Source organism: Eubalaena glacialis, chromosome 5, assembly GCF_028564815.1.
Source record: "Eubalaena glacialis isolate mEubGla1 chromosome 5, mEubGla1.1.hap2.+ XY, whole genome shotgun sequence".
Classification (NCBI taxonomy): Eukaryota; Metazoa; Chordata; class Mammalia; order Artiodactyla; family Balaenidae; genus Eubalaena; species Eubalaena glacialis.
In genome coordinates, this window is record NC_083720.1 from 9,404,934 (window position 1) to 9,477,022 (window position 72,089).

At 35.0% G+C, this 72,089-nt stretch overlaps 1 protein-coding gene across 1 annotated transcript; it reads left to right on the forward strand.

The window, feature by feature from the left end:
* Positions 1–21,693: 21,693 nt before the first annotated feature.
* LOC133091734 (transcriptional enhancer factor TEF-1-like) lies at positions 21,694–57,574 on the forward strand. The gene is made up of 3 exons (XM_061190985.1): positions 21,694–21,733; positions 55,675–56,089; positions 56,152–57,574. Exons 1-3 carry the CDS (start codon positions 21,694–21,696, stop codon positions 57,572–57,574), a joined length of 1,878 nt encoding a protein of 625 aa, XP_061046968.1.
* Positions 57,575–72,089: the final 14,515 nt, after the last annotated feature.

Here is a 72,089-nt window from a genome sequence, read left to right on the forward strand (position 1 = left end):
CAGTTGTGAGACCTTGGACAAATTATGCAACCTCTACATAAGCTTCCCCATCTGTAAACCAGTGATAGAAGTAGTACTTAATTCATAAATTTGTTGAGAAGAGCAAATGTGTTAATTTAATTAAAAAGTTGGCAGTACCTGGTACCTTGTAAGCACTTTCTTGGTGAATATAAGCTATTAAAGTGCCTCTGCTTTACAGAAATGGATTTTCTTATTTTCCGACCATTTGAACTGTTAAAAAAAAAGGTACCTTCCAAACATGCTGCTAACAGCCCTTAACATTTTACTTTGGAACACTATACACCCAAGAACTGAAGCACCCACTATGAGTTGCCCCCTTTTCCTACCCTTTTCTATTCAGAATCTTAAAATACAGGAACAGCAGAGGTAACTGTGCACTCCTTTAAGTTAATAACCTAATTTTAAGGTAATATTAGCATCTGATATATTAACCCGTGATTACAAACACACAAAGAAGAAGTGTTCTTCTGTCAAGGGGTTAGCCTGCTTCTGTTTTATGTGGATAGTCATCTCCTTCCCTATATTAATGGGAAACACTGAATAAATTCTGGCATACCATCAATGCTAGACTGGGGCTTATTTGAATCTTTACTTCTGTGTATTTAGGTAAACGTTAAAAAAGAAAAGTCTCTGAAGGGTCTTGAAGTCAAATGCCACTTTAAACTGGTAGTCTAATTGACTTTGCTGTCCTATGGTAAAATAATATCATTTATGTTTTTAAGCTTCTGAATGCTATAATGAATAGTATCAATGTCAGTTCAATCGTATCACATAGCTTTTGACAGGGATGTATTTAAAATACTTTATTTTTAGTAGAGTTAAACTGTATTTTTCTTATTCATGTTTTCACATCATTAGAAATTAAACACCTATAAAGAGCATCCTCATGCAACAGCCTCCTAGTTCTGGAAAATAGGTTATTTCATTTCTTAAGATCCCAAGATGAGATTTCACTCTCATGCCATCTGGCAAGATAATAAGATAACATCTAAAATCAATACTTTAATATGATCCTGGCTAAAAACTAGTCTCAATGAGAATTAATGGCATATGGCTGAAGCTTAAGAAAAAACAAAAAGGCTAATGTTACTTTTTGAAAACTGCACAAAGAACCTAGTTTTTTTTCTTAAGAAAGAAAATAAAGTATAAAGAGACTGCTTCAACTCAGAAGAACTGCTCATTGAGTATGATGAAAATACTTTTTATAAAATCTTTTCTCAAATATAGTTTATCTTTAGTTTGCAAAGCTCCAATTTTTTAAAAAAATAAAGCAATATATTAATTAATAAGAATAAGTTAAAGGCAAAATGAGACAACAAGTACATGCAAAAAATCCATGCTTGTGGTACACAAGGGAATTTAAGCTAAAAGAAGAAATTAAAACAAAAATTATTAACAAAAAAACCCATAGAAATTATAAGCCACACAAATCCTGTATTTGTATTTCTGCTCCACTTATGCATGTATTTTAAATTGAAATGAGAAAAGGGAGACTGTGTAGATGAATTCCTCAAATATGGACCTTAATCTCCAAACATTGCATGTGTTTGATGGGGATGGGAGTGTGAGTGGAATTGATACTTTGCTTAATCACATTGTAGTTGAGAATAAGAACTCTATGATTTCAAGCCTTTGATATCTGTTGAGTTTGTTTTATGATCCTGTATGTTGTCAACATTCTAAAATGCTCTCTCTGTAAATAAAAAGAGTGTTTTCTTAAGTTATTCACTATACATTTTATTCCTATACATTGTAAAAGAGAGATATTAAACATTAGATCAAGCTTGTTATTTCTGCTATTTAGATTGTTTATATCTTTAGTGATTTTTAAATACACTTTGTTTTTGAGAGCAGTTTTTGGTTCACAGCAAAACTGAGCAGAAGGTACAGAGATTTCCTATATACCTCCTGCCCCCACACAGGCACAGCCTCCCTCATTATCAACATCCCTCACCAGAGTGTATATTTGTTATAACTGTTAAATCTACACTGACACATCATTATCATGCAGAGCCATAGTTTACATTAAGGTTCACTCTTGATGTGTACATTATCATCCCATGTCATTTGCGGGGCTATGCAAGTAGCCTTGGGGAAGCACTTGAAAGGTACATTATTGCCCCTCCTATGTGAAGGCAAATTGATCTTAGTTGTCAGAAACCTGTACTTGTCAGAGTCTTTCCGTGAATCTTGTTGAAGATGAAGCACTTTTGCAGGAAAACTTTTGCAAAAGCATCAGAGAAAAACAGTAACTGTCTATAAACGACAAAAGACTTAAAAACGGCCATGTTTAAAGATCTGATGAGACTTCATTATAATGCAAATAACAAGGAAATTTGTTTTCTTCTGTGATGTACATTCTAAAATTATTACTGATACCATTATACCATGACATATCAGATTTTTAGGAATTTCATACAAATATAACCTAAAGAAAGTTTAGCAGGACTTGATGTCTGCCAATACTTCCCATGTGATTAAACATACCAAATAAGCCAAATTAGTTTAATATCTCTCTTTTATATGGAGAGAGAACACATCTTTTGAGATGTTCCAGGGACCTCTGGAAAATTCCAAATTTAGTTCAAGGTCAACAAGACTTCATTTAGCATTTGATTCTAGGGAATTTTGTCAAAAATATCAAAAGTTTTAAAACACTTGATTAAATAAGATCACAGATCACTATGAAACAGTGCTTAGTTATCCATTTAACCAAACTGACAATTAAAGAGACATCAAAGGCAAATGCAGAAAGTCACATAGTTGTAAAAAAAACTTAGTTCTTTTAATAGAGAAGAGTAAGTTTTCTTAAGTAATCAAAGACCTGATTAAAAAAAATGCAGAATCTTCATTTTCTATGCAAATTACACTAAAGGTAAAGAAAAACTTTTTTTTTTAACAATTTCTTATTAAGAGCAGACCAATAGTCTAAAAATAACTTTGTCCTTTTAACAGAGAGAAAACCAAAATCAAATTTTGCACCAATGTACTTTTGATATTAAGACTCTCCTTTTTTGAAATTCTTTTTAACTTAAATAAATCCATTCCAATCTAAGCTTGACTACACATAAAATTCCTTTCTCAATAAATATTCTTTTTCACAAACCTGTGTACCCCATCCTATATCCATTCAGCTTTTGTTCAATCTTTTTGTTGTTTTTTCATTCTGGAACAATAATTTTACTTTAGGACAGAATTACTTTTTTACCTGATGTTCTTTGTATTTTTCGTCAGGTGAAAAAAAAATTATATTTTCCTTACTTTTCATATGTAGTCATTTTCTCTCACCCTTATTATTTCTAGTAGTCATGTAGAAAAGCTTAGCTCTTTTACAAATATCAATGTTGGCGATACAATCTGGAGGTAGAAAAACATCACATACACACAACATACATCTATAGACATACATAAACATACAGGCAGACACAAATAGAAACCCCGTGGCTTTCACTCTAAAACTTTAAGCATGAATCACCACTCAGATGGCTACAGTTTTTTTTACTGATATTTGTGATCTTATAAAGGCTGTGGACTAGATTTTGGGGGCAAGGGAACTTCTACAGCAGTCTGTATTTTAAAAAGCCTCTTTCCCCCTTTTTCTCTCCAGGCAGTGTTTCAGTTTTAGAGTAGGCAATGTCTTTTACATTTCAAAGACATAATAAGATTTACAACTTCAAGAGGTAGAGAAAGAATACAAGTTTTCTGCTAGGAGTTTGGAGTATATTTCTCTATTATCGAAAGTCTAGGATAATTGCTGCTTAAAATTTTTTATTGTATTAGGGGTTGGACAGCATGAGGCACTCTGTCCATTTCATTGTCAATCACTACAACATCCCCCCCTTTGCTCTCCTCACTTTCCTGGGGATTCTACCTCTTAGCATCCTAATCAGGCTTTGTCACAGGTGCTCAAACCTTAATTCATGGCAGCTTGTGCCCCCCCCAGCTTTGCAAAACAGCCCACTAAGTTCTCCAATTTCTTTTCCTGCCCTCCCACCTTATATTCCAGCCCTGAAGCTAGCAGGGTACTGGAAAACTACAGGTCCTTCTCTAATCTCAGCCTTTCTTCCAATTTTCTAACTTGAGTTTCAGCGTCTAGTGGGACATTGGTGTCCAGCCAAACTGCCCACGAGAGGCCAGTCCACTGTGAACCATTCAGTTCACTTCACTGCCACAGTGCGCTGAGCTCAGTTCCTCAATCAAGCACATTAAAGCATCCAGCATTTTCAGTGTGCCCTCGTACTCATGTGATGGCCATAAGAATCTAACATATGGGCCACCCCTCCTACATACAGTTTGATGGCCAATAGGAATTTTCCCCCAAAGGTGACTCTTTCCTAGGTCCCATTTCTTCAGTCTCCTGGCAGGCTTGCCAGTTGTTGCTTTGTAACCTCCTCGAGAGCTTCCACGGCATAATCCGAAATCAACCCTCAGACTCAGTGGGCAGGGAGAGACTGAGTAAAGAGGCAGACCACTCCACATTGGTAGGTGGCCACCTTAATAAGAGAACATACTTAGGAGGCTTGTCATGGGTGACTGTAAGATGAGAAGATTTCCGCCCCTGCCCATGAAATCTTTAAAGTTTATATAGTTGTTAACTGGGTTCAGTCACATATACCATCTAGAAAGTATCAACACCATATTTTTATCTCAAAGCTGTATCCTTGGGGAAGCTTCTGGGAACAGGGCAGGCAAGTGGAACACACATTCCACGGACAGGGGAAGGGATAAGGAGCTTCCATTTGCCTGGATCCAGCTCTAGGGTCAACCAGCAGTGGTCATGTCTTCTTGATGACCTCCACTAAGACTAGCTATATATCATTTTTGGTAACATGTCTGTTAAGGTCCTTGGCCCAGTTTTTTAATCTGGTCGTTTGTTTTCTTACTTTTGAGTTTTAAGAGTAATTTGTAAACTTTAGATAACAGTCCTTTATCAAATGTGTCATTTGCAAATATTTTCTCCCAGTCTGTGGCTTGTCTTTTTATTCCCTTAGAGTATAATTTTTTTATATATTGTTGGATTTGATTTGTTAATATTTTGTTAAGTATTTTTACATCTATATTCGTGAGAGATATTGGTTGGCAGATTTCTTCTATTGCAATGTCTGTCATTGGCATTAGGATAATGCTGGCCTCATAGAATGGGTTGGGAAGTATTCCCTCTCTTTCTATCTTTTGAAAGAGATTGTAGAGAATTGGTATAAATTCATCTTTATATGTTTGGAAGATTAACTAGCAAACCCATCTGGGCCTGGTACTTTCTGTTTTGAAAGATTATTAGTTACTGACTCAATTTTTTAATAGAAATAGGCTTATTCAACCTATTTCTTCTAGTGTGACTTTTGCCCAATTGTGTTCTTTCAAGGAATTGGTCCCTTTACCTATGTTAACAAATTTGTGGGGATAACAAATTTATCTGCTTTAATAATAACTTGAATAATATATCTGTTTCTTTCATAAGAATTGTGACTTTGTCTAAATCTTATATTTCTGTTAATTTTTGCTTCATGTATTTTAATCTGTATTATTAGCCCATACAAGTTTAGAATTGTCTTAAGTTTATTTTGATTGGTCTTTTTAATATATAATAATCCTCCTTATTTATAGTAATTATGTCATCAAAGTTTGCCTCATGTTAATGTCTCAGCATGCTATGGTTGATATTTGCGCGCTCTCTCCGTACATATATACACACACGCACACATATATATAAATGTATGTATTTTACTCTCACACTTTTAGCATCTTCCATTTATATAGGTGTTCCTTAATATTATGTAACCATTTTTGTTTGTTTTGATTTTATACATTGAAAATTTTCAGTTTTGAGTTATAACATTCCATATACATTTATCATAGTGACATAAATTTGGATTTAAACATACAGTGTTATTCTGTCATTCCTATTTGCCCCATTTATCTTTTATATTAATTTTTCATCCTCTTCTGTTTATCAATTTGTGGTTCTGGAAATTTTAGCATGAAGACTTGTGTTTTCATTCATAGTTAATATATGTGCCCTTTTTGAACACAAAGATCTCAGAGTATTTTAACACAAACTAAGATCTTTTTAAAGTTACATGATATTGTTTTCAAATATTTAAATTCTGACTTCTTTTACTATACTCCATGAAACACTTTTTATTGTTTTATAAAATCAGTGTTGGAGGGATTTAGCTATATACTTGTTACTTTTAGTCTTATTGTGGACTGAATGTCTGTGCCCCCAAAATTCATATGTTGAAATCCTAACCCTCAGTGTGATGGTATTAGCAGGTGAGGTCTTTGGGAAGTGATTAAATGATTAGAAAATAAATGATAATAGTGGAAAGAAATCCAATATACAGAAGAAACTAAGTACTTTCTGGAAGACAAACTAATGTCATTGTGCACCTGATCTTCTTCTGGGACCCCTATAATAATGATAGTGAAAATTGGGGAAACTAAGAGATATACAATGAGATTTCTCAGAAAGGCTTTCTTTTCTCTTCCATAAAGTATTCCCATGTGTTGTCTGCTTCATGACTGGAGGTTCACTGGAGGTTCATTACACCTACATATACCCTGAACTTGGTCTTGTTTTGCCCTGGGCACATAAGGACACATACTTTGATATTTAGGTCCATTTGAGAGCCAGAAGTAGGATATTCTTGTTTCAAAATATTTTAAAGTATGTATATGTTGCTCTAATGAAAATTTGTTTATATTCTAACATTAAATTTAAATCAAGTTATAATACAGAAACTTTTACCAAATTTTTTTCAGCTGACTAAAAATAAAAGAAAATTTATCTGTTTCAAAAACCTATTTCTGTTTCCATGCACTTTTGCATTCATGACAATGGAGTGTAACCTGATGTGAAGATTATACTTTACGCTTAGAGCCCTCAGGTTAGTGATATGATTAAATTGTCACGTTGGAAAAATCAAGCTGGCTGCAGTGTGACATTTATTGAAATAATACAGTAATAAGGGTAGTAGTTAAATACCTCTGTCTAAATAGTTATGGTAGACCAAAGGTTCTTAAACTTAAGAGTGTGACAGAAGCACCTGAAGCCTTGGTAAATTCTTGGTTGCTGGGCCCCATCCTCAGAATTGTGATACAGTAGGTCCAAAATTAGAGTCTTGAAGTTTCATTTTTAACAAGTTCCCAAGTGCTGATGCTCATTGTGGTAGAATATAGTAATGTGTGTGAAATTAATCTTAACCTAACTGATGAATGTTGAAAAAAGTGACAAATCATATGTACTATCAAGTAAATGCACTGTCAGGGGCAACCACAGGCTGTTCTGATAAAGAATTATATAAAGCAGAATATCAAAGTAAACTTAATGCATCTACTGATGCAAATTGAATAACTCCTGTTTTCTGAAAGTTTAACAGTAGCTTTAATTCCAGATAAATTGTACAGAAAATCCACTATGACTTTATAGTCACTTGTGGGCTACCTTTATACAAGCACCGTGATTTCTTTTATCAACAATAAGCCTAGCTAATTCTATACTTAGAATTAGCATGTTCCCTTGGGTCTTGATTTCTTGTTTCCCCAGTAAACTCCATAGAATATTGCATCAAAAGAGAGATTTTCTCACCTCCTCTCTTGCTATGTTCTCCCCTGCCCGTGTCTCTCCTGTCAGTTTCCGTTTATTTTCTCTGAATACCCCTTTCTTCTCTGCCTCAATACTAGAGATGGATGCAACACCTCTTGCATGCAACACTTCTAGATACTTCTTGGAGATGTAGGAACAGTGCCCCAGTGTGCTGGCTTCAAAGAAATGAGGTGAGAAAAACCATAAGCCTTCACTAATTTGTCTCCAGGGAGGATATCAATCCATTCCTGAATTCTCCAAAGTGCAGGTTACATAGTTATCATGGACTTGGTGCTAAAGGCAGGAAGAGTACTACAAAGAAAAACTCTAACGAAAACCTGTAAGGTAAAGATATAAACCCTGAGCTCAGGGGCAAAATCTTCTGCAGAAATCCTTACTTCTAATTCCCAGTCCAATTCTAGGCTAATGCACTACCTCAAGTTTTGCCTTCTTTATCCATTCTTTCCAGAAGAATGTCTCCAGTTTTCTGCCAGGTTCACCAGTCTGAACTTTCCATTTTAGATCTATGTGAGTCCTCTTTGACAGACAAGTCTTGGGGACTGCATGGCAGTCGAGGAAAGAAAGGCAAAAATTAAAGTTGACTGTGGTATGTATGTAAGTGATGTATTTACTATTAAAGTAGTGAAGTTTAAGCCTTTGGGTACCTTCTTTCATGTTCCACGGTTTGGGGAAGAATCCTAGCAATATGTCCATAAGTTTCTGTTACAAGTGCAAAAAATGTTTTAACCATAATTGACTAAATCCACCACCACTCTCCACTCTATTTTTTTTTTCTCTATCAGACTTCTTCTTAGGTATGGTGGTGTTGAAATAACAGGCCTTTTTTGGGTGGGCTAGCTTGGGGGAAATTGAGTAGAAGATATATTTAATTTAGATTCAGCTTAGTGCTACTTACACATATATTTATCACTGGCTGTATTCATGTGGAAAAACTTCTAGGAATTTCCCAGTTCCCACTGTGCCAAGTCACCTAGCATTGTGCCAAGGGGTGCACAGGAGGTATGAACTTATGAAAGAGAAACAAGTTTGAGATAAAGAGTCAGAAGGTAGCCAGTGAAAAAGTCTTCCAATCATCAGAAAAATATGAATATGTATACAGTTCTCGCTAATGAATAACCAAATCTGAAGTTTTCACTTGTCAGGAATATACTTGGTATTGTAATGAATGAATTTAAAGATCAACATACATTGTTTTTGTCTTGTTTTGTTTTAATTAGAACCATGTGAAATTGAATTTGCTGTTTAGAATTTCTGTGTTTTTAGGGAACAAAATGGTAGCAGTACTATAGAAATAAAGACCACTCAAATGAGAGCAAGCATGGGCTGTTTACTCACATATTACAATAACAGGGCATCAGCCACCATTCTTGAGTTTGGCAGAGACTCAAAGGTAGTAGGAAAGCTTTATAGTGGAAAGACTTCAGGTATCTCCTTATTGTAGGCTACTGACATGGAGAAACCATAATCAGGCTAAATAAACGCAGGGCATTCTATGTGATTGGTTAGGGGGTACACAGTTGGCTTTTTCCAGTTGGTCCCAATCTGGAAAAGGGATCAAAAATTAGGCGCTGTCAGTTATAAATCAGGAACCAGTTGTCTGGGGTCAAATAATATAGGGGTTATCATTTATCTTCCTGGACTGGTTGCTAGGGAGAGTAGTCTGACTTCCTGGTCTGGTTACAGTAAATAGTAAATTGGCTTCCTGGTCTGGTTACTGCAGATTATGGGTCAAAATTTTATTTATATAGATAGTCTATTGTCCTTTTGTATATTCAGTCTCTCAGTACTATAAAGAATGTTTATGTCTAAGTCCAAAGTCCTGTTTTGCACATCCAAAAATGTTTGAATACATCTATATCTGATGCCTCTTGCCCTGATGACATCTACATTTCGGGATGGTGTTTACGGTATTCATCAACTTCTTTAAATTTATAATTTGTTGTGATTACTTTCTCTTTGCAAACAAATACTGTCTTTTATATCTAAATTTTATATTCATAATTTTGTATAATATTATTTCCTAAGAAGACAAACACCCAAATATAAAAGCCCCAACTCCAAATTTTTTGGGTCTATTTCTGTTCAAAGATTCTGGCTTGTACAATTGGGCCATTAGTGCTATTTATCTTTATGTGAATGACTGGGAGAGAAAGAATTTGGGGATCTGCATTCACAATTTTGATTTGAACATATTCATACCTTGATACTAATTAGGCTCTGAAATGGAGATGTCAGGTACTTTTTATTTTTTAACATAACAATCTGGATATCTATTATAACACACAGTCCTGAATTGGATCATATTAGAAAATAATGCAGGTAAAAGAGAGCCTTAGGATCAAGATTTGTCAACATTTAGAAGTTTGGCTGAAGAAAAGATTCATATAAAGAGAGAGAAATCATACCAAGTATCTTTTCTGACCACAACACTGTGAGACTAGATGTCAATTACAGGAAAAACACTGTAAAAAATACAAGCACATGGAGGCTAAACAATACGCTACTAAATAACCAAGAGATCACTGAAGAAATCAAAGAAGAAATCAAAAAATACCTAGAAACAAATGACAATGAAAACATGATGACCCAAAACCTATGGGATGCAGCAAAACAGTTCTAAGAGAGAAGTATATAGCAATACAATCCTACCTCAAGAAACAGGAAACATCTCAAATAAACAACTTAACCTTACACCTAAAACAATTAGAGAAAAAAGAACAAAAAAACCCCAAAGTTAGCGGAAGGAAATCATAAAGATCAGATCAGAAATAAATGAAACAGAAATGAAATAAACAATAACAAAGATCAATAAAACTAAAAGCTGGTTCTTTGAAAAGATAAACAAAATTGATAAACCATTAGCCAGACTCATCAAGAAAATAAGGGAGAAGACTCAAATCAACAGAATTAGAAATGAAAAAGGAGGCGTAACAACTAACACTGCAGAAATACAAAGGATCATGAGAGCTTACTACAAGTAACTATATGCCAAAAAAATAGACAACCTGGAAGAAATGGACAAATTCTTAGAAAAGCACAACCTTCTGAGACTGAACCAGGAGGAAACAGAAAATATAAACAGACCAATCATAAGCACTGAAATTCAAACTGTGATTAAAAATCTTCCAACAAACAAAAACCCAAGACCAGATGGCTTCACAGGTGAATACTATCAAACATTTAGAGAAGAGCTAACACCTATTCTTCTCAAACTCTTCCAAAATATAGCAGAGGGAGGAACACTACTGAACTCATTCTACGAGGCCACCATCACCCTGATATCAAAACCAGACAAAGATGTCACAAAGAAAGAAAACTACAGGCCAATATCGCTGATGAATACAGATGCAAAAATCCTCAAAAAATACTAGCACACGGAGTCCAACAGCACATTAACAGGATCATACACTATGATCAAGTGGGGTTTAACCCAGGAATGCAAGGATTTTTCAATATACACAAATCAATCAATGTGATACACCGTATTAACAAACTGAAAGATAAAAACCATGTGATAACCTCAATAGACGCAGAAAAAGTGTTCAAAAAATTTCAACAGCCATTTATGATAAAAACTCTCCAGAATGTGGGCATAGAGTGAACCTACCCCAACATAGTAAAGGCCATATATGACAAACCCACAGCCAGCACTGTTTTTAATGGTGAAAAACTGAAACCATTCCCTCTAAGATCAGGAACAAGACAAGGTTGCCCACTGTCACCACTATTATTCAACATAGTTTTGGAAGTTTTAGGCACGGCAATCAGAGAAGAAAAAAAAAAATAAAAGGAATCCAAATTGGAAAAGAAGAAGTAAAACCGTCACTGTTTGCAGATGACATGATACTATACACAGAGAATCCTAAAGATGCTACCAGAAAACTACTAGAGGTAATCAATGAATTTGGTAAAGTAGCCGGATGTGAAATTAATGCACAGAAATCTCTTGCATTCCTATACACTAACAACGAAAAATCCGAAAGAGAAATTAAAGAAACACTCTCATTTACTACTGCAACAAAAAGAATAAGATACCTAGGAATAAACCTACCTAAGGAGACAAAAGACCTGTATGCAGAAAACTATAAGACGCTGATGAAAAAAATTAAAGACGATACAAACAGATGGAGAGATATACCATATTCTTGGATTGGAAGAATCAACATTGGGAAAATGACTATACTACCCAAAGCAATCTACAGATTCAATGCAATCCCTATCAAATTACCAATGGCATTTTTTACAGAATTAGAACAAAAAAATCTTAAAATTTGAATGGAGACACAAAAGACCCCAAATAGTCAAAGCAGTCTTGAGGAAAAAAAACGGAACTGGAGGAATCAGACTCCCTGACTTTAGGCTATACTACAAAGCTACAGTAATCAAGACAATATGGTACTGGTACAAGAACAGAAATATAGATCAATGGAACAGGATAGAAAGCCCAGAGATATATCCACGCACATATGGTCACCTTTTCTTTGATAAAGGAGGCAAGAATATACAATGGAGAAAAGACAGCCTCTTCAATAAGTGGTGCTGGGAAAACAATACAGCTACATGTAAAAGAAGGAAATTAGAACACTCCCTAACACCATACACAAAAATAAACTCACAATGGATTAAAGACCTAAATGTAAGGCCAGAGACTATAAAATTCTTAGAGGAAAACATAGGCAGAACACTCTATGACATAAATCACAGCAAGATCCTTTTTGATCCACCTCCCAGAGTAATGGCAATAAAAACAAAGATAAACAAATGGGACCTAATGAAACTTAAAAACTTTTGCACAGCAAAGGAAAACTTAAACAAGATTAAAAGACAACCCTCAGAATGGGAGATAATATTTGCAAATGAAGCAACTGACAAACGATTAATCTCCAAAATTTACAAGCAGCTCATGCAGCTCAATATCAAAAAAACAAACAACCCAATCCAAAAATGGGCAGAAGACATAAATAGACATTTCTCCAAAGAAGATATACAGATTGCCAACAAACACATGTAAGGATGCTCAGCATCACTAATCATTAGAGAACTGCAAATCAAAACTACAATGAGGTATCACCTCACACCAGTCAGAATGGCCATCATCAAAAAATCTACAAACAATAAATGCTGGAGAGGGTGTGGAGAAAAGGAAACCCTCTTGCACTGTTGGTGGGAATGTAAATTGATACAGCCACTATGGAGAACAGTATGGAGGTTCCTTAAAAAACTAAAAATAGAACTATCATATGACCCAGCAATCCCACTACTGGGCATATACCCTGAGAAAACCATAATTCAAAAAGAGTCATGTACCATAATGTTCACTGCAGCACTATTTACAATAGCCAGGTCATGGAAGCAACCTAAGTGTCCATCAACAGATGAATGGATAAAGAAGATGTGGCACATATATACAATGGAATATTACTCAGCCATAAAAAGAAATGAAATTGAGTTATTTGTAGTGAGGTGGATGGACCTAGAGTCTGTCATACAGAGTGAAGTAAGTCAGAAAGAGAAAAACAAATACCGTATGCTAACACATATATATGGAATCTAAAAAAAAAAAAAGTTTCTGATGAACCTAGGGGCAAGACAGGAATAAAGACGCAGATGCATAGAATGGACTTGAGCACACGGGGAGGGGGAAGGGTAAGCTGGGACGAAGTGAGAGAGTGGCATGGACATATATACACTACCACATGTAAAATAGATCGCTAGTGGGAAGCAGCTGCATAGCACAGGGAGATCAGCTCTGTGCTTTGTGACCACTTAGAGGGGTGGGATAGGGTGGGATAGGGAGGGCGGGAGGGAGACGCAAGAGGGAGGGGATATGGGGATATATGTATACATATAGCTGATTCACTTTGTTATACAGAAGAAATTAACACAACATTGTAAAACAATTATACTCCAATAAAGATGTTATTTAAAAAAAAATGATTAGGAGGACAGACATCAGTGGCCCAAACTAGATGATAAGCTTCAAAAGCATGATGGTATTTTACCTAAGAGTAGAGGAAGGTTTGGAAGTGGCAGTAAGTAACAAAGCTAATGCTGATTTCTTCCTCGCCTCAACACACTCCTGACCTGGTTACTATGATGGTGTGGGTGAATAAATACTCCCTGTTAAAGAGGGCCTTATAATGTAAGTAGCAGTTTTAGGGGATTTCTACGATTCAATTAGGAAATAACATGGAAACATTTTCATGCTACAAGCTTTTTTTAATAATTTATTTGTAATAAAAAGGAAGTTTGAAAAGACTAATGGGGTGGCGCTTGGATGAAGGTATAAGTGGAATAATTTAAGCTGTGAAAGGAAGCACAGATGGGACACTGTATTTTTGTTCAGTGCCTAAGGAGAAGAAACATGGATGGAATAGCTGATGCTAGGTTTTCAAATAATAATGGTAGAAAGAAAGTAAACAAGTTATAAACTTCGCAATACTTATACAAAGTTCTTGACTATGGTTTCTGACTCTTTTGAGGATATTAAACTGCAGACTCCCAGTATTAACCTCTTCTATTATTCTTAGAGTGAAGATAACTCAAACTTCCCCATTTTGTAAGCCCACTAAAGGCCGAGTGACCTCATCTGTCTTACTGAACTCATCTATCAGGGAATCATTTTCTATCCAGAGGCACCAAAATTCAATCCAGATTTCATGACAGTTCAAGGGTAACCTCCATCAGGAGGCTTTCCCTGACTTTGCCAGCCTAAGAACCATGACCCTCTATGCTTCGACAGCTATATGGGCCTATGTAATTTGTCCTCTGCTTCTACTTGTGCCGCTGTTCAGTCTGCTTTCAATACTGCAGCCACTTTAAAACAAAAGTCAGAAAGCCACAACTCTACTCAAAACTCCACGATGGCTCCCATTTCAATCCAAGCACATGCCAAAGGCCTCACAGTTGCCCTCAAGTTACACAATCTCATCTCCTATTTTTTTTTCCTTCCCCTTGTTCATTTTGCTACAGTTATCCTGACCTCCTTAGTTTTCAGTGTATTCTCCAGGTAGGATCATGCCTTAGGAACTTTGCACTGGCTTTTTCCTTGTCCTGGAATACTCTCTTCTGAGATATCTATGTAGCTAAGTACATCATGTTCTTCAAGTCTTTGCTAAAACCACCCTTATCAAATGAATCTTACAAACATAATTTAAATTGCCACCTTTGACACTCTTACTCTGCCGTTTTTTCCTATTGCCCTTATCCACTTCTCACATACAATATAATTATCTCTTTTATTATGTTAATGTTTTATTATCTGTTTTCCTTGCTCTAGTATGAGCCCCACAAAGGCAGTTATTGATATATTTTTTGCCTTTTCTGTTCACTGATGTATCTTAGAAGCCTTAAGTGTGGTAGGCACTTAATAGTTGCTTGTGGGATGAATTACATCATTTTACTATCTGTTTACTTTTCTGTCTTCCCAAACAGGCTTGGTCTAGGAGTAAGATTTCAGCCTTATTTACCTTACTCTTCAGCTAAGGGGCCAAAGATCAGGACACAAATGATGCCAAGAAGACTTGAAGTGATGTGTAAAATATGTGACATACTTGCCATTCTGCATATTTGCAGGAGAGATTTTTGTACTGTGAAATATTTTTAAAGTAATGCACTAATTTCAATCTTTCAGTAAAATTGATATCTAGGACATTTTTAAAAACCTGAAAGTGCAATTTATCTCTTATTTAAGATAGAGATGTTACACAAGAAACAACACAATCGAATTGCCCAATTTACCTTCAATTATATGTGCAAGACAGCTTGTATTTGTCAAATTACCTGTACAAATCTGTAATCCTAATTTACTTGTTTTCATTGTTTTGTGTACATGCTCAAGAGTATAAAATAATGTGCATTAGACTCATTTTCAGAAAATCCTAATGCAGATACTTAATCACATATTTTCCAAGTAAACACTGGTCTTCTTTTCTTTTCTTCTTCTCTCTCCCTCCCATCCTTCCTTTCTTTCTTCCCTCTCTTTTTTCCTTCCTTCCTTCCTCCCCCTTCCCTCCCTTCTTCCCTTCCTCTCTTTCTTTCAATCCACACAAATATGGCTAACTGATTTTTGACACAAAAAGCAACAGAAATGTAAAGTAAAAAGGATAGTCTTTTAAACAATCCTGGAACATCTAGACTTTCATTTGAAAAAAAAAAAATGGAACTCAACCTATATCTCAAACTTATACCTCAAACTTTATACAAAATTAATTCAACTAAGATTATAAATCTAAATGCAGAATACACAATTATAAAACTTTTAGCAGAAAACACACCAGAAAATCTTTGTGACATTTGGTTATACAAAGTATTTTTAGATAGAACAGCTAAAGGATGTTATATGCAAAATAAAAATTGAGAAATTGCTCTGTGAAAAAATCTGAGAGAATTGAAATATTAAAACACATATTAGGAAGAAACATTTGCTAATCACATATCTTATAAATGACTTGTATCTAGAATATATAAAGAACTCACAAAACTCAACAATAAGAAAACAAAATAACCAAATAATTGTCAGACTTGCCAAAAACTTCATGAGAGAAGATACATAGATGGAAAATAAGTATATGAAAAGATGCTCAGAATCACTAGTTGTTAGGGAAATAAGTTACAACCATGCTAAAATTCCACTTAACACCCATTTAGAATGAGGGTGAAAAACTGACTATACCAAGTCCTATGGGCTAGAAAAGAATTCAAAACTGGAAATCTCACATATAACTGGCCAACATACAAAATAATACAGCCACTGGGAAAAAACTATGGTAGTTTCTTATAAAGTTACATATGCACTTACTATGCATTTCAGTCACCTCACTCCTAGATATTTATCCAAGGGAAATAAAAATCTATGTTCACAGATACTTGTATCTATATAACAGTTTTAATTATATCACCAAAAGCTGAAAGCAACCCGAATGCTTCTCACCTGGGGAATGGATAAACAAATGGTGGGATGTCCATAATGAAATGCTACTCAGCAATAGAAAGAACAAGCTATTGATACACAAAAATTATCCAGTCACATATTGCAGGTGTTCTTAAGAAAAGATAAGAATGATTTTCAAATATCTTCATGGGATCAAGGATATCATCTAAGAAAATACTGATTTGGAGATGGAATTGTATAACTTCAATTAATGAATATAAAGGGTTATAATATACTCAATACTATATAACTCTCTGGCAAGCTAATAATTCTTTTAATTCCTAATTAAAAAAAAAAAAAGAAATAGATAATAAAATTTTCATAGTTCTCCAGAACACAGAGTACCGTTTTCTATAAAATGGACCACAGGTGCTTAGTGGGAGATAACCAGTAAATTCATATTAATTTGGTAATCTATATAGATCTATGCTATTTCTCAATTTTAAAGCATTCATTAGAATTTCACTTTAAATCAGTCTCATATGTTTGGGTAGTTAAGTGGGTACCCCACTTAACAAATTTAATTCTGTCTATAACATTAAACAATAGCATAGCTAAACATGAAAACTAAGCACCCCATCCATGTCACACGTCAGAAGTGGCTGATACCCCTGGCTAGTATCTGCAATTACCATTAAGAATATAATCAACAACCACAGTAGTAATGATATCCACCCTTAAAAGCCCTTAAACCACTTCCCTCTTAGACGTAGACTTACTTGTATGCTCATCAGTAGAAGGAAACATCCAGTATTTACTAGGTACAAGGTTCCATGCAAGAGGCATTGACATCATCCAATGTAATCTATATATCATCTTTGTGCAGTAAGTTTATTTTCTATTTTTAAAATGTGGAAAATGAGGTTCAGAGAGTTTATCTTAATCAAATCCACATAGCTAGTAAGTGCTGGAACTTAAAATCTCCATGGTATTTTTGTTCATATCTCAGAAACCATCCCCCTCCAACTTGAAGACCCTCACGAATATCTGCACAATGACTCAGCAGATTGATTTCTGTCAATTTCATGTAACCCAGCAGAGAAGGGCAGCAGAGAGTGGTGGGAGAAACCTCTGACAATCTAGGTATGATTTATAATGAGAAAATCATTTTAGCACTTTTTAGCCAAATTACATTGGTAAAATTTAGACACAGCCTATCTAATCTATGGGAAAAAAATATATATATATATAACTACATACACACAATAAATATAATTTTTAAGATAGAACACTTAAACACTGTGTATTTTCAAGCCAACAATTCTTCAATTCATTGGATGAATTTCAATGAAAAGTTTGAGTAATTATGAGTAATTAACACTAAATCTTATTTAATTTTAGAGAGTGTTCTATTTTTTAAATCTTGTTTCACCACATATTGCTGATGTCTGTCTCTTTTTCATAGTGAGAGACTGAACTGGCTGCCAAGACAAAGGAGAGAGATTACAGAAAGAAAAAGAGTCTTTATAGTCTTATAAACAGCATTTATAAGCCTGAATTTTAACATTACAATGGAGTAATTACCTATTGGGAATGGAAAGGAGTATTAAAATACGTCAAGTGATAACTCTAAGTTATTACATCTCCTTTTAAGAGTTTATGTAATCTAGTTTAGCTAGTTTAATTTTTTATGTAACTATTCATGATTAAAGGTTAAATCAGCCTCTACTTGCAGACTCCATTTAAAGACCATTAAGGGTTTCCCTGGTGGCACAGTGGTTGAGAGTCTGCCTGCCAATGCAGGGGACATGGGTTCGAGCCCTGGTCTTGGAGGATGCCACATGCCGCGGAGCAACTGGGCCCGTGAGCCACAACTACTGAGCCTCCACGTCTGGAGCTTGTGCTCCGCAACAAGAGAGGCCGCGATAGTGAGAGGCCCGCGCACCGCGATGAGGAGTGGCCCCCGCTTGCCACAACTGGAGAAAGCCCTCGCACAGAAACGAAGACCCAGCGCAGCCATAAATAAATAAATAAATAAATTTAAAAAAAGACCATTTAAGAAGGCTGTTTGGAATTGAGGCACAGTGAGACACCTAATATTGCTAGGTCCATCACATAACTGAGATATTTTCATTTACCAAGCTTACATTTAGCTCTTTTCTTAAGCAACACAAGTGACGGGAGATTCCAACATGGAAACTCTCCAGGGAATGTGAATAGATATTATTTGCTCCATGGGGGCAAGAGGAAGAAGGTTCCAGCTCAAGGCTTGATTAGCAAGTGCAAGGTAATGATGAAATACTGAAGATATCCGAGCACTGAGATTTTCCTTTCAGATGAACTGCAGAACTTCAGCAGTTAACATGAAGATGTGAAGGCGTTCTTCATGAAAAACTCTTTTGCAGTTACCATGGAATTCCATATGCAACATAGTCAAATGTTGCTAGTTTTACTTGAATTTGAAAATTCAACCAATAGTGCAGTTAGAACAGGCCATAGTTTGCACATCGAGATTGCCATTACTTATTCTGAAATAAAATTCATATTTTATGGCAAGACAAGAAAAATTTAAACATAAAATTTTTTTCTCTGCCCTTTGGCCTCTTGTCTTTCCTCTACTGTGCATTGTGCATCAGCAATATGCATCAACCAAACCTCCCCATCTACGGAAACACCTGCTCAACCATAAAGAGCAACATTCTCCTAGCACCAACAAGACAACTCCTTAAAAGATAACATTCCTTCTTAATCTTATAAGGGCCCAGGATGACCCATAACCCACTACTTGCCAGATTGTGTAAACTGTCAGTAATACGTCATCTAATGTACACTCCTCTGTCTCAAAAAACTTATATAACTGTGTTTTGACTTCTAATAGGTGGAACAGTTCTCAGAGCTTTCCAAGGTGCTATTCCTGGGGTTATAATCCTCAGTTTGGCTGGAGTAAAACTGTCTATTTCTCTCTTAGATCAACTGATTAATTTTTCGTCAACGTTATCAACTGGCTGTCTTCATGAAAAACGCTTTTGCTGTCAATTGATTTATCTGAGGATATTCCTTTTACAATTACTGCTACCATTAATGGAATCTGTTCCCAACATACTTTTGGAGGTTTGACCTTTGTAAAATGTAGGTTAGAAGGGATGTTCACAGGGACTTGATGCTACCTTTTTCCAAGAGAATCCATTTTCAGACAACTACTGCTGCTGTTATGGCTGTGGCAGCTTGACAGAGGACACAGTCCACTTTATTCGGTTCTGTTTTTGTTTTTAAATGTAGTGACTGACCCTGGCACCATAAAAAGGTTAGTTCCTCTTAGAAGACACCTCAGGCAGGTGGTGGTTAATCACCAATCACAATTTTCACAAACGTTCCTCACCTGTCTTCAACTATTACTTCCAAAGCGTAAAGAACCCAAAATACGCTTGCCAACTTCAAATGGTAATTCTGATTTCCTAAATGAAACTAATGAAAACTACATGCTCTGCATGCTGGCACTGTTCATTGTCAACCATGGAAGGTGGTGCCATCAGAACCCTGGCCACATTCTCCAGCTGAGCCATCACTTCCGGGAGCCCCAGTGTATGCAGATAGGGTAGGGGGTGATTGGAGGAAAAGAACCAGATCCAGCTTTTTGACACACGAGAAGCCATTTTAGGCCTAAGCCATTTTGTGATCTAAGCCTGGCCACAATGCTTGCCCTTGCACAGGTCCCAGTAATAATAATCGTAAGGGAACAAACAACAACAACACAAAAACAATTTTATCAGGCCAGAGAAGTAACAACAGTAAAGACACTGTCAGTTGTAAAGACTCCCAGTTCTGCTTTAATGGTAAAGATTAGCCTGAAACACTTTCTTGAGCTGTTTTGCAGAATTTAAACCCCCTCGAGCGCTCAACCACCGGCTCAACCAGAACCTAAGGGATGATGGTGTAGACTTTTTCTGACCCTCCTGACTTGAATCAACTAAAGCTTGGACTCTGTCAACTTTTCCCCAATTCTATGCTGAATTCTCCTCAGCTCAAGCCCCTTCACGAACACGCATGTATCCTTACCTGAAAACCTCTCCAATTTTGCTGTTCGGGGAGACGCTGCTTCAGGAAAGATCCCGGGTGTTCTTACTGCAAGTAATAAAGCCTTCCTTGTCCCGCTCTTTGCCTTGGTTGTGTCTTTTGGCTCCGACACGCTCTGACAGGTGAACCCAGTTCTGAGGTAAAGCCGGAGGCTCAGCTCAAGTCTCTCTCCCAAGCTGCACATGCGCGCCGCGCTGCATTGTGGGAGCTCGCGCTGCAGCCCGCCAATCACCACAGGGAGCCCGGAGCCGCAGGCGCGCTCCTTGAGGCCGGCACAGCTGCAGTGGAAGCTGCTGCGGCCACACGGCGCTGGCTTGGCCTGGCTGGGCCACCAGGTTCGGGGCTGCAGGGAAGGAGATAGCATGGACTGGCCGCCTCACTGGGCCGGGGGCGCCTTCTGTTCTGCGAGCGCCAGGTGAGGCCCGTCAGCCGGCCCAGACCGTTGGCCCAGACAGCGACAGGTGTGTGCTATTTTAATCAATTTATTTCTAAGTAAATCAAATATTAGATAGATGAAATCTTTTGCTCTGGGGAATATGTGTTCATACTTGTATTCAAATTTGAGATATGCTTGATTCTAGCACCTCGGTTTCTTAATTCTACCGTAAGTCCCCTAATACGCACCTTCAATTTGCAAACTTTCAAAGATGCCAACGTACGTTGGCATGTCCAATCATGTAAGTTAGTTCACGTGTCTGGCGTACATTGTCACATGCGTGCATCCTCTACTAGTGGCTGTGCTTTTGTGTACTTTACTGTACAGTACTGTGTAGAGTACAGTAGTACAGTATCTTTTTTTTTAATTAATTAATTAATTAATTTTTGGCTGTGTTGGGTCTTCGTTTTCTGTGCGAGGGCTTTCTCTAGTGGCGGCAAGCGGGGGCCACTCTTCATCGCAGTGCGCGGGCCTCTCACTATCGTGGCCTCTCTTGTTGCGGAGCACAGACTCCAGACACGCAGGCTCAGTGGTTGTGGCTCACGGGCCTAGTTGCTCCGCGGCATGTGGGATCTTCCCAGACCAGGGCTCGAACCCGTGTCCCGTTCATTGGCAGGCAGATTCTCAACCACTGCGCCACCAGGGAAGACCCCAGTAGTACAGTATCTTTATTTCAAGCCCAGGATGTCTAGAAGCAAGCATGAAAGCAGCGGCGATGTAGCTGGTACTGTATTGTACTTTTCAAGGTACTGTACTGTAAGATTAAAAATGTTTTCTTTATTTTTTGTCTTTTTTATGTATTATTTGGGTGAAAAGTATTATAAACGTATTACAGTACAGTACTATATAGCCAGTTGTGTTAGTTGGGTACCTAGGCTAACTGTGTTGGACTTACAAACAAATTGGACTTACGAACATGCTCTCGGAACGGAACTTGTTCCTATATAGGGGATTTACTGTATTCTTCAAGTATAATCCAGCTCACCTGCAGACACTTTTTAAAAGAGTTTGAACATTTTCTTCAAATGCCTCTTTTACCTTTAGCCATGTTTTCCAAATGTGTAAGTTTCTGATTTCACAGAGAAGGTATTCTGAAGATTAGCTACGACTCCACACATAATTGTTAATTGGATGAATGAATCTCTTCCAGTCCCATCATTTTACTGATGAGGCAACTTGTGGCTATAAAAGAAATTCAAATTATATTCCACATTCACACAGTACATTATGGAAGCCAAATTTAGAATCTGAATTTCTTGCCTCAACTGGCTCTATTCCAGTTAACATTATTAATGAACAACAACAAAAATACCACAAATATAAATATAATAAAGCATACTACTTAATTTATTTTAAAAAATAATGATTTTTTAAAGTAAGTGGAAACAGGCAAGTGGGTGACATATCTCTACTTTGACTCAGAAAAGTGCTTCACAGCTTAAGAGACTAGGAGAGACATAGAAAACAACATTACTAGGCTCAATGAGGTAACCTGACCAGGCTCTATTTGACCACCCCAAGCGCTGGGAGGGCCAGTGTCTCATCACACCTAGAACCAGGATGATACAGATTCAGCATGCTTTTTATACAGGCACACCCTTTATTAAAATATTAAAATCTTCCTACTTCCCTTGGTAAATAGCCAGTTCTCCAAATGCCCTGAGTGCCCTTCCTACCAAACAGGTGTCTCCAGTACAAAATCTCTAGATTTCCCTTTCATACAGCAACAAAAGGTAAATCCTAGGCAACAGGTTGCCTGCAGGACTCCATTTGCTTGCTGGTCCTCTGCCTGTGACCCAGCATTGTGTCCAGACACACTAATTAGACATTGCAGTCTCAGAAATTTTACTTTATTTTTTTTCCTGGAAAGTTTTGATTAATTTCTTATTTGCTTTGAATTTCTATTAGACATTCCAGGATAATTAAATACTCCTTGAAGTTATTAGCTAACCATTGAGGATCTCTTAATAATATGGTAATACCATTATAAAATATGATGCATAAGATTTTTTAGTCAAGCGTTACAATAGAATTACTACGTAATGGATGAAAATCCTCCAAAATTCCATTGCTTTACTTATGAAATGGGGATTATAATCTTAAATACCCCTTTCCTCATCCCCACACCATGTCACCTAATGGATCCTATACCAGAGAATTACTATGTAACACCTAACATTTTAAATCTGAATAGAATCTTACCATGCATTTTTAAAATTTCTGATTTAAGAATTTTTTTAACATTTAAAATTCCTCTCAATAAAAGTATAATATTACACTTATCTCTCTGGGAAAAATTTAGCTGATAGTGTTCTTTATGGAACATTTCAGAAGAAACTTCATCATCTTAAAAAAAAAAAACAAAACCAAAAACCCAGAGCCCTCAGAATATGAGCTTGATATATTTAGAAGACAAAGTATGTCATTCTCCTTTAAATCAAAATTTAACTATAAAGACAATTTAAACTGTAACTGTAGTGAAATATGGTCAGTTATCTCATGTATATTTTTTCAATATTTGAAAGATTGTGCTACTAAAATGACATTTAGGAAGTGTATATATTTTTTAAAAGAATGTTATGTATTAAGGAACATCACCTAAACTTCAATGACGTGCAAATGTTTCACTTATTTCCTTTTAAATATTAGCATATGTGGGAGTTCTGTTTGTTCATACACAGTTGTGATCATCCTACATAAAAGATTATATATCTTGTTTCCTTTAACAAACATTTCTCTTTACATCAGCAACAATTTTTTTACTAATTTATATTTCTTCCAAATGTCATTGTAGAATTCTTCATGTTAATATTGCCATGTTAGAATTCTTTTATGGTTAGCACACAAAACTTAAACTTTTTTAAGCCAATATAAAGAAACTCATTAGCTTATGATCTTCATAATTAGGCATAAGTAGTATTTTCATTATCCTTTGTGGTGTTAGCCTCATTCACAGGTTCTCCCATTGATCCACCAACTTTTCACAGTTGGCGTGTGACTAAAATGGATGCCTGAGTACATACTATGAAAAAATAACTCCAACTGCATGAACTTAAATATAAAACTAGAAAACATTTAGAGGAAAAATGAAACAAACCTAGGAATCTAGGGGTAGGTAAAGAGTTCTTAGACTTGATTTCAAAAGCATGATTCATAAAGGAATAATTGTGATAAACTGTGCTTCATCAAAATTAAAAGGTCTGCTCTGTGGAAAACTCTGTTAAAATTGTGAAAACACAAGCTAGACACTGGGAGAAAATATTTGCAAACCACTATCCAACAAAGGATTAGTATCTAGAAAATATAAAACTCTCAACTCAACAGTAAACAGAATGAAAGAAAGAAAAAAAAGGAAGGGAAGGAAAAAAGGAAGCAAGAAAAAAGGAAGGAGGAATCCAAATAGAAAATAGGCAGAAGACGTTTCACTGAAAAGAATATAGATGGCAAATAACCACAAGAAAAGATGTTCAAGATCATTAGCTAACAGGGAGACATAAAGTAAAATCAAAATGAGATAATACCAGGTACCTTTCAGAAAGGCTAATATATAAGATAGTGACAATATTAAATCCTGGCAAGATGCAGAGAAACTTGATTATTCACACATTGCTGGTGAAAATGTAAAATGGTACAGCCACTCTGAAAAACAGTTTGGCAGTTTCTTATAAAACTAAATATGCAACTACCATAATACGAACCAGCAATTGTAATTTTGGGCATTAATGCCAGAGAAATAAAAAATGCTGTTCACCCAGAAACTTTGCATATGAATATATACAGTAGCTTTAGTTTTAATGGCCATAAACTATAACCTCAGATGTTCTTCAATAGGTGAATGCTTACACAAACTATGGTACATGTATAACATGGAGTACTACTCAGCAATAAAAATGAATGGACTACTGATACACTCAACAACTTGGATGAATCTTCACAGAATTATGCCAAGTGGGAAAGCCAATATCAAAAGGTTATAAACTTTATGATTCAATATATATAGCGCTCTTAGGTTGACAAAATTATAGAAGTGGAGAACATATTAGTTAATGGTTGCCGGGGGTTAGGGTTAGTGTCATATGGCTAGGGTAAGAGGGAAGTTGGCATGATTATAAAAGGACAACATCAAAAAGCTTTGTAATGGAACCGATCAGTAATTTAACTCTGTCAATGTGAATTTCATAGTTATGATATGCTGTGATCTTTTTTTAAAAATTAATTAATTTATTTTTGGGTGCATTGGACCTTTGTTTCTGCATACAGGCTTTCTCTAGTTGCTGCGAGCAGGGGCTACTCTTCATTGTGGTGCGTGGGCTTCTCATTACGTTGGCTTCTCTTGTTGTGAAGCATGGGCTCTAGGCACACGGGCTTCAGTACATGTGGCACGTGGGCTCAGTAGTTGTGGCACATGAGCTTAGTTGCTCTGCGGCATGTGAGATCTTCCTGGACCAGGGCTCGAAACTGTGTCCCCTGCATTGGCAGGCAGATTCTTAAGAAGTCTTCCTTCTGAAAGATGAGCCATTGGGGGAACTTAGGTAAAAGTGGTGTAGTGTTATGGACTGAATGTCTGTGCCCACCCCCTCAGATTCATATGTTGAAACCCTAACCCCCATGTGATGGCATTAGGAGGTGAGGCTTTGGGGAGGTAATGACGATTAGATGAGATCATGAGGGTGGAGCCCTCATGAATGGGATTAGTGCCTTTATAGGAGTCACAAGAGAGCTTGCTTCCTCTCTCTGCTTTCTGCCATGTGAGGATAAAACCAGAAGGTGGCAGTCTGCAACCTGGCAGAGGGTTCTCACCAGAACTCCACTGTGCTGGCACCCTCATCTTGGACTTCAGCTTCTAGAACTGTGAGAAATAAATTTCTTTTGTTTATAAGCACCCAGTATATGATATTTTGTTATTGCTAAGACACATAGGATCTCGATTATTTCTTATAAATTCATGAGTCCACAATTATCTCATTAAAAAGTTTAATTAAAAATGCCTGTGTATCAGACCTCCTATCCTTAAACTGTAATAACATTCAGTACTTTCTAGTGGAAAAGGAAAATGACTTTTCCTTCTTTTGAATCTCTAGTGATTATCTTTCAGAGCTACATTGTCTCTAGATGTCTTCTTAGTTAATTTTTGAGCCAATTACTGGTTCAAGACTAATGCAATATGCTGATTAGTTTAAGCCAATCAAGGTCCACTCCTTGAGAGAGAGTGGGGCCATTTCCTCATAAACCATAAGGATAAAAAGGGAGAGATGTTTTGAGGAGAATGAATTTTGAAAGTAAACACAAATTGCAAGTGACTGCTGCTGCCCTAATGCATTTATCTAGCATCCTATATTTAAACTTGTAGATGTTTTCTAATATTTCCCTGTTATAAATAGTGTTAGTATAAATACTATCATGTAGCTTTATTTTCTACTCTCAGGATTGTATATTTTGGAAAGGGTCCTAGGATTGATAATACTATGCCAGATATTCCACATTAAATGAATTTTGATTGGTTGACTCTTTCAATCCTCAAATATAATTGTACTGCAGATACCAAAACAAGCAAAGCCTCAAGGAAAAAAGAAGAGCCATTTGCCCACAGTGCAAGATTGTAATAGGTTAATTATAGGTTTCTAAGGGAACTAGTTGTAATGATGGAGTGATTGGTATCAAAACTGAGCCCATGTCTAGGATGCTTAGAGGTTAGACAGACTAAAGGAAGCATGTTTTGCAAAGAGAATATCTGGGCCAAGGTGAAGAGGTAAGTGAGAACATGGGGAAATGGAAGGTTGAGCTGCCTGGACTTCGATTTGGGAGTTATAGAATGAGAGATGGGGTTGAAGGACGGGGAAAAGGGAAACTGAAGTTGGATAAGTAATTGAACAGCAACATAAAAGTAAATGAAGTGTCCTGAAAACATATTAATCAGTTTGACTTTAAGTAAGGGTAAAGAGATGCTATTACAATAGTTTTAAACAGAGGAGTGACATATGATCAAAATTGCTCTGTGGCTGAATGAGGAGAATGTATCGAGGGGAATAAGACTGGAGGCTGAAGGACAAAATAGAAGGTAATTGTGGGAATTCAGGTAGCTATGATGTTAAACTAAGCTAGAGTGACAGCTGTGGGCAGTAGAGCAGAGTAGAGATTAGAGAGAAAGGCAGCATGAATTGCACTTAACTACTGTCTAGAAAAGGAGGCCTAGGGAAAAGGAATAAAAAAGGATGATTCTTAAATTTTTAAAATCTTCTCCAAAGCAATGTTGTCTTTTCATTATCATTATTTGAGACTTTTATTGTAAAAAGCATTTAAAAATCACAATCTCACTGTTGGCTTAATTTGCATTTCCTTGTTCTGCCACTGATAGAACATCAGAGAACATAGAGATAGAACATTTTCCAGTATGTAGAGACAGAACATTTTCCAGTATGTCTCTCAGTTGTTTTTTATAACACAAAATCCATTTCCTGCTTATCAATGAATGTCTGAAAGGGGAAAGGATTATGTAATCATGTATCCTTAAAGATATTTTCTCTTAAATTGCCTATGACTCTTTTCTCAATACTATTATTTGCCTTAAAAATTTATATTTTCCTTTTGATCTAATTTTCCTTAGATAATCAAATTAATCTTTTATTTCGGGTATTTTTTTTATCATATCTCACTAAAGAAAGTCCTACAAGGTTTAATTTGTATTAACTCTTTCATTTACACAATCAGAAAATATTTACTGAGTACCCATTGTGTGCCTAGAACTGTGCTAGGCCTTTAGAAAGACTTCCTTTACTCCTAAATAAGAATTCTTATGCACAAAGTACTCCATCATTCCTCTGTCATAACAATATTAATAATCCTTTCATCTTGACATTTAGTCTGCTTAATTAAAATAATCACTTTATTTTTCTAACCACTACTCCAGGTAAATGAAAAGCTAGTAGTAAAATAGCTTTTACTCACTCATTAACTGTTGTAGAATTGTAGTTTGTATCTGAAACCCTGTGTGTTTATTTCAGTCTTTTAAATTGTTTTCAGTGTTGATGACCGAAATTTCTCCAACATAATGACTGCCATCAGTGATATCAAATTTTGATTTATCTTCCAGTGAAACAGAAAATAATTTTCAGTGAGACTTGTGTACCTGAAATTTTTTTTGCCTTCATAAATATTTGAAAAACTAATTCTTGGTAAAATTCTTGGTTGAAAAATGTTAAACTCAAATTTCTGTGGAATTGCTCTAATTTGGTAGCACTTATGTTCTTTGGTTGCAGTATTAACAACCACCAAAAAAAGACTCAGATTCAGCTAAGTTAAATAAATAAACAAACAAAGGATTTATATAAAGGAGAGTGAAGTAGTTAAAGCTAAACATTCCACTCTGAGGAAACACAGACCAAGGCAACACTGAGATTGGCAGCAGGAATTCAGGGCGTTCTGACCAGCCTTAAAATAATGTAATTTAATGAACCCTAGCCTCTTCATTATAGGTTAATATTCACAAGAATGAACATTATCTGAGTGTCAGGGGCTTGAGATATTTTGATTTAAGTTAGTCTCCTTCACCTACTACCTCTCCCTGTTGCCATAGAGATCGGGATATGTTCCCAGGCGAAGGGGTAATAGGCAAGCAAAAACAGTAGAAATCATCATACTTACCTTACCTGTCCAAAGTCATAGGCAAGTACTAACCTACTCCTTTTTCTATATATACAGTTCCTAAAATGTTCCTATTTTACATAATGTGTCTGCTTCACATACAACTGAAAATTATCTTATTCCATTTACAGTAGGAGAAAACCAGAAGTGATTTTTGGCTGTTGCTTCTAAAGATGATAACTGTGTTCTCTGGGTTATGTCTGTGTCTTCTGTTGTTCTGTCATAGCATCTCAGTTTTCTGTACTTTATGGACTAAATTAACCAATGCACTCTATATTTGAGAGTGGACGGAAGCAAGAAAAAGAAAGGAAATATATATAATAGAGTAAGCAGTTCTGCAATTGATCATGAGAAATAAATTTATCCCTGATATTTTTTTCTAATATCTATTTCATATAATTTTATCTTTGGCCAGAATTGTCTCAGCTCATATTTCTTTATTTTTTATCTTGTGAGTTGAACTACACTATCTGTTCCTTGATATTTGAGCCTCCAGGGGTCCTGTTATTCTATCATATTGTCTTATTTAATATTTATTATGAAGCATGTTAGTATGTGAAAACAATCCAGGCTATTCCTTGGATTTCACCCATGTTTCTGTAGCAATATCTCCCCTTCTCCTTGATTACCACGTCAGTCATTCTAACAAAATATGTAACCCTGCTCCATCACTAGGAGCATCAAGAAGGTAGGCTTGTAGAAATATTGCCTCGTTGGATTAAAAACAAACCTGGTACACTATAAGCAATCATCCTATAGTGCAGAAAACTAGATTTTGAGATGTAATATTAGGTGTAAGAATGAGAAGTACCAAAACCTTCTTCTGCCCTTTATCTTCTGGATTCATCTGTTCATAGATTTAGCACTGCGGCTAAAGAAAGGAGAGCAACATGTATTTGTCATGGGTTTAGATTATAAACACCGTCATTGTGCAGAAAAGCCAACTTCGTGGGGTGTTGTCTCTTTCCTGGAGCTAGAGTTGAATCTGCATTAAATTTTTAATAAAGCCAGTTGCTTCTGTCATTGGGGCAGCAAAATTAATGGTTATCAATGCATTGTTTGTTTTACGTCAAGAAAATTTCTTAATTGGATACAGTGCATGTGGAATAGTATGTTAATTTTTGAGGCATTTAGGTAGTCCAAGGTTGGTGGTCCCTGACCAAGCACAATTAGTCTGAAAAGAAAATCCACATCTAAATAAATTTTTCTCTATTGAAGAAAAATCTTCACCACAGCTCTCACCCAGGGAAAAGTTCTAATGTAAATATCTTGAAGCCACCATGTAGCTGGCTCTTCACCTAAAGTATGGAGCTGTACTGAGGAATAATATTTAATTATTTTTGCTAGTAATTGCACTTTTACGAGTGTGGCTAGGTCACCATGAGAAGAGGAAAACTAACTTTTTAAAGTTTCTCCCGACCACCGTGCACATTTTAATTGTGAACTCATTATGCAAGTTCTGGGCTACCTGGGAAAGAATTTAGCTGACATCTAAAAAGTCTATTATATTGTAAACCTGATTATTAGGATATTTTTTCTACAGTAGGGACAAATATATTCTCATGTTCTGGGCCCATTCCCAGAGTACCAACTACAGGCTTCTTGCAAAAAAATTTCTTGTGGTAAATTATTTACTTATTTAAATTACTTGAGTTCTTATTTAGTAATAACATACATTTATAAAACTACACAAACCATCTGGGCACAGCTCAATGCATTTTCACAAAGCTGGACACATCTGCATCAGCAGCACTGAGATCAAGAAATAAAATATTACGCCTACTTCAGAACCCCCCAGCACGCTTTCTACTCGTCTGTATAAACACAAGAGTAATAACCCTCTGATTCCTATTACCATAGATTTGTTTTGCATGGTTTTGAACTTTATATAAATAGAATCAAATAGTGGTTTCCCTTTTGTGCCTGACTTCTTTAGCTCAACATTATGTTTGTGAGATTCATCCATATTGTGTTCGGTGACCAATTATTTAATCATTTTCTCTTCAAGTTTTTTAGGTCCTTTCTAAAATTCCCACTGTGTTCATCTACTCTTTTCCCTTATTCAGTTATCATTTTTATTACTAATGCTTTGAACTCATTATCTGGTAAATTATTTTTTCTATTTCATTAGTCATTTTTTCAGGTTTTTTCCTTATTCTTTCAATTGAAACAAATTCCTCTGCCTTCCTATTTGGCCTAACTTTCTCTGTCTCTATGAAATCAGTTGAAACTGTTACCTATTCCAGTCTTGAAGTGGTGTCCTTGTGTGAGAGCATCCCTATTTAATCTATGTTTGCTCAAAGACTGATGGGAGAGCTGGATCTGACAGTATCAGGAGTCACATCTTTCCCCAGGGTGTGCTGGCAGCTATCACCTTGGTAGGAGGTGGGGCTGGAGGTGGAGGGGCTAAAGCCAGAGCCAGGTGTGAGCAAGGGCTTTTCCTCTGCTCATTGACCAACACTATTGGGAGTATATCCCAAGTTGCTGGAGCAGAAGATTTGAGGGTTAGGTCTAAGCTGGCTCTGTTCCCTCTAAGTGTGTGCTCTCCCCCCTCCCAGTATTAACACCCTCACACCCAGAGTAGAAGAGTCCTGGAGCAAGAGGGGCTGGATTGGGCACTCAGTGTGTATCATGGTGTAGGCTGTGGCAGTCCCAGCCCTAGTCAGACACCACCCCATTCGGGTCTGAGCTGGCTCTGTCCCTAACAACTGAGCCTTCCCGTTGGCTGTGGCAGCCTTTACCCTAGGGTGGAGCTGTGTTACAGAGCAAGTGGAGCCAGAGAGGGCACTCAGCTTAGGCTGGAGCACATGCCAGGGGGATCACGGTAAACTAGCCAGAGTCCCGTGCAGTTTCAATCTGTTTCTGCCTTGTTTCAGGGGTAAGCAAGTGTGTGCACACTCTTCATGAGAGGAATCTAATTTTCTTATAGCCCTCATGTTAGTTCCACTGGTTTATTCTCTTAAGATAGTTTTCCATTTATACCAAGGAAAGGAATTGAGACTTTAAAATTTGTTCAATCTGTTTGAATAGTGTAGTAAATGCTCTACAGACTTATGTAAAAATCACTTATGTAAAACCACTGGTTTAACTTCTAGGAACAGATAGTATCATTCTTTCCCCAAGTACAAGTAGAAAAACATTGAAAAATATACCAAACAGCGTGTGTTTTAAGCACGAAAAAAGAAAGCAAGTCAGGACTTGAGGAACCAGGGTCCCAAAGAGTAAGGAAATAGACTGAGATGAGCCCAACAACCTGTGGCAATTTCCCTCAAGGTATTTGCAAATTAAATGTGCCATCTACTGAGTGACTAAAAAGTTGAGCAGAAAGTAGCATACAAGGGACTGAGAAACTTAGTTGAGCTTTCAGCAGCTTCATAGGACTGAGGCAAATTTAGTGTTCATAACTACTGAGGTAGCTAGCACTTCAGAGGCCATGATTCTTGAAAGAAAGAAAGTGCACTGAAGTGATTCCAACCTTTTGTACTACCTTTAACTTCAAAACATTATCCAATTCATAAGCATCCAAGAAGGTAAGAATCAGAAAGGAAAGAACACCAAGATGGCACATGGGCCTGGTTAGATGAAAATCAGAGGTCAACCCAAGGAAGAAAAGTCATATTAAAAATCCCAAGTAGAGCCTCAGAGAAACATAGTAGGAACAATCACAAATTAGACACAGAACAAGTTTCAAAACAACTTTATTTTAGACTGAAATAGGAGCTATGTCCCTACTCTAATTGCTTACCATGAGAAATAGTAAATACCCTCTGAAAGATGACAATTCATCTGAGCCTCAAATTACACAGTTTTTCATACACAGTATTCACCATACAATAAAAACATTTTCAAGAGTGGTAGGAGATGTGACCAAATTTACAAAATATAAGAGAAAAAATAGACTTGCAAGTAATCTAGGTATGGGAGTTATCAGACACTTATTTTAAAATTATTGTGGTTAACATATAAAGAAAATAGAGTCAACATGTAATATTTCATGACAGAACTTAAAAGAAGAATCAAATGGTGCATTTAATTCTAGAAAAGAGTATTACCTGCAATTAAAAGTTGAAGAAAAGTCTTAAGAGCAGATTAGAAGCAGCAGAAAAGAGGATTATAGTATTAGAATATATAATGATGGAAATTTTTCAGATGGAGATATGGATAGAAAATAAGAAACAGAAGTTGAATATGAAAAACAGATAGTATTAATATTTATTTGGAAACCCAGAAGGACAGAAGCCAGAATGTGGGACAGTGGCAATGTGAGTAGAGAAACTAGCCCAAATTGAAAATGATGAAAGACGTTAAGCCACAGATTTAGAAAGCTCAATAAACCCCCAGTTAGAAGAAAAACAAAGAAAAATGTCTAGACACATTGTTTTAAAACTGCAAAAAACCCAAAGACAGGGAAACTATCTTAAAAACAGCCAGATTACAAAAAACACATTATCTTTAACAGAGCAACAATAAGAGTAAAAGGTATGAGTTCAGCAGAAATGATGGAAGAAAAAAAACAAAACAAAATAGATACCTTTAAAGAGATAGGGTTAGGGTGCTAATGAATTTACGTTACCTGCGAAGTAATAGCTATACTAATTTATGTTAGACTCCTCTAATTCAAAGCTTTTTGTTAAATTTTCTGGAACAACCACTAAAAGAATAACACTAACAAGCTAAAAGAGAATACAGATTGATAAAATACTTTAATAAAACAAAAGATGTCAATAAAAGAGAGAAAAGGGACATAGAATGAGTGGTGCAAATAGCAAAACAATAGTAAGGTGGTAAATTCAAATCCATACTTAAATGTATCATTATTTACATTAAATGTAAAACTAGTGCTCAGTTGTGATATAGTAGGAATAAAAACTCCAATTAAATAACTTTCAAAATGTATTTCACAAAAAAGTCTAACTATATGCTGCTTACAAAGTAATATAAAATATGAATACAAAAAGACTAAAATTAAAAGGATAGAAAAAATATTCCATACAAATATTAACCAAAAGGAAGGTGGTTTAGCTATAGTAATACCAGATCAGTACCACATAAGGCAAAAAGCATTAAAGATAAGCAGAAACATTTTCTAATGGTAAAGGATCAACAACAAGAAGTCTACATTTTTATGTATATTTAATATAGCCCTAAAATGAGGCAAAATCTGACAAAGCAAAAATAGACAAATCAAAACCATAATAAAAGTTTTAAATCAGCTTGTGTAGTAACTTACAAAAGAGAAAAAAATAGATAAGGATAAATAAATTAATGGTTGACAGATTACAAACTATGAGTCAAATCTGGACAGCCATCTGTGTTTATATGATCCACAAATTCAGAATGGTATTTGTATTTTTAAAGGATTAAAAACAATTAAAAGAGTAATAGTATTTTGTGAAAAATAAAAATCATGAAAATCAAATAGCAGTGTCCATAAATAAGGTTTTATTAGAACAGTCAGCTTATTTATTTACATACTATCTATGCCTGCTTTCACACTACAATGCCAGACTTAAATTGTTACGGCAAAGACCATATGTGGTACTCTCATCACTTCAAACATCCGTGTGGAGCATTTCAATTGCAGTGATAGAGTTGTAATTAATTTTTTCTTCTTGGCACTCAAAGCCTTATTGAGGGAACACTAACCTCAAATGCGTATTTTCTCTATTTTCCCCAAATCTATAAAGTAAATTGCAGTAATTTTTATATTGAAATCTTACAGAATATGCCCTTTGATTATTGTGGAATTGAACTAGAAAATAAATGCAAAATGATAATTTTTAAAAGTTTATCAATTCAGCTATGCATTTCTAAATAACTCTTAGATCAGAGAAGTAACCTATCAATTAGTAAATGTGGCTAAACTATGCCTTAAAGGAAATGTATACCCTTAAATACATATAAGAAGAAAGTGTAAAAACCCACATATCTGAGCATCTAGCTGAATAAGTTAAAGTACAAATGATAAATGAAACTGAAAAATCAGAAGAAAAAATAATAAATATATAACCAGACACGTATAAAATAGAAGATAAGTATACAACAGAAATAATAAATACAGTAGTCTCCCCTTATCCATGGTTTCACTTTCTGGAGTTTCAGTTACCTGTGGTCAACCTCAGTCTGGAAATATTAAGTAGAAAATTCCAGAAATAAATCACTTGTTTTAAATTGTGTGCCATTTTGAATAGTGTGGTGCAATTGCGCTAAGGCCCGCTCCATCCCAGTTGGGATGTGAGTCATCCCTTTGTCCAGCATATCCTGCCCATTAGCCACCATGTAGCCTTCTTGGTTAAAACATTGACTGTCACAGTATGCAGTGCTTGTGTTCAAGTAATGTTTATTTTACTTAATAATGGCCCCAAAATGCACAAATAGTGATGCTGGCAATTTGGATATGACAAAGAGAAACTATAGAGTGCTTTCCTTTAAGTGAAAACGTGAAAGTTCTTGACTTAACAAAGGAAAAAAAACATATGCTGAGATTGCTAAGATCTTTGGTAAGAATGAATCTTCTATTTGAAATTGTGAAGAAGGAAAAAGAAATTTGTGCTAGTTTTGCTGTTGATCTTCAAACTGCAAAATTTATAGCAACAATGTGTGTGGTAAGTGCTTAGTTAAGATGGAAAATGTATTTGTACTACAAGATATTTTGAGAGAAGGAGAGGGACCATGTTCATATAATTTTTATTATGACATATTATAATTGTTCTATTTTATTTTTAGTTGTTAATCTCTTACTGTGCCTAATTTATAAATTAAACTTTATCATAGGTATGTATGTATAGGAAAAAATATATATAGGGTTTGGTACTATCTGAGGTTTCAGGCATTTCCTGGGGGTCTTAGAACATTTTCCCCATGGATAATGGGGGACCATTGTACTACTAAAATATGTTCTTTTAAAAGACTGAAAAAATGGATAAGCTGCTGAAAAGAGTGATTAAATACTATGAAAGAAAGAGAAGCATTGCTATAACCACTACAATCATTAAAAATTATGAGCAGATATTTTATATAACTTTATACCAATAAATTTGAAAATTTAGATAAAACTGACCATTCCTAGAAAAACAGGACTAACAAAGAAAAAAATAATATGGTTGATCCAATAACTATTCAAGAAATTGAAGCTGTTAAAAAAAAAACCTCATAAAGAAAACTCAAGACCCATATTGTTTTACTCATGATTTCAAGCAAACATTTAAGAAACAATAACATCAATCACATAAACCCTTCCATATAAGAGAAAAAAAAAGGAAATACTTTCAATGCATTTTATCAAACCCACACAATCTAGCGAGCAAACCTGGTATTAAAATAAATGATATTTATGTGCAGAGATACACAAATAATTTAAAAGGTAGAAAAACAAATTTATCAATATATAAAAGATAATATACCATGCCAAAGTTGAGTTTTATCCAGAAATATAAGTTTAATTATATACAGCATTGTAATTCATTACATGATTAAAAAATAATGTTCTTTTTAATGGATGCTTTAAAAGGATTTGATAAAGTATAAAATCCACCTGTAATTTAAAATAACATAGAGAAGAAATATTAAAATGTGATGGGGGCTTCCCTAGTGGCGCAGTGGTTGAGAATCTGCCTGCCAATGCAGGGTACACGGGTTCGAGCCCTAGTCTGGGAAGATCCCATATGCTATGGAGCAACTAGGCCCGTGAGCCACAACTACTGAGCCTGCGCGTCTGGAGCCTGTGCTCCGCAACAAGAGAGGCCGCGATAATGAGAGGCCCGCGCACCGCGATGAAGAGTGGCCCCCACTTGCCGCAACTAGAGAAAGCCCTCACACAGAAACGAAGACCCAACACAGCCATAAATAATAAATAAATAAATAAAATAAAATTTAAAAAAAGACAAAACTGTAGTTCCCAGAGGCTCTCATTAAAAAAAAAAAAAAAGTGATAAATGTTATAAAAATCTACAACAAATAACTAATTTGATCATGAAATATCCAAAAATTTTCATGTGAGAACAAGATAAAAATGACAATACTTATTTCTATTGAAAAATTTACTGAAGGTATGTGACATTGTGATTTATAATAAGAAATATATGTTTGATCTTCATCCCAATTCTTGGCACAGAGCTCCTAAAACCTTTGGAATCTAATCTCCTAAGTAAGGAGAGCAATAAAGCTGTCTTTTGTTATGTTAACGAGGTGACTCTTGGACCCCACCTAAATATGGAGGCTGTGTCAGGAGATTAGAGGATTGGTACTTTCAGTCCCAGCCCCCCACCTCCAGGGAAAGGAGAGGGACTGAAGTTTGAATCAGTCACCAATGGCCAGTGTTTCAATCAATCATGCCTATGTAATGAAGTCTTCTTAAAAAACCAAAAGGATGGAGGTTCAGACAGCATCCCAGTTGGTGAACACCTGGAGATTTGGGGACTCACTCAGAGAGGGCATGGAAGTTCCATGCCTTTTCCCCAACTCTTCACTAATGCATCTCTTGCATCTGGCTATTCCTGAGTTATATCCTTTTATATAGCTAGCATATTAGTTGAACTCAAAGAGAGGGTCCTCGGAACCTCAGATCCATAGCCTGATCTACAGTGGGTCAGAAGCACAGGTGATAACCTGGGTTTGCTACTGACTTTTGAAGTAGGGAGCAGGAGGGAGAGCAGATAACCTTTGGAATCTGAGGCTATCTTCAGGGAGGTAATATCAACTGAATTGAACTGTAGGACACCCTGCTGGTATCCATGAATTGCTTGGTGGTGTGGGGAAATCACCCCCTACACACACTGGAATTGGTGATCGGAACCTTTAAGCTACAAGACAATAAAGAGAAAAAAAAAAAGACACAATGTTCAGAAAGGAAAGAATAGCATTTTTAGTATTTACTTTCTTGATAGTTGTACACAAAGAAAACCAAAAAGATTCTACAGGTGAAATATCAGAATTAATAAACATTTTTTGTAAGGTAACTAGATATAAAATCAATATAAAATTAATTATATGTCTGTATACTAACAACATATGATTAAAAGTTGCAATGGAAAATGATGGTATTTACAATATCATATTTAAAGCCTGAAATATCTGTGAATAGGAAAAACAAAAGATGTGCAAGTCTGTGATCCATCCCCCTCCCCCCAAAAAAAGAAACCATAAAGCATTTCTGGGAGAAATTGAAGACTTAAATAAATGAAGGTTAATACCATATTCATGGAAGGATTCTTATTGAAATATATCAGTTTCCACTATTTGATCTGTAGAATCAATGCGATCCCAATTAAAATCTTAGCTTTCTTGGAGCAAAACAACCAGCTGTTGTCAAAATTCGCATTCATATAAGTGCAAAAGGTGAAAGGAATAAAGACATTCAAGATGAAAAAGAGGAGGAACAGGAAAAAGGAGAAGGGGAAGGGAAGGGGGAAGTAAAGAAAGGGAAGAAGGAGAAGGAGAAGTGAGAGAAGGAGAAGGAAATTTGAGACATACACTACCACATATAAAATATTTTTTTAAAAAACTATTGTAATTAAATCAGAGTGTCATTGGTATAGGCTTTGAGAAATAGAAAAGTGATAAAAATTTAGAATTCAGAGACAGGCCCCCTCCAATAGGTAGATGCTTGATCTAAGACAAAGGTGAAACTTTAGAGAAGTGGAGAAAGGATGGCCAACTGAGTAAATGACTGCATATCCACACAGGGGCACCAAAAGTATCTGGGCACAGAATAAGATCCAGATTTTTTTTTTTTTTTTTTAATCTACCTTATGAAAGGCTGAAATGCAGAACATTAGGATTTCTGAACAGCACCGTTATTTATATTTTGGAATGGATAATTATTTTTTGTGAGATGGCCCTGTGCATTGCAGGACATTTAGCATTATCCCTGAACTCCACATTAGATACAAAGAGTACAAACCGCCAGTTGTGACAGTCAAAAATGTCTCCAGATCGTGCCAAATGTACCTGAGTTTGGGTGTGTGTGTGTTGAGAACCACTGTTCTAGAAAATAAGATATGGGGACTTAATCCTGACCTTAGGGTAGGCAAAGATTTCTTATACTATTATAGGAAAAAAAAATAATGGAAAATACTAAATTATAGTACATTACATTAAAAAAATTGGTCATCAAAAAAACCCCATTAAGTCAGTGACTAAGCAAGCTACAAAATCAGATACTCCAATGTATATATAATTCCTATTTCCAAGACATACAGGATTGAATAAAGAATTTCTACAAATCACTGTTATCATACAATGCTGGTGAGAGCCTAAGTTAATAAAATGACTATGGAAATCTGTTTGGCAATATCTATTTAAGCTGACCGTATAACTTAGCAGTTTTACTTGTGCATGGGTATATACACAACAGAATGCTTACAAATGGGCACCAAAATTCATGTACAAGAATTTTTATAGGAGCATTATTCATAATAAACTAGGAAAAGTAGAAATACCTTTCAATGATAAAATGGCTAAATAAATAGCTGTATATTTATATAATGAAATACACTTCAGCAATTAAGATAAATTTTGATAAATTCAATAAGTCTCACAAATACGATGTTAATCAAAAGAGCCTAACATAAAATAACACATTAGTATAATTCTATTTATATCGCTTTATATCAATTTATATCGTGTACACTACTATAATGGAGCAGGAGTGTAAATTCTGGAAAGCTGGACATGTTTTCTATTTTGATACATATGTAGTGATTACATAAATATGTTCAGTTTGTATACATTCACTGAGCTGTATACTTAAGATTTGTTTCATTATTTATGTGTATATTGAATAAGCAAATTCATTAAAAATGGCCATGAAACACCATGCAGACTTTAAGATGAAAGGAGGTATTTTACAGAAAGGTCATCAAGAAATTTTCAGTTTGAAAAAATAGTCATAGATAAATACATAGTAAAACCTATTTTGTATAATAATGAGTTTTGTATGTGCACATATAAATATGAGTAAATGCGGTGGTAATGACTGAAAAATGCATACTAATGTTAACAGTATTTCTGGGGAAGTGAGTGCAAATACAAAAAGGTGAAAGAAGACTTTCAAGTCTTTTATAATTTATTTTTTATGCTTTTGATTATTTAAATGTATTTAATCCTTTATGAAAGTGTTTTAATTTATTGTATACTGAAAAGGGGCTGGGGTAAATATTCAACAAAACCAAAATTATCACATTGTTATGGCAGGAGATTTGCCATTGTTTGTGAATTAAAGTGCTGAGAGGACATGATACAGAGACAATTGTTACGTAGATAAATCTCTAAAAAGATATTGTGAAAAGTATAATTTAATGCCTAGAGTAATGTCTCAGTGGCACTGAATATCCACTGATTATAAAATAATTATCATCATCTCACTTACGGCTCATCTGAATACTGGATAAAAGCAACATTCTTGTTTGCCTGTTTTCAAAACCTGTTAGAAATGTCGCTTCTATTGTACATGCTGCCATTCTTATAACCTTAAAACTTTATTAAACTGATGAAAATGGAAAAAGTAGAGCCTACAAGATTCTTTTAAAACCTCATTTTCCTTTTACTAATATTTCTCTAAATTTCACTATTGAAATGGATAGAATCAATGTTCTGGACTTCTGCTAACTGTTCAATTGCATCACAAAGTGTAATATAGAGATAGGTTTTACAAGCAAAATTATGTTCTAAACTCAAATTTCCAGGTTAACTTCTTTTGATTTTAAATTTCAACTTCATTCCCATGGTTCTGACCATAAGAATTATAGTCATACCTTAAATAATAAATAATATAACTCATCAAATTGTTATTACATTACTTTTTCCAAATTCATGGCTACAGTACTATTTCAGGATTTAGTATTCTTAATTATTTTTATTGATAACATATACTAGGTCTAAGTGTTCTAAAGCAATATAGTATTTTTTTAAAAAATAATATTTTAATCCACTGATTACTGTAATTTGATTAGGCAGTTGATAAAGTGAACTCTTTTCACTTATACCAAGCACTTTTTTCTTTAGGTTAAAAGTGATATATGAAAAGAAATTTTATTAATTAGGATTAAAAGCATATGTTTCTTAAAGTAGTTGCCATTTGCCTTGGTATTTGATTGGCTTATTTGGGGTCAACCATGTGTCTCTGGATTATTTTAAGTTTACAATATAAAACATCATTTAAAAATTTTAGTAATATTGCACATTGCTAAATGCAGAATACTTACTGCATAAAAAATTTAAATCAGTCTAACCAACTACATATTATTTCTTTCATTAGAAACTTGCTGAGTATCCAATATGTAATTCATTTGTAAAGCACCTCATTAAAAAATATATTAAAATTATGTCTATGTCAATGTTTTACTTGTGGTTAAAATATAAATGCTAAGAATGCTTTTTATATAACTGTATTACAATGAACTTGGCTTTATTTTATAAAATATGTTATAGAGCTCTGCAGGTCGATTCAAATGCTTTAGTTAAATGGTCACAGGTTATGAGTCAATACGTGAACTTCATTTTATGGTACATTTTTCATATCCATTGTCAAATATGTTATTCATAAATATATTAGGGGCAGTTTGAAGCAATTATGAATGATTTTAAATAATTTTCTGAAAAAAAAGTCAATCTAGTCTTCCATTATGTATAACTTTTTTCTTTCTGTTTTCCTTTCTATTTAATTTATGCTTAGATTGAAATGCATAAGTTTGGTCATAAAACCATTTTATCATTAAATATTCAAACATCTTAAAGATTTTTTTTTTTCCTTTTTTTTTTTTTTTTGCAATGGCTTTCTCTAGTTGTGGCAAGTGGGGGCCACTCTTCATCACGGTGCGCGGGCCTCTCACTATCGCGGCCTCTCTTGTTGCGGAGCACAGGCTCCAGACGCGCAGGCTCAGTAGTTGTGGCTCACGGGCCTAGTTGCTCCGCGGCATGTGGGATCTTCCCAGACCAGGGCTCGAACCCGTGTCCCCTGCATTGGCAGGCAGATTCTCAACCACTGCGCCACCAGGGAAGCCCCATCTTAAAGATGTTTAAATAGCATGGAATAATTTAATAGTAAAGAAAGCATATAAGAATATTTTTCTTTAATGCTAAACAGAAGAGTAAACACAAGAGATATTAACAAGAGATACATATTATGCAAGAGGTTATCTACTGTAAAATAGGAAACAATTTGATGTAATACAGACTTGTAATATAACTACATGACTATAGGATAGCTCTCAATTCACAGTGCTAATAAGCTAAAATAGAGCTATTACATGAAACTCAATGTAATGCTGAATTATTGTAATATGTATTTTGTAATATGCCCATATTTCTTGGGTTTATTATTTTTGTGGGAGAAAACTGGTAAACAAATGCTTAAATCCATCAATCCATTGGGGTTTTATATTACATATTTTAGAATTTTGAATAAACATTATTTTGAGTCATTCATATATACTAACAGAACAGTGGCAGTCTAAGGTAATATAGTTAAAATCTTTCCATGTGAAATACTAAGTGATTCCTGAATTCCTTAATTTAAAAAGATATGGAGTATACTTTTCCAAATGGTCATTATTACTAACCTCAGATTAGAAATTTAGATGATTTAACCAAATTCAAGAAGTATTGTCCCACTACAAATACATGTGTGTGTTATATAAATATGCCCATGTGTTTGTATAGCATCTATAAAAATAAAGTAGTAAAAATATGAAATTTTTCAAGAACAAAGCACATGCATAAAGATGAAAACTGCTCATTAGAGTAGAAATAATTAAATTAATACATAATTATAAGAATTTTAAAGAGAACTACATAAGTGATTAAAATTTGTATTTTCACATACAATCTATATGCATGAGGTATAGGGCAAAATTAGAGTTTGTGCATTGAAAGAAATATTTAATTATTTAATTACACTTGTAACTACAAAGTAGACTTAGTATTATTAACTGGTTTCAGTGTTCACTACCAAATATTTTATTTGAAAATAACCACAATTTTGAGTCCCTTGTGGGATCCTATATTAGTTATCTATTGCTGAGTAACAAAGTATTCCAAAATTTAATAGCTTAAAGCAGCAAACATTTATTATCTCACACTGTGTGTGAACAAGGAATCTGGGTGCAGCATAGCTAAATACATCTCACTTGAGAACTCTCATGATGTTGTAGTCAAGTTTTTGGCCAGATCTGCAGCCATTGGATGATTGACAAGAGCAGAAGAATTAGCTCCCAAAGTCACTCACATGGTTGTTGGCATGTATTTGTTCCTTGCAGGCTTTTGGACTTAGGACCTCTGTTCTTCACTATGCCACCTGGGCCTCTCTATAGTCAGAGATCTGCTCAGAAAATGACAGTTTGTTTTCCTTAGCATGAAGGATCCAAGAGAGATTTAGAGAACTCTCAATATAGAAGCCACAGTCTTTCTTAGCCTAATCTTGGTTATGATATAACATCATATCTGCAGGATTTTTTTCACTAGACGTGTGGAAGTCCTGTGTACACTTGATAGGAGGAGATTACACAAGGGCATGAGTACCAGGAGGCAAGGATCATTGGGACTTTCCTAGGGACTATCTACTATAGAATCACATTTGTCTCTCAAGCTCTAAGATTTTTCTAAAAGTTAGAAAAACTACACATTTCTCTTGGTCTTAAATAGCTGAATGTGTGATTTAGTTGCCTTCAAACAATAAGAGAAATTTAGGTACAAAAATTTTGATGTCATCAATTTCCTAAGAAAAATCTTAGGAGTAGTTGCTGTAATATTTCTCTCCACTCTGGGAGAGATTCTAAAATTTGTACTGTTCAGCAGTCTATCAATCCTAATTATTATTATCTCAACACAGTTTTGATTTTTGCCAGTCCACCATTTCTTTTTTTTTTTTTTAATTAATAGCTACTCTATTTATTTATTTATTTATTTATTTATTTTTAGCTGTGTTGGGTCTTCGTTTCGTGCGAGGGCTTTCTCTAGTTGCGGCAAGCGGGGGCCGCTCTTCATCGTGGTGCGGGGGCCACTCTTCATCGCGGTGCGCGGGCCTCTCACTATCGCGGCCCCTCTCGTTGCGGGGCACAGGCTCCAGACGCGCAGGCTCAGCAGTTGTGGCTCACGGGCCCAGTTACTCTGCGGCATGTGGGATCTTCCCAGACCAGGGCCCGAACCCGTGTCCCCTGCGCTAGCAGGCAGACTCCCAACCACTGCGCCACCAGGGAAGCCCTCCACCATTTCTTATAATCTTTATGGCCTTTTGGCCTACTTTCACTATACCATTTGAAGTGACAAAATCTGTTATCTTTTTCTGGACTTAAGGTCATACTCTGTCTTATAGAGTGAAGTATGTATAAATTCTTTAATTTAACTATCATTTTTGGCATGTCAGTTTAATGTTTAGCAAAAATACTTTCCAGATTCTGATCACTGTCAGGATAGTTTGTACTGATGTAGTTTGACATATTCTTTTTCCTGTTGTTTATAGATAATTAGTAAGTATTTTAGAGTGCTATTTCAGGCAATATTTTTAACAATAACTATTTCTTTATTCTTTGTAAAAATTATTTCTTCCATCAGAAAAGGAAATGTAAATTAGTGTTTTGTGTTTATTTGTGTGTGTGCGGTAAAGATTGGGAAATTCTGAATTCATTTATTTACACTCCCTATGTCTCTGTATTAATGTGATTTAGCTATTCACATTTAATTTGTTAACTTGTCAGTATTATATATTTGACCTCTAATGAGTTATTAGCCTCTTAGTATTTTAATTAGTAATAACATCAGCTGTGCCTTAATAAGTACATAAAGAACTTCATTTCACATAAAAACATATATTTTCTAATGAAATAAAACAAAAGGATATTAATGAAAAGAAAGCTCTATATTTGTATATCCTCTCATCTTAATTCATGGTGTTGTTTCTCTTCACCACTAGTGTCAAAACATTATAGTGACATCCCTGACATATCCATTGCCCCCTGAGGTCAACTGTGCACAAGGCTGATCTCACATCAGACACAGGAGAAGCTGAAGCAGAAAAGGTTTAAGATAAATATCTAAGAAAAACATAATTGATTGTTGCACTATAGGAAGAGTTTTTAAATCTTAAAAAAAAAAATGTGTATAAACATATGGGTCTTAACACAAATTGAACATTATGCCTTCTCATTATGTTTAGTTTGTTTCATTAAACCTGCTAATGACATATGTTAAAAATGAGGTTTCAGAATGCTATTCCATTTTGAATAATTTTTAAAGAGAGATTCAATAGCATTCTGGCTTGTTACCTGGCCAAAGAAACACCAGCCATGAGTACACTGTCAGGAAAAACAGCTGAAGTAGGGGAACCAGTGGGGTGCAAACATGCTCCCATTAACCTCCCAGAGGGGAAATAAACCTAAGACTGAAAAAGTGACAGAATTGTCAAGATAAAGCCATATCAGTGAAAAATTATGTAACTTAAGTCATCGTTGTTTTTGGTAGCTGGAATATGCAGGTAACCTACAAAAAATTAACCATGCCAAAGTATTTTATGTCACTCCAAATATTTTACTCATGTTCTACTTAGATCTGTAGGTAAAAGATATCTTCCCCACAATTTTATTGTGGCAAATAAATAGAAAAGTATATTAAAGGTGTTTTTTTGCAAAATGTAACACATTCAAAAATATTATTTTTAATATTATTTTATTTTGTACCGAACAACGTTTTTCTACACTTTATGTCTGCAACTTATAATTTCTTAATGATTGTGGTGGAGGTAAAAGCACCAAAATTTCGTGAATTGTTAACTTGGTGCCAGACATTAAGGCAGGTACCATTTTTTGATAACATCTTCAGAAAAACTTTATATCACTGCTGTCTTAGCTCATTTTCCAAAGAAAGAAATTGAGGCTCACAGAGAGTATGCAAGCTGACAGGATGAAGTATGTAATAAGTGACTGGGTTGATATTTAAATTTCCACTTAGATCTAATGGGGATTATGGTGGTTATGGACTACTTATATAAATAGAAGCTACGACCACTTTTACAGTAGTGGTCAAATGGAAGTATTGACCATTTCTGTAAACTTCCGGCAAACGTGCTTATACCTATTATACGATTTCCAACGCTGCATTGAAAAATCTGTTATTTATTTTTCTTTGTTTTGGAAGTGTTATGAAAAGCCTCTATTGTCCAACATATAATTATTTAGTATATGATAACTTCATTATTAGTACAAAGGACAAACATTGCAGTAGGTCACGGAAGCCGAGGGAGTTTACAGAGAGGTTGGGGATGATGGCAAGGGGGTGGCTGGGAAGAGGACTTAAGTTCATCAGGCTGGTGGTTTTAAGAGTCATCATAAACATACAAAAATGTTATTTAAGCAATATTGCAATTGCCTTCAATGGTCATGTGAATTTGGAATAACAAAGACTAAGAGGATAGTAATGCACTGTGTCCTTTCAATTGTCAGTGATTACAATTTTTGCAAACTGGTTCAGTTACCATGGTTTCCTTTTCTAGATATTGATTCTAAAAGTTCAAAATTATTTAAGTATAAATGACATATCCATTTACTGAATTCTCAAAAGTTCAAAAACCGTGTCATATACTATTTGCTTTATGTTTGGACCATAACTTGGTGGTATGATTTTTTTTTTTTTGTCCTCCAGTGGAATTCCAGTTGACTTTCTTTTCCTTTGTTGAGAAAAGAAACATATGTTTTCTTCACCATATTATGAAAATCTTCCAGAATTTGACTTTAGTATATCTAGTCAATGCAATTTATTTTATTGTACATTTAAAAAAATAGAATTCTCTGTCCATTATATTCTTGTTCTAATTTGGAAAGATTACTTTAAGGATTGTTTCAAAGCTATCATCCTGGGATTTCATTTCATTGTGTTCCAGTTCAGGTGCTCTATCTTTTGTGATCCACATATTCTGTTTTCCAGTTTTCTTGCTTTATGAAAAGCATCCTATAGAAGTTAATTACTTAAGCCTTACACATCTGAAGATATCTTGATTTGTTCTCATTTATTTGATTGTTATTTTGACTGGGTATTGACTTTTAAGTTTAAAATAATTTTCTTTTAGATCTTTAGTTCATTTTTTCCCCTAATGTTTGGTTTGTCTGATATCAGGTCTGATGCCACTCCAATACTTATTTATTTTGTGATATATATATATTTTTCCCATCTCTGAGAGATGTGAGGATTTTCTTAGTTGCAGGTATTCAGAAATTTCAACAATATGTAGAAAATACTAGTGGTGTTTAATTCATCCTGATAGATACCAGCCTGTCTTTTGTTATAAAGGTTCAAGTCTTTCTGTAAGTTGGAAAATATTCCTCCATTGTTTGTTTATTTTTCTAGTCTGCATTTTATCACTTCTTTCTTTATGGAACTCCTTTTAGCTATATATCAGATATTATAGCTTGTTCTCTATTTTATATATTTTCTGATGTGCCATCTGCTTTCCATTTTGCTCAGCATTCTTGGAGATATACATAATCTCTCAGGCTTTCTCCTGCTATTTTTACTACTATTTATTCTTTTTCAATTGTTATATATTTATGAAACATTATGACTTATTATTCAACTGATAAATAAGATTCAAAATGAACTCTTGAAATACCTCATTGGAAACAAAAATAATTTTCTTCCAAGTGTACCTATAAATGTCTTTGCAAATTTTAGATTAGATTTCACAGATGATCAATGGTATAATCTATTTTTAAATGTTCAGTATTTCAGAAATAATTTATATGTTAGAATTTTTGTACTGCACTACAAAGAAAAATTGTATGTGAGATTTGCCAATGAAGAAGGAATCTTGTGGCAAAAGTATTTCAGAAATGTTATATCATTTCATACCCTTTATAGATATTCACAGTTGAGATTATAATATAAAATGTGAAAAATATTTCAGCAAAGAATCCATTTGTTGTGGTTAAATATTTTGTAAAAATTATTTGATGCTGGATTATTTTTCAATACTTAATATTTTTGATCTACTGGATAGAACAGTTTGAATAATGTTCCCCCAAAATAAAAGTTGTAAAAGGGAATACAAAACCAAGTAAAATTGTTTTTGCACACATGTATGTGATATTGTAAAAGGGAATAATAAAATAGAAGCATTTTGGAATAAAAGGGTTTATTTTTTAAAGTGTTTGTTAAGCTTCATCATACTTTCCAGAAGCATTTAGAAAAGTAATTTTACCCCATGTTTTAAGAGTTAAAACTTTGTTTCCTTTCTTGGTAATAGGATATATTTAACATATCTCAGAATAAGCAATAAGATATGACCTTATTTGACAGAGATATTAAATATTGAGTCACTTGGTCTCACTGAAGACAGTGAAAGAGAGCTCAGGTCTGTAATTCTCAGAAAGACAAGCATAGGTGTGACTTATGAGACAGAGTTAAGGATGAAGGGAAGCCATCTCTTTTGAAAGAGTTGGTTTTGTAAGTTCAAATATATATATATTTATGCTAGCAATCAGCAAGCATAGTGTGTAGCATTCACTCTTCTTCATGAAATAGCGTACCACAGTCATTCACTATCAATAGGCAATAATCTGTTTAGAATCAAAGATATGATCAAGTTTAGTCATACGTGTTGAGTTTTGAATAATGCAAACAAGTTACCCTAATTGCCTCATAAATTCTTTCAGTGAACATGCAACAAAGTAATCAGAGTAATGTGAATTTGCATATTTGAAGACCGTATTGGCCCTTCAGAAAAAAATGTATGTTAGCATGTTGGATTGTACATTTTTACCTAATTTCTTCTGATGGGATTTTGAATTTTATGCAAGTGTTTGCACCTGTATATTTTATGAGCTAAATGTAGAGTGTTAGTTTATAAAGCTAAAGTTGATGCAGTTGTTTATTATTATTATTGCCAAATTTACGTCTTTGTTTATAAATCTGATTGTATATGACATTAGCTCAATAATTCCAATGATTTTTACTCTTTTACATATGTTGTGAAAAAAACAAAAGCAAAATATTTGAAATATTTATTTTTATTATTTGTTATTCACATTTCAGTTGAAAGCATCAGTGTACAGAAGAAAAAAGCATCATAGGATATAAGTATAACACTTTTGCCTCTGGGTTTTTTATCCACTCACCTCCTTCCTTAATACAGTATTTAATTTTCTCAAGCCACTCTTCTCTCTCTTTCTCTTTCTAATAGCTCTGAATTTTCTGAATTGGGACACGTACAGTTGATGACATCTAATAATTGTTTTTGCTGGGCAACCATTATGAAATACTTGAAATTGCCTGCACATATATGAAATTAGTCATAATATTTTCATACTTTTTTCACTTCAGGTAACTTACATGCAATTTTTATGACATAATTTTAGATTTAATTGCTCTTTAAATGTCTTATGGACGATGACTGGGCATTCAAACAAATAATTATTAGGTACACATAAAGTTATGGGAAAAAGTAGCACAATATAATTTGATAAATTAGTGAAGAAAATACATGCCCATGGATAATGAGTACAATTCCATATTTACTTGCAAAAGAACAGCGTGGTTTACAGGACTTAAAAAGGAATATACCAAGAAGTAGTTGAAAGCATTGTCTGTTTTGTTACTGACATATCTCTAAAGGGATTGGACAGAACATACCAGGCAATAAAATCGAAGGCAAAAAGATTGACAAATTCCCTGAAAACTTTTGAAAGAAATTTTTGAAGCAACATTAGGCTGGTGTGAGATATCTTGAGAGTGTATCGTTAGGCACTGTGTCATTGCTTAACTGGCAGTAGTATCATTGTGTGTGTGTGTGATCTTATATGCAAGAGAGATGCATTTTTCAGTTGAAGTTGTCTTAGAGTTGATCAAGTGTGGTAGTCATTATGCATTGCATTTCTAAGAGCCTTCATTTATTGCTTCCATCTTGTGAATATTTGTGGTATATACATTTGTAAATCCAACATTGTTTCAATATTTTCTCTTTAATGTCTACTTAACTTTGTCCCTCACATCATGAATTACTTCAAGTGAAATACCATGTCTAGTCATACTTTGTAAAGAAAATAATTTTAACCATGTACATAGGCATAAAAGAATTAGGTTATATATAATAGAAATTTAATATCTAATGTTTTGACTTTGTTAGCCTAACATTTGTTAAGTAGAGCCCCCTCATCCCCCCCCACCCCAGGTGTCAGATGGTGAGTCACGTTTAACACAAGAACACAAGGCAATGGAGATAGAGAAGTTTGTTACTCACATCTCCTGGAGGAAGTACACTGGCGAAGTCAGGGCAAGACTCAGGCAGAGAGAGTGACAGGGGCACATGCCTTTATTAGGGTCCGAGGGTGGAATGCTTTGAGGTTCCCAGGCTGAGGTTGGATTGGTTAATTCAAACAAAAAGGACTGGTGTTTAGTAAGCTTGGTGGGGGGGGCAGGCATTAATCTGAGGGGTGCACAAAGAGAAGGTCCCTGGGCCTTGGGGGGAGAATGCTTATCACAAGGGCAGTGGAGAGATAGTTTAAGGGACCCCCCACAAGCAGTTTGGCCACACAAAATGGATGACAAGACCACAATATTATGGAGTAGTTTAGCTGCATTCTCAACATCTCTCTTCCATTTTATTTGCAGAAATGTAAGCTTGAAAAAGAGCCATATATTGAAATATTTTTTTGCCTATGTCTAAATCGTAGCAGTCAGTTCAATTTAATAACCAATGAACATGGCCTAGTTTTTAAACAGATATAAAAAGTTTTCATTTTTGTATCTTTTTATCATTTGAAAATAATTTTTATCAGTATTAAATTGAGCAAGCCATCAGCAATGACTAGGGGAAAGGAATAACAACAGTAAAAGGAAAGGACGCTCAGGCAAGTTTTAGAAAAACATAATAAATGATAGATCCAATAATGTATAGAGAAAACTGTGATTTTTTGAGTTTATGAAATACTTATCATATTTAATTAAAGTGTAAAAATAGTTGTCACTGTTTATAGACCCCTGTCTCAGATGTTTAACAAATATAGGAATTGAATAATAAATGCATTTTCTGTTGGGTAACTGAAATAATGGCTTGATTTAGGCTGAGAATGCTTGGGTCTTAGCTTTTTTCAGTCATATTTCATTTTACCTTTCCTACTACCCTGAGATCTCAACTCTACTGTTGAAAAAATAAGTAAAACACTGCTGACCACACAAATCTATTGTCAAGATCAAAATAGGGCACATATGCAAAGGGGTTTTGTGAACTATACCAAATGACAAGAGAGAAGTGGACCTGTGACAACAATGAAGATAGTAATACGGTTGCTGTTGCTGCCACCAGGCTGAATGGTGTATTGCCAGCATTACTCATTAGTACATTCATTCATTTAATACATATATGTTGATCTCTTGGTATTGTGCTAAGTACTGGTTACATTATGTTGAACAAAGGAGACACAATCTTTGCTTTCATGGTGCTGAACCTTTAAGATGATGGCAATGGCTAAATGGGAGGAGGGAGATGGTATCAGAAGGCATAAAACAGATCAACCTTAGAACTCCAGGTGAAGTATGGCAGGAAGGGGAAACGTATGTGGAATGCTCTGAAATGGGACTGAATGAGGGCAGTGTGGCTGGAGGATAAGGAGGAAGAATAAGCAGGCAAGGTTCAGATATACTTAAGGGCTAGCCTAAGCAGTTAGGATTTTTATCCATTGGACAGTGGAAAGCTACTGAAGGATTTTAAGCAGAGGATTCATATTACGTAATTTGCATTTAAAAAAATAATTCACATGACTTACTGATTTTAATGGGATGTTTGTCACTACCAGTCTGAACTGGATTTTTCCAATACAAAATAAAAAAGTTTTGGTGTCAGTAAAGGGCAATTGAAAAGAACAGCCGTGCCAATGAAGTAAGGATTTAAATTGAAAACAAAACAAACAAAACAAAAACAAAAATGACAACCAAAGCTTATTTTAAAAATGTGTCCAATTCTATAAATGGAACATATCTATATGCCTTGCCCTAATTTTAAATGACAATGAGTATATCTAGTGGACAAGATTAGGAAAAGCAATTAGAACTCCTTTCTTCCTTATTTTAATATATGTATATTTATTTATTCTTATTTATCACAAATAAGTTTAAATTTTATTGCCTTCTCTTTTTAAATGACTAAGTTCAACTGTCATGTTATAATATCCTAAAGATGCCTCAGACTGTGTTTTATGGGGTGATTTATAAAAGGCCCAGGGCTATCTCAGGCTTTTGAAAATATTCTGAAATGTTTATTAATGGCCTCATAAACTATGCTCATCCTGTTTTGCTGATGAATACTTGGCAGTTGGAAAAAAGGCACTCAGTTCATTACCACATGAGATCACAAGATATTCTGTAAGGATATACCTTACTAATTTCTGATATATATAAAACTATGAGTTTTTAAATTATCAGCAAAGATTAATGTACAAAGAGTGCACTAAAAGTCACTTCAGTCTGGGACTGAGAAGCCATTATTTTCATATCCACAGGTTAAGATAATTGTTAAAGGCAATCAGTGGCTATTTTCAAATACGTTTTCAGCATTTGTTTATTTAGAAAGTGAAAATCAAATTTCTATAACCATCCTCTTCTTTCAATAAACTGAAAAGCTGTTTCTTTAAATTTTGCTCAAAATAAGTCTATAGATATGTATAAATAGAAATAATACTTTGATACTTTATTTTTGTCCTATTGTTGGTTGCCTGGATAGCTACATCACAGATAGGCAATTAATTAAGCAAAATAAATAATTTAGTTCATTTTTAATATTTTCAGCAGGTAGGCAATGTACTGTGGATGCAACATTAAGCAAAATTATAGTGGGTTCCTCCCATATCACTGTCAGGTCTGTACCAAACGGAGCAGCAGCTTTGGAGAAGAGTTTTGAAAAGCTTTTCAATTAACTATAAAGTACTACCCAAATTATAGATATAATTAGAATCTCAGGAGACTCAGAAACACCATAAAAATAGTGATATGTTAATTAGAGTTCTTATAAGTGGTTTCTATTTTCAGTGACTAACTTCTACTTGGACATACATAGTAAAATAGGGGAAAATGTAGGAGAAACAGTAAATAACCAATATTGCTTTATCTTGGATAGCTAACATCTATCCAATTATCATAATACATATTCTAAATTTAGCATTATCATAATTAAAATATATTCTAAATTTTCTGAGCAAACGCTTCCAAGAATCCTACCACGTATTTGCAAATTATTAGTCTATCTATTAGTATACTGGAATTGTTTTTTAAATATTCATCATGTAATACCTGAAACTATTAGCTTGAAAATTAAATTTATTCATAATGCTTATAAGCACAGGCTTTTAGTACTTAACAAAAAGTTAAGAAAGCTGTAAAGTTTCCAAATTGGAAAAACATAAATGGTTCGAGTCCTTTTGTCCATTTAGACATCTAAAATTCATGAAGCAGACACAACTAGCTCAGATTTTTAAAAAAATCTAATCTCTTCAATTACATCTAGTTTTGCTCATGAAAGTAATCTAGAAATCATTTTACTTGTCTACCTAAAGATCAAGGGACATAATTATGAAAGGAACCTTCACTTTATTTCTATTGGAAAAGAATGTCTTAAATTAGATGAAATAGATATCTTTTTCAAGTAAAGTATAATAAGAAAAATAGTATGTTATGCATGACAAAAACCCCCAAAATTTAAAATTTAAAGACTAAAAGATAAATAAAACTGGATAATTGAGCCAAAAATAAAGGACCAGAGACTATTTCATGGCTGTTTCCCCAGTGAAGAAAATTAGTGCTCCGAAGATGTAACTGAGTACAATAATTTCTTGTCAGGCTATCAGAAATATCTTTTCAAAGCATTTTATTTTGTGTCTACACTGAGACTCTTTCATTCATATTTGACCCTTTCCTCTTATTTACTCTTCCCTTTTTCTCCTTTTGTGCAATGCACTTTAGAGAACGTGTGTGTTAACTCAAATTGATTGACTTGGTGAAACTGTACTGGGCCATATTTTATGGATTTTGTTTGTTTTTTAATATTATTGAAGTATAGTTGATTTACAATGTGTTAATTTCTGCTATATAGCAAAATGATTCAGTTATAAATATATATACATTTTTCATATTCTTTTCCATTTTGGTTTATCACAGGATATTGAATATAATTTCCTGTGTTATACAGGAGGACCTTGTTGTTTATCCATTGATATAATAGTTTGCATCTGCTAACCCCAAATTCCCACTCATACCCTCCCCCAGCCCACCTCCCCCTTGGCAACCACAAGTCTGTTCTCTATGTCTGTGAGTCTGTTTCTGTTTCATAGATAAGTTCATTTGTGTCATATTTTAGACTCCACATATAAGTGATATCATACGGTATTTGTCTTTCTCTTTCTGACTTCACTTAGTATGATAATCTCTAGATCCATCCATGTTGCTGGAAATGGCATTATTTCATTCTTTTTATGGCTGAGTAATATTCCATTGTATATATACCAGGTCTTTTTTATGCAGTCATCTGTCAATGGGCATTTAGGTTGTTTCCATGTCTTGGCTATTGTAAATAGTTGGGTCATATTTTATGGAAGGTAGTGCAATGACTCATCTAGGAAAGATATACAGAAATCCCTGCAGGGGAAGGAGACTGGTGCAAGGAAAGTACTGAAAGCAATATTGATGGAGAACAGAAGGAGGGAGTAACAAGATGAAGTGGGGACTATCGGCTAGGGCCAGAACATGCAGGGCCTGGGCACTACTCTATGAGCAATGAACAATGCCTTTTAAGTATAGCATTTAGGGTGACAGGATCAAAATTGTGATTTATAAGGTCTCGTTCTTGGGGAAACATATCTTTTGGAGACCATGAAGCTATCCTAGGAAAAGGAGGCAATAGTAGAAATTAGAAGCATAGAGGGCTATTTCTGAAGACTCGTAGAGAGATATCAATGATTTGAATGGGGAGATAGAGAGAAATTGGTATATTTTAGGCATATTGGACGTTATAACACCAGGATTTTTCAATGGGACAGAGCTTGTTGCAAAGGAGGCTATGATTCTAAGCTTTCTGACAGTGGCCCTCCGTGGATAGTAATAACTATGAGGACTCTAAAATTTGTGTTTCCAAGTCAAAGCACTGTTCATAACTTCCAACTCCTGTATGTAACGGGTTACTCAACATCTGTAGTTAGCTGTCTCACAGTTATCTTGAATTCATTTAATATATACTGAACTCGTGGCCTTTAACCCATTATTATCCCCCCCCCCCTTTTTTTGGTGAGGATTAAATGATATTTATTTATTTTGTACTTAACATAGAGTGAATATGCCTTCCCCTTGATTTACTATGACCAAGTACAGTTGTCCCTCTGTATCCCTGGGGATTTGTTCCAGGAGCCCGCTCAGATACCAAAATTCAAGGATGGTCAAGTCCCTTATATAGAATGTCGTAGTATTTGCATATAACCCACACACATCATCCTGTATACTTTTTTAAAATTTAAAGTATAGTTTATGTACAATAGTATACGTTACAGATGTACAATACAGTGATCCACAATTTTTAAAGATTATATTTATTGCTCTTACAAAATATTGGCTACATTCCCTTCATTGTACAATATATCCTTGTAGCTAATTTTATACATAGTAGTTTGCACCTTTTTATCCCCTACCTCTATCTTGCCCCTCTCAGCTTCCCTCTCCCCGCAGACTCACAGATATAGAGAACAAACCACTAGTTTGTTCTCTATATCTGTGAGTCTGCTTCTTTTTTGTTATATTCACTAGTTTGTTTTATTTCTTAGATTCTACATATAAATGATATCATACCTAAATATAAGAACAGAAACCATAAAACTCCTAGAGGAAAACATAGGCAGAACACTCTTCGACATAAATGATAACAATATTATTTCCTTCTTAGTGATCCCTGTTTTAGTACAATATTCCCTCTCCAAACTGCACCTGTCTTGACTGCCTTCACTTATATGAGAATGGGGAGAAGATCAAATTCTTTTTTTTTTTCTTTTTGCTATTAAAATCCTCAAGGAGGCCGGAGCCGAGCCGAGCCTCTGCAGCTGCCGCCGCGGCCCCGCCGCCCGCCGCGGGCGCCCACCAAGCACTTTGCAGACTCGCTTCCACCCTGCGGGCCAGTCCGCGCGGCGGGGCCCGGGCTCAGGGCGGCCACGTCCGGGGACAGGCCATGCAGTGAAGGCCCCCGACCCCGTCCACCTTTGCCTGGAGCCGCGGGCAGCAGCCCAGTACGTCCAGCCGACCCCGGGGCAGGAGCGGCGCTGGGGGCGGGGGAGGGTGGCCCAGCCCGGGGACCGGGAGCCGGGCTCCGAGCTGAAGGCAGGGGAAGCGGCGCCGAAGTTTTCCTGGGACTCACCGGGCGCTGCGGCAGCACTGTTGCTGCCGCCGCCGCCGCTGCTTCTTTGCACATTCAAGTGGAAAATTTTCAGGAGTCAGCAGAAACATTGTGTCCAAAAAAGACTGAGTCGCAGTAACCACCAAACCCTGGAGGAGACTCTCCCTGGAAAACTTCCCTTCGGTTTATTTTCTTGCAAAGGCTCCAGGCTTCGGCTTGGAAAATTCAACCGCCACGATTGAGCCGAGCAGCTGGAGCGGCAGTGAGAGCCCTGCCGAAAACCTGGAAGGGATGAGCGACTGTGCAGGTCAGCCCAGTGACAGTGATGCAGAAGGGGTCTGGAGCCCCGACATTGAGCAGAGCTTTCAGGAAGCCTTGGCTATCTGTCCACCATGTGGGAGGAGGAAAATCATCTTATCAGATGAAGGCAAGATGTATGGTAGGAATGAATTGATAGCCAGATACATCGGACTCAGGACCGGGAAGACGAGGACCAGAAAACAGGTGTTTAGTCATATACACGTCTTAGCAAGAAAGAAAGTTCGAGAAATTCAAGCCGCCGTTAAGGTGTCTAGTCACATTCAGGTTCTTGCCAGAAGGAAATCTTGTGATTTTCATTCCAAGCTCAAGGATCAGACTGCAAAGGATAAGGCCCCGCAGCACATGGCCGCCATGTCGTCAGCCCAGATCGAATCAGCCACTGCCATTCACAGCAAGCTGGGGCTGCCAGGGATTCCACGCCCCACCTTCCCAGGGGCGCCGGGGTTCTGGCCGGGAATGATACAGACAAGACAGCCTGGATCCTCACAAGACGTCAAGCCCTTCGTGCAGCAGGCCTACCCCATCCAGCCAGCGGTCACAGCCCCCATTCCAGGGTTTGAGCCTGCGTCAGCCCCAGCTCCCTCGGTCCCGGCCTGGCAGGGCCGCTCCATTGGCACAACCAAACTCCGCCTGGTGGAGTTCTCAGCGTTCCTCGAACAGCGGCGAGACCCAGACTGGTACAACAAACACCTCTTCGTGCACATTGGGCATGCCAACCATTATTACAGTGACCCATTGCTCGAATCAGTGGACGTTCGTCAGATTTATGACAAATTTCCTGAAAAGAAAGCTGGCTTAAAGGAATTGTTTGGAAAGGGCCCTCAAAATGCTTTCTTCCTCGTAAAATTCTGGGCTGATTTAAACTGCAGTATTCAAGATGATGTCGGGGCTTTTTATGGCGTGACCAGTCAGTATGAGAGTTCTGAGAATATGACAGTCACCTGTTCCACCAAAGTTTGCTCCATTGGGAAGCAAGCAGTAGAAAAAGTAGAGACGGAATATGCAAGGTTTGAGAATGGCCGATTTGTATACCGAATAAACCGGTCCCCGACGTGTGAATATATGATCAATTTCATCCACAAGCTCAAACACTTACCAGAGAAATATATGATGAACAGTGTTTTGGAAAACTTCACAATTTTATTGGTGGTAACAAACAGGGATACACAAGAAACTCTCCTGTGCATGGCCTGTGTATTTGAAGTTTCAAATAGTGAACATGGAGCACAGCATCATATTTACAGGCTTGTAAAGGACTAACCATGGTTATTTATAAATATAGATATCTGTATATACACACACATGTGCGCACACACACACACTCTCTCCATGATCGAACAACTGACTGTAAACCTCACCACGCAGGGGTGCTGCCCTGGCCCTGAGGTCACCCCAACTTTTCTAAATCCTGTTTGAGTGAAGTCATTTTTTCATGTGTTCATACTCATTGTAGCTGTGAAGTTCTGGTACCGTTGTAAAAAGAGAAATCGAGTTGTTTCTGTGTGTTATTCAGATCCACAGCCCACAGTTCCTCAGAAAGTTGAACCTTAAGAACCCAAGTCTCTGTTTGCAGAGACCTGTTTCTCGTTGTGGTAGAAAAAAAATTAAGACAGAGCATTTACCATTGGACATTTACAGCCTTTATACAAATGTATTTAGTGTTTTTTTTTTAACATAAAATTCTTGTTTTAAGATACAAGTAAAATTAATCTTTAAATATAAATGTAAATTAGTACACAAAACTAAGAATCTTTAGACTTATCTTTGTAGCAACTTAGGGTGGAAGTTATGAAAGAACATAATTCACTAAATTATTTTTTAAATGAAACTTTTCCTTCTTTTTGAAACCAACTTTAAAATATAGCCTTAAAAAATGCTTGGTAGAAATATCCTAATGAGACAAATTTGTACTTTTTTCTTCAAGGTTAAAATTAATCTCCTAATCCATTAAACTCTTGAAACAGCTGTTACAGAGGAAGAAAACTTCATCCCTTATCCTTAACATATATAGTATATTTAAAAAATATAAAATTGTACTGTAAAAAAATAAATAAATAAAATCCTCAAGGACACTTAGCATCAGGTACATTTCTTGGATGGGGCAACAGGGAGTGGGAGCCCACCTAGGACAGGCACATGATTCATAGGCGTGAACATAAGATGCTGAAATTTAGTCTCCTTTTATGGACACTATCAAATTTCAATTTTTTTTTTCTGTAAAGTTGCTAAGGGATCACTGAAAGATGCTCATTGTATGATATTTTTTCATGTGTGATTATATTGAGTCTTTTCAATTAGTTAATAATTTTGGTCCTTTCAACTGGTTAATAATTTTACTAAAAAAGAATTTCAAGTAGATCCTTTTTGCCCTACAAAAATATCCCAAAACAACAAATTACTCACAGTGTAGGTCTGGGTTTGATTTGTCCCATCATCTTTGTACAAAGATTGATTTTAATATGTAAACAGTGGGAAACCACAAATGAGACTTTACTGACTCAATTTGATAAATGCCATAACCTACTTTCCACTGTGTCTGCACTAATGATAACTGTGGTGGATGGTGTTTGGTAAATATAGAATTAATACGCAGTGAGTTCAGTATATAAAGTTAAGTATCAATGTACAGTTAACAAGAATTAGATGTTAGAAAATAGGAAGGTTTTTATTGTTAAAAGATGTTTACTAGCACACAATTTCCCTAATGGGCTTATGGAGATAACGGGACAAGTGAAGTTTCAAAGCCCCTGCTGAACTTACAATTTCCTGTAAAATAGGCATTAATGCATAAAGATAAAAGGTATCTTTATTTTGAAGAACCAGTTGAAAGTCCTTTTGTCTTTCGGGATTTTAAATAAATAGTTTTGAATTTGAGAGACTTTAAAAGAGGACATAGACTTGAATATGCTTTCTTCAGGAAGTATGTGCTCTAAAACGTTGAGAAACATTAATGTAGACAGCAAAACTATACAGAAACAGAAACAGGACAGTTTTTCAGAAGACAAGGTTTGGGGGTGAATGTGAGTTTAAGGCTGTTTCCACTAATCACTTTAGTCACACAATCATTCAAGTCAGACAACCAGTTTGACTGGCTTTTTGACCTTATTAGCATGATGCTTGACCAAATTGATTCAAGAGTTCAGTTGAAATGGCAGGATCACAAACAGCCTTAGGCTCTGCAAATCTATCTATAATTTCAAGTCAGTTGGACAGCATTCACCGTGCGCAGAGGGTGCGTATATTGCAATAATTATTTTAAACCTTTTCTCCTCTCCTTAACCTGCTAGACCTGCTCCTCCCCGTTTCCTCTCAAGAGATCACCTTGCTTCCTACTTCAGAGAGAAAATATACAAAAATTGTATAAATGCATGCCACTTGCACAAATCGTAACTGACAGTTACGGTCTCTTTTGATGAGTACCCCTGACTTTCAGAGACCTCAATATGCTTATACCCTGATAAATTTATTTTTTATTGTTACTATTGTTATTGCTTTCATTTGAAACATGAAATGTGGATTTTACTCAGCAGAACATTCTTTTGAGGAAAAATATTCCAATATTTCCAAGACCACTAGAATAAAATTTTTCTTCTCTGAATCCAGTTCTCTTCTGGACTATATGTCTTTATAATAGTTAAACATTTATCGAGTATTTTTTAAGTCTCCGACATAGTGATTGCATGACTATAGAATGATATTACTAATTCTGTTTATTCTAATTTTTTGAACTAAAATAGAAAGGTAGGAAAAGACAAAAAATTTAAAAAGAAAAATAATTTTGTAATTTCCTTATGCTAGATTTCTTAGTAGATAATTTAGCACCTATGTGAGGAATAAGGTTAAAAATGTAATAGGCACTCTCATGGATAAAACTTCTAAAATGCTAAATCCTAACCTTAAGATTCTTGTTTCAATACAGAATAGGCTACAATTCCCAGTTGCTTTATGGAATAAATTGGTAGCTAATTCCACATTTGTGTGATTTCATTATAATTTGGATTCATTCAGGGAAATACTTTTTCTCTATTCTTGATAGAAAGTAATATGCAATGAAACCTATTTGAATATAACATATTAGATAGTGTAATAGGATGGTTACAATCTATAATCTGAAAAATAAAATTGTCGCTGCAGTCATAGTGTCTTTGTTCTGGGAAAAGCCCGCTAGTTCTTGAATAAAGGGAACAATGGTGTTCATCAGATTATCCTAACAACACAAAATGCAATGGCCTGTTCTATGAAATTCTCTCTATAGAATTCACTCAGCCAATCAAAGACATATTTGTTTTGCATTTGAAAATGTTCATACTTTAATAGGAATGTCTCATGAATGGCATGAAAAGTAAATACTCATAAAAATGTTTACTGTCTGCATATTTGAATAAATTATACTATTCAATTAATGGAGGAAAAATAGGTCTGTCAACTTTGATTTAATCTCCTCCCTGTGTTTTTCAGAAGAAGAAAAGTCAATAAAAACAGTAGAATTACTCACTAAATACTGAATTAAATAAAAAACTTCAACCATAAACCAAAGCAAAATTTAAAAATATAAACAATATAGTAAATTTGAACTAAATAACAGCCAGTTTTATTCTATGCTTCACATCTTAAAAAAAGTTAGTGAGGTTTATTTACTAATATGGGAAAGGAAAAAAAAATTCCTTTTGCCTCTGTCCCTCAAACCCAGACAGTTCTCTTTATTCTTGGCCACTGACAGAAGTATGGTGGTGTTACCAGTAGCTTTCTGCCAGGAATACACTAACAGGCCCAGAACTAATACTTGGGGCCATGATATTTGGCTCTACCTCTGCTCATAACTCTCTGGGAATTAATTTACTTTTCTCTCCCGCTTTCTCATTTGCAAATGAAGAATAAAAATGTCCAACTATCTGATTTGAAGGTACAATAAAATATATATGAAAATATTTTTTTATAAAATGAAAACCATCAAAATCACGTAAGATAATCATAACAATTTGCTCTTTAAACTGAAATACAAAACACATGCTCTTGAAACATACCTTGAAATTGGGTAGAACATGACTATTTCCACCTGCTTTATGTTACTGTTCAATATTGTTTCAGAACTATTCACCCAACAAATGCACAAGTAATGCCACTACACGTAGAACTGAAGCATTTTCCCCTTGTGCATTAATTAACATTAGTTTCCTCCATACAAAGGGCATTCCACGTCAATGTTCCCTAATATTATCATCTAAGGACCATACTCATTTCTTTCACAATATATGCACTTTCTTATAACTTTAGTAAAAGGAAATAAAGATTTCTGTCAAAGGAAGGCATTAGTTTATAATTAAATGTAAAATCCTAGGAGTCAGAGACACCCAAGTTAGAATAATGTCTCTACCTCTTACTAATTTTAAACAATGAAGCAGTTAACTTCTGCAAGGCTCAGTTAAGCTATAAAATGTTGATAATAATACCTACGATGCAAGGTTGTGAAGATTAAGTACAAAAATGTGTATAAAATTTTGATGCAAGGACCAACAAGTGTTAAGCATATAAAACTGGCATCTATTAGTAATATGACCTGGTTTCATATTTCACATCTACTATCCAGCTGAGTAAACTTAGGTAATTTATCTAATCATTCATGTATAAAATGAAATATTGATTGGGTAAGTGCATGATAGCCATTTCTAGCTTCATGAATCCAAGAACCCCCGTCTAACTCGGGATACCATTTTATAGTACCACCTTCTTCAATTAGAGGAGGGATTCTGTCTCCATTTAATATATGAAGGAGACTCCCTGGCAGGGTTAATCACTTCCCTCAATTCATCTAGAACAGGGGTCTGAAAACTTTTTCTGTAAAGAGACATAATATTTTAGGCTTTGTGAGTCATAAGGTCTCTGTTTCAGCTACTCAGCTGTGCTGTTGTAATGCAAAACCAGCAACAGACATTATGTATACCAGTGTTTAACAATACTTTATGTATGGACACTAATTTAAATTTTGTGTAATTTTAATGTGACACTAAGTATTTTTTTAAAATTTTTCTTCAACCACTTAAAAATATAAAAAACCTTTTTAGATCATTGGCCATACAAAACAAGTGGCAGGCTGGCTTTGGTCCATGCATTAAATGGTTAGTTGGGACTAAACCCCAGGTTTTAAAAGACAAAGTTCTCTGCCAATAAGAACATTCCAAATTAATTGACTTTATTAAAAAATTTCTTTATCACAGAATATTTATATCTGGGGTCCATATTTCTTGAATTATATTATCACTGCCTAGATAGCAGATAAAAGACTAAAAAGTAGTTGCAAAAATTATATTCTTCACTAAAGTTATAAAACAAACCAATAATTCTTTCTTTTGAGGGGCAACACTATTTTCAGAATGGCAAAGAAAAATAAGTGAAAAAATTTTATTGCCTTTCCATGTACATATATTTGGCTTAGTTTGATGCTGATTGTGGGGTCATATGCCAGAACTGCAGCAGGACCAAAATATTTGTAGACCTTGGGAAACCAGCACAAACCACTGTTTGTGTAAGATTCACGAAAAGAAAAACAAACTTCCTGATGACAGTGGTTAGCAAATTGTTTTCAGAAATGAAGGAAAAGGGAGTAATGTAATTTTTTCAAATGGAAAGGCAAAATTCAGTCCTAATTAGTGACTGGGCTATAAGACACATGGTAATCTTTTGTGCCAGTGGCTTACTTACCTTGACATGTCTAATTTATTAAAGAAAGCTTTAGAAGGTATTTACAAATTAATGGATCACTTTCTTTTGTCACTGTTTTGAGGTGGTTTTACGTTTGTTGCCATTTTTTTCTTATGTTCGTAGGGAGTTAAAAAGAAGAACCCACACTAGAAGGGACGTCCTTTATCCTGCATTGAAATGGTATTGATATAATCCATAAAGCAAGACAGTAACCAGAAAGAGTTCGAATTTAGCCCCTTCCTTTGTATTCTTTTTACACTTAGACCAATTATATGTTCTCATACCTGTGATGGAATATCAAATCAAATTCAAGACATTGTATAGTAATGTTAGAAATATCTTCACACAAGTTGTGTCACACTGAAACCTATAGTTTGCTCCAGTCACTGGCTAAACTTCACCTTGATTGTACTAGACTATGTGCCATTTTTAATTATTCCTCAGGGAAATATCCTTAGTTTGACAGTTGTTGTCAGGGAACATTGGCATAACTTTCTGACATGTTAGTTGTTGGCTGCTTCTACCCGACATGGAAATTTGACATACAAAATAATTAAAATTCAAGCAAAATAATTGCTTAAAGGACTTCTTTAACCTAAAAGTGAATGATTTTTCCCTGATTCCTTTTGTGTATTCCATGCTTTTGTCCTTTGTATTTAACATTACTGGTATTAATTACACTGTTCGTAAATGAACCATTTCAGAAAACTGGCCACTTTCTTATTGCATTTGGAGGATATTTATGTAATTGCACACAATGATTCTTGGAACACAGACCCTGATTTTCATCTGATTCTTGCTCTTGAGAGACAATAAAAGAGGAAAAGGGAACAAGCCTTAGTTCTCAGTCCTAAAATCCTCACCCACTTTTTATTTGACAAAACTTAGAGCCTGTCTTGGAAGTGAAATGCTGTATGGAGTAATGAAATGGTGAAGTGATGCCGAAGTGTCAGAGGACCTTGCAGGAGCTTCTGAAAGGCTAATGTGTTCCCCACACAGGGATTAAGAGGCCAGCACCTGGACCCAAGAAACCTAGATTCAAATCCTGGCACTACCAATCCATGCAATTTTATAAATGTTATTTAAGATCTCTAATTACTCACCTAAGAAACAACTGATCACCTAATCCATAGAAATTTTATGAGAATTATATATGTGATCATATATGATAGTATTTTGAAAGTTATAAGACAAAAAAAACCCCTCCTCTTGCTGCTTCTTGGGATTTAACCAATAGAGACAATTTAAAAATAGAAAATTAAATAAATGGCATTCAAAATATTAAATGGCCAAGTGTATATCTTATGAAATCATAAATGCAACTGTTCCTTACATATAAAGCCTAAGCCTCCAATTCTCTCTCCAAATTGGTTTTGATCCCTGCCAGTGGTCTACACATCTAACCTTGTGGATGCTAGACTAAAGATCCTCTACAGTCTGGGCAGAGAAAGAAAGATTAGCAGCGGGTGGAAGGGTAGAGACAGGCAGGAGATGACAAATACTTGAAGACTGATAAAAAAGAAAAAGCCAGTAATGAGAGCCAACTGTGTCTGTGTGGAGGAAAGAGCAAAGCAACAGGAAACTGACACCCTCCAGAAGATATGGCTCAATATCAGTCCCTGTGTTAGCTGAAATGTGCTTCCAACCTCGGGAAATAGAATGTCCTAGAGGAAAGATATACTGAGTTCCTTTTTTCTATGGTTTGAGGTAGGTAAACAATGGAAGAAGAAAAAGTATTCCTCAACTACAGGGAACAAATTTAATTAATTAATGAATTTTCATCCATTCCTTTTGGAGAGATTCACCTTCTTGGTTCTGTAAATCTTTATGGAAAACTACTATCCTAGAATTTCTTTTCCTTTGTGATTCTATACTACCTGGCATTGCTAGAATAGAAAATAAATTATAAGAGAAGAAGGGGATCCAATATACATAAATATCTAAGTACTTTCCTGGAGGGAAACAAATAGAATTCTCCACCAGATCACTGGAATCAAAGTTAGGAGACATGTATTGGTGGGCAGGTTGGCTCTGAGCACAAAAGTGCAACAAGAATCCTGATGCCAAGTTACCTGAAGGCAGTGGGAGTCTAGGCTGCTGAACTAATCTCAAGACAAGGAGTATAGTTTCTTTGGAGGATAGCTACCATCTTCCTTGCATGAGGTTGATGCCAGAAGACCTAGTGCATAGCTTGATTTCTAAGAATAAAGACTGAGAATAGGTAAATAGAGAATGGAGGCCAACACAAAGAAACTTAATTGTGTTTGCCCTACAAAGAGTTAAGACCTCTTTGCTGTGGAGATTGATGGCAGTTTGTGCTAGATCTCAGACCAGAATGACATTATTACAAAGAGGATCAGCAATGGGTGTTGTTTGTGGAGGGCTAGAGTTCAACAGGGACACCACGTGACACCAAGGAGCAAAGGCAATAGAGGAGAGATCAGTGATTTTTATTGTTTAGGGAAATTGGTTCCAGTTTAAGTGTGGAAGTCATTCGGATCACCATTATGGATTCCATAACCCTCCAGAGTTTTGGAAAATCTGAAAAGCATACCAAGAATTAGATACTTGGATTCATCCCAATTTGACATGTGAAAGATTTATTATGTTTTATTTGAAAAATAAGAGATCTGTGGAACTTGTGCTCTGAATTTGCGTAGTAGGCCATTCTTTACATAGCTTGAAATATGTTAAGGACTTAAGATCTACTAATCCATAAGTGTTATGTATAAAAAGAATCATTTTGGGGGGAAAGATTTTTAGTTGTGGATCTCATGGAGAAAACAATAACTAGAGTATGAAAGTGGGATCCAAGGATTACTTAAAACAACAACAGTTAAAAACCTCATATTCTCAGGTTGGGACTAGGGTAACGTGAGGGAGACAGTTGCCTCAGGGTGGAAAATTCAAGGGGGCACAAAGTAAGTACATAATCAATGTAAATAATAGTTAATGCAGTATTTTAAAAAATAAAAGTAATTCAAAACCCATGATAAAAAAATAGCAAAAATTTACATAAAGACAGAATTTGACCCTGCACTTGCATAACTGTGCCTCACTCATCTCATCTAATCCCGGTGCTTGTTCCAATAAAACTTTATTTACAAAAAGAGATGACCAGCCCACGAGCCACAGATTGCTGGTGATTTTTTTAAAGATACTGTATGAAAATATTACATATTTTGATTACTGAGTTTTCCTGTCCTCTTAAATACTGTGTCCCAAGGCAAAAACCTCTTTGAACTTAACTTCATTCCTGCTTGGAAAATATCAGATTTTTAAAATAAATATGAATAATTAAAGAAACATAAAATAAGAGAGAGCCAAAGAAACCAAAGACATAAAATCATAAACTAGATGAAAAGAAAAAAGATAAAATGTGATAAGAATTCAAAGGCAAACTAAGTGAAAAAAAAAAAAATGAAGATCATGCAAAATAAAATTTCCCAAGGAAGGCTATGACTATTTTAAAGGTAAAAAGTAGATCAATTATATCCTCAGTCAAAATAAATATAATTGGGCATTGTCTCTGCATCTGTGTCAGAGCAGGCACCTCTGAGTTCAGAAGCTTTTCCAGCATGGAGTCATCAGTATCAGAAATACTTGGGGGCTGGGGAGTGAGGGGTAAAAAAGGAAGTCACCTCCTTCTTCATCTTTTCCTGAGGTTCTTCATTCAAAGTGGATATTTCTTCTTCAAAAATAGTAGCTTGACAATTGAAGAGATGAGTCTCCCATTCCTACCTCTCTCAAATGTTCAAAAATTAAAATTCAAAATTGTGTAAAACTCAGCTAATGCTGACACTTTCCCCTAGCCCTGCTAAAAAGAAAATAAAAACAGATTGAGATGATTGACGTGGAATTGTTTAAGACTTTACTCCTAAGTCTTGTCTTTGGTATTACCTTGAAACAGCTAATACCAAGCACTTTATAACAAGATCACCATCATTTAAATCCCTGCTTTACAACTTCTAGTATGTGATCTTGAAGAGGTTATTTATTTATTTATTATTATTTTTTATTACTGTCCATCTATTGTTTTTTTTAAATTTTATATTGGACTATAGTTGATTTACAATGTTGTATTAGTTTCAGTTGTAGAGCAAAGTGATTCAGTTATACATATACATGTATCTGTTCTTTTTCAAATTCTTTTCCCATTTCAGTTGTTACATAATACTGAGCAGAGTTCCCTGTGCTATACAGTAGGTCCTTGTTGGTTATCCATTTTAGATATAGTAGTGTGTATATGTTAATCTTTAAACTCCCTTTTTTTCAGTTTACTCATCTCTAAAATGGGGATAATAATAGTACTTATATAAAGTTATAATTAATATTAAATGAATTAAAGCATGTAGAGCTTTTGCCTGTCACATAAGTAATTTCATAAATCACATTATGCTTATAATAAATCATTATGTTATTATCAACAAGACTCTTAAAATAGGAAATAAAATAATCATAATTGCAAAAATATATATACTTTTTGTAGTATAAGAATGTTTTTGCAGATCACCAAGCAGTGGGCTAGGAATGGCTAAGTAGTAAAACCTTGAACAACTGTAGCCAGAGGTGCTTAATAAAGATATATTTCTTTCTGATAGGAAGTCCATTTTGTAGCTTGTAAACAATTTGGATTTATTCTTTTTGCCCAAAGAAATGAAGCATAAAACACAAAGCCATTAAAGCAGTGTTGGCAGAAGAGAGAACACAGAAGTATTAGAATTGATAGAGAAAAAGAGAAAAAAAAATGTATTGAAGGCAGGCATTATACATGGCAGTTTTTTTTTCCTTCAACCCAGAGTAAGAAAATATTCTACATTGTAACTAAACACAGACACACAAAAATCAACAGGTTTCCTTAAATAACACCTTTATTGCTTGTTTGCTCTGCTCTTCTCTATACTTCTCTTCTTCTGTTCATCTTCTTTGCTACTCTAAAAGAAATTGTTTCTCTAAACTGAACTAAAAACAAATGCTTGAAGACATTCTATGCAGTTGCAATAGTACCAACAGCACTATTTAAAGAAAGCAAACATGGCAGAAGATGTTATAATGGCATTTATGAAAGAAGAAAGAAAGGAAGGAAGGAAGGAAGGGAGAAAAGAAAGAAAGAAAGGAAAGAAAGAAAAGAAAGAAAAAGAAGGAAAAGAGAGGAAAGAAGGAAGGAAGGAAGGGGGAAGAGGGGGGAGAGGAGAAGGGGAAAGAAATCACCAGAATTTGAGCAATGTAAGAAGAAAAATACAAATTGGAGTAAAGCAATGGTATTTCCTAGATTCTAACATGATGTGATGTATGATGTCTTTGCCAATTCCATAGGTAGGTGAAATTTAAAGCTAATATCCAAATAGATATCTACATGAGTTATATTGTGTTTTATGTAATTATATTTAACTTCTACCTGGAGATTTTCATTACATATTAAATATTGAATAATTCATGTCATAAAGCCATGTGTGAAAGACAAATGTCATTATCAATGACACCTTGACAAATCATTAAACACAAATTACAAGGGGGTGTCAGAAGACTATATCAGGCAAGACTCTGATGCCGAGTTGAAAGACAAGTAGGATTCTTTTATACTGCTGGTTCTCAAACTTTAACAAGCACCAAAATCACCTGCAGGGTTTGTTAAAACAGATCACTAGGCTCTACCCCTAGGGTTTCTGGTTTAGTAGGTCTGGAATGGGGTTTACTTGCTTTGCATTTCTAACAAGTTCTCCATTATTCTGATGCTGCTCTTTCCAGGACCAAACTTTGAGAACCACTGTCTTAAACAGTGATTTATTCACAACAGGCAACCTGTGAAATTTCAATGTGCATGCTCATGTTCTCTTTTTACATTGTTGCTATGAGTTAGGTACTATTTTTACTTATAAATGAGAACAGAGAGACACAGTGCTATGACTTAAACAAAACAATACAGCTAATAAATGAAAAATCTTAACTGAAACCCTGATTTCCTGAAACCAAATTGTATAATCTTTCTACTATTTTAAATTGCATAGAAGGAGGAGTGGTTATCAGTTTAGAGCACTGAAGAGGGAAGAGAGAAAATCTCATATGGTGAATTATCTAGGAAATCAAAAAGAAACTAATTATAGGCTTGATAAACAGCATGAAGAACACAGTTGAAATTGAATGGAATTGAATTTGTAATTATCAGTTTTGCACTGTTTTTCAACTTCTTTGAGCAATAAATTAAATCTCACCATGGGCTGCTGCTCCTTCCAACAGATCTATGCCCTTTTGCATTAGAATCAATCTCAAATTACTAGCAGAACCTTTATACATATCCATTGTATCTATCACTGATGGGTACATAAAAATTAACTATATATGGTCTTTTGGTATTTAAATCAGAAAATAACACTATTGTAGTATAAAAACATTATTTTAAATACTGACATTTTGAAAAACATCATGACAGAGATCTAAAAAGAAATGTGGCACTTTACATGCCTTAAGTTTTAACATCTATTTCTCAATATGTATCAAAATTAATAAAAATTAAATTTTGTTGGCACGCACAGTTATAAAATGATAAAAATAATTCTGGTTTTGGCTTTTAGTCAAATTAATTCAGATTCTTCATCAGCTGGCACTGCAATTTAGAAAAGCTGGATTATACATAGTTCTGATTATGTTACTACAAAGGTTGCACTCTTAATCAATTTAAATGAAGAAGTTACGGCCAGAGATATTTTCTAAATTGTTCTGCCATTTAGTGAGTAGACATAGCCAATCTCCTGTGAAAATCTGCAAAACCAAAACAGTGGGCATCTGTTCTTCCGGAATAGACTGAAATGCCACTATCACAGCATTAGGAACACACAATTCAGTATTAGGCAAATGGATTTTGGACACTCTCCAAGGGATTTTATTACTATAAACACCAGAAGTTCCATTCATTGCACTGTTTCACCCATCAGGACTTTGAGAACAGTATCGTATTCAAACTTTCTTGTTCCTTTAAGTGAATAATTTTATAGCAGCTACAGAAATATTTTTCATTTCCTTTATAGGGGGTAAAGGGGAAGGGAGTTGCCTCTGCTGGTTATAGCTATAAACATCTGTCACTAGGGACAGATTGTCAGTGTTTCTGACTACATCTCAAAAGAGAATATGGGACCTAGGTTTTTAAAGTTAACAACTATTTGCTTTCATATTCCTTTTTTTGATGGCTTGAGTTGGAAGTCAAATATTTTTAAAAAGCTAAAGCCAGGTGTTTTACAATGCTTTTTAATCACCCTGAAGTGATTAATGCATGAAATCTTGTTATTTCTTGTGTGATGAACTGAATAGGAACAATTAGATGTCTTTGTGTATATGATTATAACCATTAAATATTTTATGAGATATTAATTCTTCTTCCCTGGATTACAAGATATATTTTATAAAAGAAAGTGGAAATATCATTATTTAGAGAAAGTTAATTTCCTTGTGTATTTTATAATTTGAGTACATATAAAAATGATCTTTAAAATTCTCAGAGATGATATTTAATCTCTTTTAGAAATTAAAAGGTGTTTCTGGTTAGATATAAACATCTGGGATCCAAAGACACGCAATGAACTTGAAGTCATTCTCTAATGTTCTTATTTCTTACAAAGCTGTTTTGGCATTTGGAGAATAATCTGAGCAGAAAAGAAAAGCATAGGAATTCAATCAAGTCAATGATTAGTATTCATCCAAGTCATTATAGAAGTAGTTCTAGACCTTCTGAATGTGAATTCCTATATATATGTATGTATGAGATACTTATTCTGAAATAACTCAGATACCTAGTTTGTTGTAGAGGAATCATGCTTATTGCAGAAAATCTTAAGTAGGACTCTTCTGACTTGTGTCAAGGAAAAAAGGAATATATTGAAGAGCCTTCTCTAAATATTCACAGAACACACTAGCTTAATAAAATCCTTATAAGACATGTTGTTTAGCAACCTTTTAAAAGTTGTTTGATCTAACATCTCCCAAACTCATTTCCTAAAAATTAAATTTTAAGCAAAATCTCCTGATGCCCTGATTATTAACAAACACTTTAGGAAATACTACCTTAAAATATAATTTCTGTAAGTATTTCAGGACCTTCTTGTGTATTTGGGAATAGCACTGCTATATTTTTAGTGGGATTATTTACCTTTTTCTAAATGTATAGCTAGTTGCTTGGTTAAAAATACAAGTCAAATGGTAATCCAAATAAAATCCAAAGGAAACATGAAATAATACATACAATATCTTTAACTTGATATATTGAATATGAATAATATTGAATACTGATTGAATGATATAATTTAATTTACCTAATATATCCAAAATATCAGTTAAATGTGAAATCTATATAAAGTGATATTAATGAAATACTTAAAATTGTTTTTCTCACACGAGGTCTTAGAAATCTGGTGTGTATCTTTACACCCACAGAATATCAATATGGAATAGTCACATTTCAAGGTTTTGATAGCCACTTTTGGCTAGTGACTACCAAATTGGGCAGCCTAGCGCTGCTTCATGAAACTATTTTATTTACACACTTTTAAATTTTAATTTCACAACTTCTCACACAGTCACACTTATTTGTTTCAATAAGTAGAAAGCTGGTGACTTCAAAAGTCTGTCTAGAATTTGATATACACATTTAAAATTTTTAATTAAATTTATTGTGATATAATAGTATCTACAAAAATGCACCATGCAAAGAGTACAGTTCTATGAAATCTGACCAACATTTACAGGCATGTAACCAAAACCACAATGAATATAAAAATTTTCCATCACCCTAAAATTTTCGTTTGTGTATCCTTTCAGTCACCTCCCTCCCAGAGGTTTGTGGAGGTTCACCATATGCATGTGCAGATTAATATTCAGCCAAGAAAAAAAGAGGACCACTAAATGAATTTTTTCCAAGCTCCCTTCTTTCTGATAATCTACCTTGCAAATTTCATCAGCCTCAGTCTCCCAAACTCCAACTGTGTCTCTTCAATTCAACAAAACTCTCAGGTTCTGCTTTGCTTCTCTTTTCTTGCACTGTAATCCAGAACTTGCCTGCCGTTCAGATAGAAAGGCAGAGCAATTG

Coding starts and splice junctions, on each gene's coding strand:
- LOC133091734 (XM_061190985.1), top strand. CDS start 21,694: ATGTCTAGAAGCAAGCATGAAAGCAGCGGCGATGTAGCTG. Junction 21,734..55,674: donor AAGCAGCGGCGATGTAGCTG/GTACTGTATTGT, acceptor AAAATCCTCAAG/GAGGCCGGAGCCGAGCCGAG. Junction 56,090..56,151: donor CAAGTGGAAAATTTTCAGGA/GTCAGCAGAAAC, acceptor ACCCTGGAGGAG/ACTCTCCCTGGAAAACTTCC.